Source organism: Mugil cephalus, chromosome 13 (assembly GCF_022458985.1).
Source record: "Mugil cephalus isolate CIBA_MC_2020 chromosome 13, CIBA_Mcephalus_1.1, whole genome shotgun sequence".
Taxonomy (NCBI): Eukaryota; Metazoa; Chordata; class Actinopteri; order Mugiliformes; family Mugilidae; genus Mugil; species Mugil cephalus.
The window spans coordinates 23,052,247-23,124,335 of record NC_061782.1 but is presented as its reverse complement, the minus strand read 5'-3'; the positions used below and the strand labels follow the sequence as shown (position 1 = coordinate 23,124,335).

Sequence of the window (72,089 nt, the reverse complement as noted above, 5' to 3'; positions counted from 1 at the left end):
GGGAAAGCACCGAGAAGTCAATCGTTAAAACTACAGCTGATGGACTTTAAACTGGAAAAATAAAAATTAATGAACAGCTGCGTTTCACTCACTGTTCACCAGGTAATTATATCTTATAAAGCTGCAGGAGAGTATAAGATATTGGTTTTGTAATGAAACAATAAAATAGCACTTCAGCATGTTAGACGCAACGGTTAAATGGATTTAAAAGCTTTAGTCAGTCTCACATATGTTTGTAAAACTCAACTCAAATACACATTTTATTGTTTTAATGCTAAACCAGCAGCACATGTTAGGTAGATGTAGATGGAACGGTGAAAGGTAATAAAAGATGAGAGTGATGCTTTGAAGTTTTGAACTCATTCGACATTAGAAATCCCACAAGGGTTCAGTGATTGATCTAAACTGCACTGGCATGTGTTCACCATAATCAATAATGATCCTCACCTCCCTGTGATCGCAGCGAGCATCATCACCTTCATTTATCGCACAAACGGTCAGGCCTCTGTGTAGAATCTGTTGACACCGGACAATAACATTAAATGTCCAGCTTGAAGTTGAATTTTTAGAGCAGAAATGGAAATTCAAGTGGCACTGGAGAGGCTTCTGTACCAAAATAAAGAAACATTTAAAGTTAGAATTGTAAACAGTTTTGTAGCCACAAATGATTCACATGAAATTATGATTCATGTAACCCTAGGTAACCCTGAGCCTCATTAACAATGAATGTGGACATAATCGTTTCCATCCGTCACTGAAGGATTCCACTATAGGAGGCACACCACAGACCATATAGAACTGTAGTATTATTCACTTATAGTATTTTTGTGTGTGCACATTTCATCCTCGTGGACTGATGATTGACAAACTTGAATAGTCGGCTTAGGCATCTGATGACTGGTGGACAAAAGACAGCATCAGCACCATCCAGATTCAGGTGTAACAGCCTTGCGTTTCTTTCCATTTGTTTCCCTCTAACATAGAACAAATCCCTGCCCTGCTATTTTAGGAAGCGTATTTGTCACTATGCTGTGGCAGTGATGCATCGCAGAGAGGCGGGTGCTCACACACTTGGTCTACAACCTTGCCTTTAGAACTTTATGCCACTCGCAACCTCTACCGTTTATGTACAGGCAACATCCTGCACACATGTAGGAATCCCTACTGAGGATGCACGCAAACCGAACCTCCAAACGGATGCAGAATACTTGAGCGCACAAGGTCACACAACTCACTGTGTGGATGTTGTCCAATGAACCGAGAACTGTGGTGACATTTTAGAGGTCAGACTTTATATCTGTGTTTGTAAAATCAATTAATTCAACCCCGAAACAAGGAACTGTGCCACAAACTGAGAGAGTAACTTTTTTTTTTTTTTTTTTGCCAGTTTCAGTTAAATTCTCCCTCAAGATTTGCAGTAAGTCCCGCATCTCAATGAACTTCTCCACCCTAAAGTTCAACTGTAACATTCCTCTCAGCAGCTGACTCGTAATAAAGGCCGAAATAAAATCAAGTTGATGATTGTTTCCGTTGAAGGTCATTGCATCAACGAGATTCTCTCTTTGTTGGGGCAGCGCTGATGGCGGTGAAAACGAGGCTCCCTGCAGTGCCATTCTGCACAAATTCTTCGGAGCCGTGGACATTTGCCTCATCTTACGGCCAAATGCTGCCATGGCAACAGCGATGGTTCAAATCCCACCTCTTCCTCTCTGCCCCTCCCCCAGTCCCACCCCTCTCTCTTTCTCTCCTCTCAATCCAATCTTCCCTCCCAGTGAAACCATTAAATTATCAATCCACAACCCCCTCAGGGTTCATATCTCCGCCTCATCTCGCCTTCTCTCCCTTCCTCTGTCAATATTTACAGAGTTTCTCATAGACTCGCTCAGGTAATAGTGTCTTATTCCCAAAGCTCTGCACGGTGCAAACATCCACACACACACACACAAACACGCACACACACACAAACACACACGCGCTGCTAGTGCGAAATGGCCATTCCATCTAAATGAGTGCTATTCAACTAACTGTCCCTGGTGACTACTGCAACTGCCTGCATGTGTGTCCACCCATGTACATGTGCTCACTCAAGTGAACGCATGCATGTTCTCCTTCATATCTTCATATATATGGGGTGAGCGTGTGTGCTTGTTACACTGATAGCTCACTGTCCCTTCAGGTAATCTCATGGTTGAGAAGAGAGAGAGAGAGAGATCGAAAAAGGGCGAATAAAAAGAGAAATATTCTCCGAGAGAGAAATGGAGGCAGAGAGAGAAAGAGAGAGAGAGACATCCCTGCTGCAATAACCGAGAAGATCAAAACTGACAATAAATATGTATATTCTTATAGATGTATGCATGTGCAGGTGGCAGACTGATATATTCCCAGTAATATTCTCTACCTCTCTGCCTGCCTTTACTTCCTCCTTTTACAACTCAGATTTACTGTTTTCCTTTACTGGCTGTTATTGAATAAACCACCAGTTCATTTCGCTGGAATTAAAAAATAAAATGAAGTGTGCTTTATAGTCATCCATCAACGGCCACATTTCTACTGAACATAAAACACACAAAGGGGCGGCAGAGTGGTATAGTGGTTAGACGACTTACGGCAGGAAGGTTCCATGTCTGGGTTTTCTTTCTACGCTCCAGCATGTCAAAGACAGTCTGTTTTAATGACTTTCTTTATTGGGAGCAAATTCACAGGTAACAACATAATTGTGCAACGTGACAGAGGAGATTTCCATTCTTTTATTTTACCTTTTTTTTTAAAATCTTTTTCTATTCTTTTTAATCCCTCCCACAATCCTACCCAATTCAAAATTCGTAAAGCGACGCGTGAACAGCGAAAAAAAAAAAGAAAAAAATATTCAATTTTATTTAAAAGAAGTCTCCATTTTTTTTCAAATGACTTTAAGGAACCAATCTAAGCTTTTCAAATCTAATGGACCTCTTTCACCCATCTGAAATCTAAAGACAGTCTTGTTAGGTTAACTGTTGATTCTAAATTTGTGTCCAAGTATTTGTGTAAGTGTGCGTGAATGGTTGTTTGTCTTTCTCTGTTAGCCCTGTGATAGAGCAGTGCCCGTTCAGGGTGTACCCTACCTCTATACCATACGATAGCTCATATAGGCTCTAGCTCCCCTGTGACCCTCTAGGGCTTCCCTCTAGCCTGTAGATGTTAACCCCATTCACACCTTCAGAGCTCCTGACTGATAATGGGCTGTTAGAGCATCGTTCTTAGAGAAGGAGGACGGGGACAAGCAGCACACAGGGCCATGAGTGGACACTAGTCGTGCCACTTTCTGTTCATTAAAAGAAATAAGTCAAGCAAGTTTGTGATGGGCTACACCGACAGATGCTCCTATTTAGGATTGAAGAAGGAACTCGGATGAGTGGGGAAACATCTTCTCTAAATACAAGTCCAATTGCCTTTCTTCAGTGTTTTTTTTTTTTTTTTTTTTATCTGTGGAGCTACATACTACTCATCTGTAGTTCTGGTCTTATCAACTTGCCTGTGTTCATGGCTCATAGTTATCTATTCTTACCTGAATGCATCATTCTCCATCCTCCTTATGATACCCCCTATATTAAATCATTGAAGCAGCTAACTCGCCTGTGATAGAGCTTCTATTGCCACTGACAGTTTTGTACCCCTGTGCTCTTTTTATCTCTATAAGTGTAACTATATGAACACTCTTTCTATCCACTAAACATCTCAACACGATTATTTTGAGAGCCAGCTCTGTCCATTCTTTTTTAACCAGCATCAGTCTCTCATGTAACATGCATCAGCTATATCATGTTTAAATTCTGTGTGTATATATCAAATCAGATGTATGTATGAATTCATCTCATTCCTTCTTCTCCTCCTCCTCCTCCACTCTTCTCTTTTCTCTCTATTTCTGTCTTTCGTGCCTCAAGCAGATGGGTCCTCTCGTATGAACTGGGCTCTGTTAAAAGGGAGTTTTCCCGCCACTCTTGTCACCTTAGTGCTTGCTCTGGGAAGCAGAAGTATAAAATGAATGAATGAACAAACATACAAATAGACCAAACAATTCAGCAAGGTCACAATTGTGCTACTGCACTGGGGAGATCTCAAGGTGAATCCCAAGGATTCTACTCATCAAAGCCTGTTTCAAGGTGTTGTGGAGCATTACTGCAAATGTGGACACAGAAGAACTGAATAATGAGAATAATAAACCGTACTTACGTACACAATATTTTTTTTCCCCTCTGCATTACATTGTAAATTAACACTTTGAGCAGTGGGTAGCCATGCAAAGCAACCAGGGAGTGGTTTGGGGGGTTTAAGTTCTTGCTCAATGCACCTCAGCGCTGGACATAAAGTGGATTGAAGCAGTACTTCCAGGTCCCAAAGCTGCTTCTCTTTATAACCAGCCATGGATAACAAAATACACATTGTACTGTTTCTTACATCACCTGTAGGTGAGTGTTTCCGCTCAGTCATCTCTGGCCTTCGCCATTTTGCAGCACCTGCCTGTCAGTCACTCCAAGCAGCCATACTATTATTTATACTTATTTTTTAACCAAAATCCAATCCAATCCAAGGATGAGTTGAATATCCCTCTTACTAGCATGAACTTTCATTATCGTGCATGTTTCAATTGAAAAAGGGAGAAAAAAAATACCTCTGCACGTAACTGGATAGTTGTACAACCAATCAGGGCCATTTAGTAGTAAAGTAATTCAGCTCATCTGGGTCGCTGTTACTGTTCTTTCCATCACTGCACAAAGCCCACCCAGAGGACTGGATTGACCCGGCAGATATTTGCTGGAGCACAATCAGTGCCCAATGGAGAGACTCCAGACTTTATATCCACATGGGGTTTGTGGGCAGGGAAGTTGGTCTTCCTTCAAGAAATATCTAGAGGGACCAAAACTGTTTTTTTTTCACTAAGCTGTTCATCTCTGGAGACTCAGTTTTGGAGCCAGTCTCAGGTTTCAGATCCTGCTAGCTGCAGTACTTCCCAGAAGTTACTGTACACATGTGATTATTCCCCACCATTTGATCAGAATGTGTCTGTCTTGTATCATGGTGTGATAGAGTGAGGTTGGCCCTGATGCTGAGCTTCAGGCTTAATAATTCCCTTTCCCATTTCCTGTTTGTCTGAGTCTCCTACACCAGGGATCTTCAACATTTTTCAGGCCAAGGACCTCAAACTGATGGAGAGATTAAGTAGTGTTCTATATGAGTATGTTCTATATGTGTTCTATATTAAACTATTTATAAATGTACATTATTATCATTTTGCAACAGTAGGGTAGCCATGCAACTGCTGTATTGGCTGCTGTATATGCTGTAAACATAAACATATATACATATATATATATAGTTTTGCAGCGTGCTTCTGGATTTCACCTTGGGACTGAATAGGCTCTCCACCAATTGTGGGAAACTTGAACTAAAATATGTTGGATTCATGTTAATGTGCATTTACAAGAATTATGGAAGAACATTTTTTATATATATATAAATGTCTACCCCTTGGGGGTTGCTGACCCCCTGTTGAAGACTTATGTCCTACACCATGTAGTTCCCTGTACACCAGATATTAACATCAGCCGTAGTGGCTGCACAAACCCACAGTTTCAGCTTTGATTCAGTTTTCATGACTAAAATGTCACATGATGATAGCAGTGGTTGCTCTCCGTCAAAACATGTAAAACAAAAAAAAATAAATAAATAAAAAAAAAAAAAAACATCACAAAGACTAAAAAGACAAAGACTGCTCTTCAGAAATATCTTTATATCTGCTAACCTCAATTGGCAGCAAAAAAAGAGACCTCTGCCCTCTCTGCAAATTACATTTTATATATGGTTCTTAAGTTATTTAAAATTTCCTCCTTCCATCTTCCCTCATACATATTTAGTAGTTTTTGTTTGACTATAATAATGTGAAATAGTCAGAGAGAGATTTTATTGCAGCAACCTCTCTGTCCTTTTCTTGGGCAACTGGATGAGGTGATTCAATTAAATTTTCAATTCAATTCAATTTTATTTATATAGCGTCAATAACAAAAAAGAAATTGTCTCAAGATGCTTGACAAAAAACATCCTGATTCCACTGCTTTATGATTTCCCATGAATGACATGACAAAACAAGACTCTAGATGCCATTCCTATCGTAAAGCCTAAAAGTGCATTATTAGCTGTTATTTAAGATCTAAAATCACATTGCGTAGTATAGGTGGAAAAAAACATGACATTTCCAGCATAATCACACCTTTAAAACACAGTTGACATATAAATTCCCATACAGGCTGAAAGTTTAAATATTATCTGTCAGGGTTATGCCACAGAGTGCTTCAGCGTGTCTGTAAGAGAAATGCAAATGAACTTGCAGACAAATATGGTAAACAGTCCTACATATGTGCGCACTGTGTATGCACACATTAACCCGCAGACTGTTGCAAACATATGTTAAAATGTGCGCACACAAAGACGTAGCCTAACGAATGGAGGTAGAAGTGATGGAGATAAGCTTGTGAGAATGATATCTCAAGATGTTAAATATTTAAATTCCCCAATAGTTTCACAGCTGGTGTCAGCAGATAGTGAAATCAAACACTCAATATGGCGTGGGCTCGCTCGCTCGCTCTCGCACTAAATATATAGATACATCCATATACACTTTATTCACAAGACCAAATTGCAGTTTGCATAAACAGATGCTAATGAATATTTATGACTATTAGAAAAACATGGTGACCTATTGAAAGAAAAGAGCATTCAGTCCGCTCAGACAAGCAGCTGTTGGAAAACTTGTGTGTTGGCAAATAAATATAGCATGAAGAAAACTTTATTAAGAAGATTTATGAGAATTTAAAGGCGTATCTAAACAGACTGTAAGACATTATTACTATATTCTTCTCTGTCCATCTTTTCTCCACACTTTATTGTCTCCTTTTCAATTTTTCAATTACGTTTTCTGTCAAGCTGTACTAATATGATTGAAAAATCACTGTTGTCTAAAAGAAATGATTATACAGACCAGTACCAAGCGAGGGAGGACAGTCTGATTGGCATCCAGTCACCCATATTAATCATCAGCCTGTCTTTGTCTTTATTAAAACATGGCAGATGACAATTACCGTTCAACGGCCTAAAACTGAGGCAGCTGTCAGAGACGACAGAGCGAAAGTATCCTTTAGACCACGGGGAACATGACAAAACTCTCCTGCCAGCTGCATGATGAGCTGTGTGATGTCCTCACTGAGAGAGGTCCGAGTTAATTACATAAGAAATTCTAAAACTCTTTGATGTGGTGTTGTGACACGGCTGAAGGGTTTTTTTTTTTTTTTTTGGTGGCAGCCTGGGCAGCAGGTAGCTGTGAGTCTGCTGCAGGAGTGTGACCGGTCAAATCAGCATTAATTAAATGAGCTGCTGCTCTGCTGCTGCTGCTGCCTGCCCTGCCAGCAACAAAACAGCTGATGAGCAGAACCTGATCATGGATCAATGCTCAGGCCTCTCTGTAGTGAGGCAGGAACAGGACCGCGACTACAGACTAAGCCGTGACTGACTTAATTCCAGTTACACGACTGATCAGTTTGACAGCCCTGCAATGACAAGAAAGAAAGTCAAGGGCAAGACTGCGTATACCTACTGCTCTCAAAGATTAAAGAGCAACTCCACCACTTCTTGTAGAGATTGCAATACTGACCTCTGACGGCTGCACAGTACAAAGTAAAAGGAACATTTCCCAGGAAACAGGAAACTTCTGAGGAGCTTAGTTCTTCTGCCTGCACTTGTGCCAGATGGAACTAGTGACTTAAATAAGTGAAATTATTTCTTTCTAAAATAAATCCCAAAAGATCGGAAACGTTCGGGGTCGGGCCCGTAGCAATGACCGGAGAAGTACTTTAGCATTTTACAGCCATTTAGCAACACATGTCAATTGGATTTGTTCATTTTCAGCACAACAATGTGGAGCCAGAAAGGAACAATAGATGTGCCATTGATGAAGACCAGTCCTTGTTAAGATTTCAAATTAAGTAAGGCAGCCAGGTGGAATTTGAGATGGTAACCCGCAATGAGGAGATCTGAAGTTTTTAAAGGTCGTCATTATGGAAGAAAAATGGAGAATTTTCCTGTCAGGGAACTAGTAAACAAGTTTCCCCAATGCCATCAGTACCATGTGAGAAATAAAAAGTACACTTCATTCAGCATGTTTTGAATGACCCATGCAAATACTTTGTAAGAATCGCCACAAACTTTCAGTGTGATTAATGACTCATATGAATTTATCAGTCAGTGAGCCAGAGTAATGTTATTTGGACAATTTTGACGACTTTTTACATCATTTTGCAAATGCGTCTCTGCTCAGTCATTACTCTGAAAGTTACGAAAACAGAGAGATAGTCAGGAACCAAATTAGTTTCCGTGTTGCAAAATAAGTTCTGTTATACAGACGGCAAAATACAAACAAGTTATATTCACAGTCATATTCCAGGCGCAGCATTTCTCTGTACCCATTTATTGAATAATGAACAAAGAAAATAAATGTGTTTAAAAGGTGAAAAAAAAATCTTTGGGCAAAGCTTTCAAATTCAAAGGCAACACTTCCTGGTTATTGGAGTGTAGCTGAGAACTGCAGATAAAAAACACACTCCCTTGACAATTTAGTGGGTACACTAGAATTTAACTTGATGAAAGTTGTATGTCATTTGTTTTCACTTTGGGAGCTGTAGTTTCTGCTGTGGTTTATAGCACTATTGAATTGTACTGCGTGTTTCTATTATTTTGACAACCCCATATTAGCCAGTGGGCTCAGTGAAATAACAGAAACCCTTTTATCTTTATTTTAATCCAGATTAACAGCACCACAAACTACATCCTCCAAAATGATCATCCAGTTGAATTAGCACCTTTCTGATGGGGTTTCAACACCAACTGAACATAAAGAGTCATGGAAGTCGAATGGATGCAGGACTGTTATATTAGAAAGCATTAGTTTTCATTAGTGTACCTAATGTTTTGTCAAATGAGTGTGTATAACTGAACTGGGAGCTGCTGTAAATTAGCCCAACCACTACTTACCAACGCAGCCTGTAATGGAAACCATTAAAAACCACAGCTAAAATGTGCTGTACAACATTACGAGATCTAATGGCTTATGAGGGTTTTTGTTAATGTTTCCGTTGCCATGGAAATAACAAAGGCTCATCTAATGGTTTCTGATATTTTCTTTTTCAGGGTAAGTACACTAAAAAGTTAATTACAGCGGTACAAAATAACTCCTGGAACAGAGTGAACACTGCAGATTGACATTTAACAGACTAAGAGATGAAGAGGTTGACTTTTTCATTTAATTTGCTACTGAGATGACGCTGGAAATACGTCTACTGCATAGTACATTCTACCGCTCGCCCACATGGGAACGAACTAAAAGCTTTATAAAGGTAGACGTCATGCAGTTTGTCCGTGTTATCAAGGTTATATTCCAAAGTACTTTACAGTTGTGTTTTTTTTTCTTATGCATGTGTTATTTGGACATAAAGAACAAGGTCTGTTTACATTATTTCCCAGAGTAAGAGTGTGGATGTTATTTGATTTACTGTATATTATAATTATTGAATTTCAGACCTCTATCAGTGAGGCCATGAGGCGTCTACTGTAGGAATACCACACAATACTATGTAGTCAAGGTTCCGACCCTGAAATAAGTCATCTCACGGTCAGTTTATACTGTTTGTTTCAGCCTTAGTGTTGGCAGTTGTGAGTCTAACTGTGTAAAATGTAAATGTTTCGATTAACTATGAGAAAAAAAGAAAAGAAAATGAAAATACCTGAAAAATTATTGAAACAATTAATCCTACACCTAAATATTTACCAGTTAATTTTCTTAATTTTTTTAGCAATGGTTTAAATAGTAGCTCACTTAATATGTAGCATGGAATTTTTTTTTTGTCTTTGAAATAAACTGTTAAACTGCAATGCAATAACAAGAGACCATGGTAAATTGATGAAATTCAGCTAGTTGTAGTGATTACAGACAAAAACAATAATAGAAAAAAAGCTTTGCCAAAGCAAAGATGACAGGTACATCAAAATAATAATAATTGTGAGGAAGTTAAAAGACTTACAAATTCATGGTCATTGACTTTGGGTCCTACCACCAAATTCAGGATGCTGATGATGCCTGGAAAACCCACTAGCACTGTCAGCTACATAGAGATGGACGACAAGTAAATCTGTTTACTAAGGTGACACATTACTGTATATAACTGCAAGTGAAAGTTACATGTGCTCTTCTGTAGCGTGTGATAATTATCCCAGAAATTCGGATTGCTTAAATTTGGTAATTTCGTAGCAGCTAGTCAACATGTATGATGGCAGCAGCTTGGGGCCTCAGAGGGCTAACAAACTTTAAACTACAGCAGTGGAAATATGCTAAGTTTTCTGTGAGAGTGAGAGTAGGAGAGCCCTCTACCTGACAGAACTCTGTGGAGAAAAGAAAGCATGAAGAAGATTAATAATAATAATAATAATAAATAGCTAATTGAGACATTTGAATAAAATAAACTAGCATCACATTGTTTCGTTTGTTTTTATTTGAAGGCTAACATTAGTTAGTTAGCTCGCGGAGCAGTGCATCCAGATCATAGACTGTATAAATATGGACAAAGTGTTGCCACTTCCTTGCATTGATGCTATATTGTGATGATACCAGCAGCGCCATCTTGTGGCTCTGTCTATGGTCCAGCTCTGTTGCCCCTCACCAAGCTAAAATGTTGGTGACATCGGAAAACCAACAGATTTGAAATTTGCAGTATTTCAGAAACGTAGTCAACATAACATCTGAATTTCAGTTAATATCTAATTGAATTGGGATTCAGGTTGTACTACAGTACAATGCTAATCTGTCTTTCGGTTGTATAACAGAGTTTCTGCTATGCCAAATTAGCCCAACTATTACTAGCCAACACTGCCTGTAATGGAACCCATTACAAACCACTGTTAAAAGATGTAGGGGGAAACAACCCCACTGCAAAACATTAAGAGATCTAATGGCTGTGGAGATTTCTTTTAATGCTCTCTAACCAATATGGCAAAAGCTCACTTAAGAGATAACATCTTTGGGCTACATTTATTTCTCTAAGAGGTCAGGATATTTTAAGGTCCCCAAACTGGTCAGTGATTTTAATCCCACAGTTTGTTTGAGTCTTTGCGCTAACGGCAGAAGTGATTGTAATTTAAATCCCTTTCAGTGTTGTATTTCAAAGCAGATCTCCAAGGTTTGTTAGACTGGAAGAGATGCTGCTTTTTTGGGGAACTGTGAGGAAGTCAAAGGAAGTTTTTGCTAATCTGACAGATGGGCCGCTAACATTTATTTGGAAACTAATAGGAAAAGATAAATCAGGATGATCAGGAAAGCCTTGTACAGGCTTATCTACTTTGACTCCATTTTCTGTTTACATTTGCTCAAAAAAGCCCCACTAGATTATTTCAAATTCATTATTAACATTTTCTGTTTGTAGACCAATATAACTGGATTACTTTAAAATAAAGAAAACAGGTACTTACAAAACAAAAATGAGAGATCATGGACGAATCACTGAATTAAATTAATGTTCAGTCTGTCCATTAATGATAAATTAACTGTTTCAGCTTTAATCCAGAACAAATTGCAGACGAACACTACCACTTTACGTCAGAGAGAGCCATGGAAACAAATTGAGATTTCTGGGCTGTTCATGAGGAACGTTGAGACCTTCCAAGTAGTCGCAGCTTCAACATGAACTGTTTGTGTCTTAAGAGTTACAGAAATGGAACACTGTCCCTAGTTTGTCAATTCTCTAACACTATCTCTATCTATTTGGGAAATAGATCTATCTATTTATATATATATTGTATAATATATTTATATATCTACTGAAAAACTAGATGCATTAAGAGAGCAAGACCTTGTAAAAGCTTATCTTCTTTGATTGAATTTTCTGTTTCGTCAAAAAAACGCCATTAGACTATTTCAAATTCATTATTAACATTTTCTGCCCGTTCACCAATATAACTGGATTATGATTCTGAGACAGATTGCTTTTTCTTCTCCTTCTACGATTCATAAACGTTTATGTATGATGTGCAACTGAGATAAGGATCGCCCTGGAAGCCTGAGTCAAATGATATCCATTTGCATTTCACTTTGTGTCTGGAGGTTTTGGACTTTCGCTTTTGGCTTTGTCTTGCTGGATGTCCATGTCAATCCCAGAGCACATCCTATAGTTGGTTAAAAAGCCATCCGGAACAATGAGGTAAATTACTGAGGAGCAGTGAGGGTTTTGTTCCCAGCCTCATGCTGTAATGTTAATCCCACTTCGAACGGGGCTTCAAAGATAGTTCTGGTTCGATCCTCCCATCAGCCGCTGGGTGAGGTGACCAACAGGCCAAACTGAAGTTGGTGCAGTCGTTTACATCACCCAGGTTCAGGGTGCAAGGAGGTGGCGCCGTGACACATGAATCTATTACAGCAATATCCAAACTGCTGTAGAGAAATGTCATATATACACACACACAGACACAGTTTGGAGACACACACACAGCTAATCCCTAACCCTCATACACACACTTACACACCCACACACACAACTCATTCTCTATTCCAGTAGCTCGCCGTCTGGAACTTATCGATGGCCGATCAATACTTTCTGATCGATTGACCCTATCACCATGGCAACCACCATTTAGCCCACTATCTTGGGCCATTCATTATAAAAGCCATTAAGCCCCGTGTGTGTATGTGTGTGAGTTATTGCCACCATTAGAGAGGAAAGAGGCTCCTGCTGTCTGTACAGAAGTACAGAATCGCAGCACTGAATTCAGAAGCAGCTTCTTCCTGCTTGACACACCGCAGATGTAACATTAAAGGACATAACACTAGTTTTTGTCGCCCCAGCGCTAATATGGTATCTGGCTAAACTGGATTGGTTTGACTGTTCATTTCAGAGAACATACTCTCCATTTTTTTTTTTAAGTGCTTAGTAGTTTGAGATGCAGGAATATAGACCCCTTCACGGTTTGTAAACAATGTGAAGTTTTTTGAAGGGCGGGGCTTAACTGGATGCCAAACATCTCAAACACTAAAGCCTGTAAACAGCAGTTATCACATTTCAATGGACTGTTTTGGCATGAATGGACGAGGAAAACAAATATCTTAGAAAATATACTAATACACTCACTCTCCGAGACCATCAGTGTTATTTAAAAAGTTGACTCTGATTGATGGGACTATATTCACTGACCCCTACACTCACAGAGGGGATGAAGTCTGGTCTGTCTTCATCAAGTGAAGCTTCTCCAGCAAAGATATTACAAGAAATAAGTGGAACCACTGTGGAGTGTAACGTAGTAAATGGAACTTCTACTTAGACACCCCTGAAATACGCAAGTAACACGTAACAAGAATCCCCTAAATAATGGTTACCTTAACGTAATTTGTCATATCACATTTGCAATGGGCAGATATTTACATGGACCAAATAGAGGAACTCAGCGTCTACACGAAAGAAAAACTGAAGGCATACAAATCGTTAGACACCTATAACAATGTCTTGAATGAACATATGCAAGACTTGCAATAGAAGAATTTGAACGATGACTATTGTCCATACAAACACAGAGTGTCTGTCTTTATTTGAAGCCTCTTCAACAAAGATATTACAAGAAGTAAGTGGAACTACTCTAGTAGTAAATGCAACTTCTGCTTGGACACGCCTGAAGCATACAACTAACGTTGCGTTACCTAGTAGTTAGCATTAGCATTAACATGTATAGAAGAATCCCCCAAACAATGATTAACTTAACATAATGTCAGTCACAATTTATTCTAACCCATAATGTTTTCCAGGCTGAAATTGATGATGCATCACATATTAATCTTATTTGATAAGAAGTGTGTGTGTTGTTTATTGTTTCACTCCAATCCGTTCTTTTAAAGGCCAAAGCCAAACCAAAGCTGTCTACACCTGGCAGTGGCTGATATGTGACAAAACTTGAAGTTAGCATTTGTGATTTTTCGTTTTTGGCCCCAAAAATGACATTTTTATTGGTTGACAGTGTTCGCTTCAAGCTTCCCAATGTTTTGCCTTCAGTTAACATCATCTACGTCATAGTGGCATAGGCCATGAAGGGGTCTATTGGCAATCACTGACTACCAATCAGATTTTAATAACTAGCGAAGCCCCTTATATTGCCATTACTGTCACTCATACAGTATCTGATCAAACCACATGCACACAGTCCTAACGAAAGCAGATCAGCTATTTCTGAAAATATCGTTTTTATTATTATTCCTTCAACTCCTTATTTGACCCCAAATACCTGACATTAACTGATACTGGCATCCACTTTGGACATTTAAAACTAACTTGCTTTCAGATAAGGTGAAACCATGGATGCATTAAGAGCTTCAAAGATGGTATCTCTTTCATTCCTGTGCGAGTTGCTCACTGAGGACATCACCAAAAAGTTTATCAGCCTTAATCAGAATAACTAGTTCCGTTAAGCTGATAGAGGACTTCCTGCTAACTCCCTACATGCGCTGGCACAAATATCATTTAGTGGTATTACTCTCAGAATGTTTGTTATACGATTGCAATAGTGTGTGGACAGAAAGGGTCATTGCTGTGAGGTGGGCGTGTCGGGTCTGGTCTAGGTGGGTGGTACATGTCTAAGCAACATCTGTACGAATAGCGGGTGCAAAAGTTACCCACAAGAACACTGAATTGTCACACAATGATCAATGTTATTTACTGTCAGTGGTCATAATGTTATGTGTGATCAGTGTATAGCAAATAAACAGATACCAAGTTACTATATCAAGATGCAGCTCATAGCCTGCTTCTGTGTCGACTGAATATACAGTAAAATAATGATATATAGTGTAACTGACAAATCTTTGTAGTTAACTGACTTTAACTACAAACATCATTTACTATGAATGTTATGTCAGACAAATTACTGAATTAGAGTCATTTTCTGCCCATCCATTAATTGACAAATCGACCATTTCAAGCTTTAATCGAGAACAACTTAAATCAAACAATCAAACATTCTGCAAACTCACCACTAGATACCACTAAATCCAACATGATGGACCTTTAAAGTCTTTTTTGATGAAATTGAAAAATAATTTGAATTTAAAAATTATTTTCAGGAAATTATTTGAAGTACAACAGATCTTCGAAAACACAAAGCCGACTGCACCAGCCCTGTGAGGCAGAAATCACGAGGCGTGCACACTGCTATCCTTCGATTACTATGTTGTTAATGCATGCAATTTATTCATTTTTCTGTCACTCATGTGTAGGTTGTCGTTTATTCTACAGTTTTTGTCAGTATTTTCAGGCCTGAAAAACAAGAAGTCCATTAACATAATCAATACAACACTCTGACATTTTCGCCATACTTTGTGTGTGTGGAGTTAATCAGCCCGCTAAACCCTTATCAGATTCAGCCTGCCACTAAAGATAAGTGGGAATCAAACCGTGGAGAAAACAGAATAACTCACCATTCAAGCTCACAATAGAATAAAACAAAGACATTGGTATTTCCTTGTTTGTGTGGTCATACGGTTGAGTACAGAAAGAATAAAATGCAGGAATGCATCCTGCTCCTTTCCCTTTACCATGTCCCCCTTTTCTGCGTGTTCCTATTTGTGCCAGTCCATCATGTTTTTGCTGCTCTGCTAGCAGACGGGCCTGCAGATGTCACCATCAGTTGTTTGGTCCGTCTGTCAAGCTTTTGTCCAGAGCAACATGTCCCCAAAACAAGCAGACTGCCATTAAACTTGCTCTCAATATTCACAGTCCCCAGAGGATGCTTCCTAATGAATTTGGTTCTGCCCCTAAAAGCAATCTGGACAAAATTTCCACTTGGACGCAAGAAAAATTAAAATCTTACGACCAGATTGGCAGGACGTTTATTCAGCACATTCACACACACTAGAAAATGACCTATTTCCCTTTTTAGACATACTGTGAGCTTTCCTGCTATGTCATCCTCAAGAAAAAAAATCTTTTTCCCCCAATTCTGGTGAGATGCTGGGAATAGAACAAACTTTATACTTTTTTTTACTTTAGTTTCGAATGACCCGATAGCGCATTTGTCACCAAGTGGGTGGATCTTCATTTGACAGCTTTTCTTGGTTAGATGCCATGCCCTCGTCTGTTTCTTCAGAGAAGAAGAGTAAGAGCTCACTTCACTGATTAATCATGAAAACCAACCCACAACAGACAGCATCTTTGAGTAGTGAGGAGTAAATAATCCAGTCGAACCAAATGTTACCAACACCTGCTCCGGTGAGAGGTTGTAGTATTATACTACATCTTAATAGCAAGGTTGGCACATCTTGCTGGAGTCTTTTTATTGCCTGGTTGGAGCTGCTCCTGAAGGTGTTTCAAAACCCAATGTTGAAATCAGGTTGCATTACACATTTTAGGAGAACCTTCACATATATTGTTTTCCCACCTTGCACACACAACAAAATCTACACACAATAGTGCAACAATTACTTGACATTATTTAGATTTATTATTTACTTGCCAGATCAAGGTGCAGTGAATGCACCACCCCCATGAGCGAAATGGACAACAAGAAACCCAGACTGTGGAGCAACAACTCGCTGTAAATCTGATTCAAACTCCTGTCTGGTAGGTGGCAGGAACATCAATGGGCAAATAAACAAGGAGAAAATGAAGACAAGCTTGTTGACAGAAACATTTTTGGGAGACCCTCAACATGGGGGGCTGAAATCAAAGCAACTGGAGAGATTATAACTCAATATAGTTCAACAGGAGCATTCTAGCTTTAGTTAGCTAGCTACTCTCTGTCCTTGTAGATGCACGTCTGTCACTGGTTATTGTCAAAGTACTAATACTAGTACTAGTACTAATAATTTCTTCTGCATCCTCAGCCAGGAATAACATAGATATATAGATAATCTAATTCTATCTATTGGACCTGGTACCCACACAAAGGCCAATTCTATTATGTGTATAACATCATTCATAATTAGGTTTCCCACTAAACCTGTCTTTACCATCATAGAGCACACATGCTATAGTGCATATTGGTTCACTGGTTGGCATCACACACAGATTATTTTTAAATGTCATAAGCACACCTGTTTCACAAGAGGGACAAGAGTTGGCCAACTTAAAATAAAATTAAAAAGAAAAGAATCTTTAGAAACCTTTGAGGTGCAACGCTGCTGCTCGCTTAACAGGAACGGAGCATTATGAGTCAACAGCGAGGGGTGCAATTTGGTCAGAGCGTGACATCTGCCAAAAATAGACACCAAACGCTTACGAAATATTCCTTTCACCCTAAAATGATCCCCTGGGAGCAGATTTTTTAAAATATCACTTTGAGGCAGGAGTGAGAGATTCAGAGAAAACCAGCTGGGATTGTCTTCTCTCGCACACACCTAAACACTTTACTTCTCATAATGTGTTGCGAATAGTTTCACGTCGATAAAGACTTCCTATGACAAGGCAGTGGTGTGTTTATGGGCCCCTTGGTATGTAGGAAAAAACGTGTGAGAGAGAGAGACAGAGAGAGAGAGATGGCATTTAATCTCACCAGCAGATAAGGCCAACTGGACAAGTTGGCACAGAGCGAGGGGAGAAAGTGTAGTGTGCGTGTGTGTGTGTGTGTGCGTGCGTGTGTGTGCATCACAGTGGGAGCTTGTCATGCCCAGTTGTCTATGTCCGGCAGATTTCTTACTCCCTATGGGACACTCTTACTGTGAACACACACACACACACACACACACACACACACACACACACACACACACACAGTGCCCTTCTTGCTGACACTGCTTTTTAATATTTCAGTACATGCAGGGCCAGCCATATGCTGCCCTGTCATACACCTACACACACACTTACACACACACACACACACACAGAGAAATATACATACTTGCACATAAGCACAACGCACATTTTATGCATTACTGTATCTGTGAGTCATTCCTTGTCACTGAAAACTCCCAAATTCAGTCCCGGACCAAAAACCCTCTCACTGTAATCCTCAACTCCAACAACTTAAATCTTCCTCGTTATAATGAGATCTGCTCTTTTGCTATATTTGTGAGGGCCACCAAGGCTCACAGGCACAAATGTTTCTGTGTTAATGCTCACAGCCCTAACACCTACAGCAGGGTTTCTATGGCTCTGCAGAATTTTTTTTTTCTCTTAGCAGAAATCTTTTTTTTTTTTACTGCATTTTTTTTTACAGTTTGTGTTATATACATTCACTCAGACCAATTACCAGCAAACCAGAGCTTGTAAACAACATTAAAAATGATTCGCAAGCAACACATCCTGTGCTCCTAAGATAAAAGTTCTGGTAACCTGTCAGCTCGTTTTGAGATCTTGGCAGTGGGGAGAGGGAAGTTGTCGGCAGTACTCGCCATAGTTTGCTGCTGAATATGAGCGTCGAGTATTAAGACCCTTGAAGCAGCTGTCTGTCTGTCAAATGCAAAAATCAGTGTGCTCACAGTTTCAAGGTTTTTTTTTTTGTTGTTGTTGTTTTTTGTATTTCTTTTGCAGGATTGCATTATATTTGCACTTTTGACATCACGTCTCTATTTCACCGTTCTCACCTACTCAATCCAACCAAACTGAGGGAGGTAATAGCTGCATTTATATGGAAACTATCTTTCAAATAATAACCAGAAGAAAAATGCATCCTGTTTAATACCTAAATCACAAGAGGCCGTTACATTCCAGTCTGGTTAGAAGGAAACCTTTAGCAATCTCCTTAATTCTGTAAAACCATTCATTCTGAGCATGTTTGCTCAAGGTGGAGTAAACACCTGGTAACGACTTTCCAGGAAGGGCAGAAACATGGAGGTAGAAACACGGAATGAAGGGCAGCAAAGTTGAAAACCTTGTAATTGTAACTGTTGTCAGTAAAGTTGGGTGAAATGTTTCTTCTGCTGCTATGTGTAATGGGGCATGTAAAAAAAAAACATGCTTTTTTTGAAAACACACACTGTAGAATTATTAAAGTTATAAAGAGGAGTGTCAGAGGTCTTCATAATCATTGGCTGTCAGTCATTCTGTATTAATACAGTCAGAAGCAGTGACTTCTTTTCACTCACACAACAACTGGCCAGATACCACAAAGTCACTGGATCGTTTTGTTCAGTGACAATTTTGTTAAAGTTTATGATGCTTGGGTTCTCCTGACTTTGGTGTATGCTGAACTTTGTTTAATGGGTTTTAACTTTGTTATACTTCCAATGATTGATTTCATGATTTGATTGTTTTCATTCTTTTGAAACAAGTGAGAAATGTTATTTCAAGTTTTTTTGTTTTCATTTTCTCTGCTCTTTTTTTTCTCTGAAAACAATCCAAGTGAAACTAATATATAAACCAAATCACAAACTTTATGTACAGTTTAACACCCAGCAAGGGTGCTCTGTTGGAAACAAAATGATTTCCATTGAGATCATGTAGAAATATTTCTAACACATGTAGAACATCATCCTACATTCATTAAGTGATTACTACAACATCCTCTTACAATGAAAAGCCTGTTAGTGAAGGCGACTAAACCATTGTTATATATTTTCTTTATATACTTTGGTATATATAAGCAAATCAATCAATAATGTTTGACTTCACATTTAAAATGTCTTAAATTCAATGTGTATTAACATTTAGCCAAACCACAAGAATTCAAACCTTATCTATACTACAGCGCTTTTGTTTTATGTAAGAAAACATTGAATTAAAAAGTCAGTCTCCACATAATAATTCCTGCAAATATTCCTTTCCTTCACAGCTGTTTCTAGTTTTAAATGAAAATGAACTGAAATGTCTTGATGACAAAGACAGAGTCTGCAACAACCAGATTGTGCACATCAAGTAACTTAGCTGCTTTAGAAGTTTCCGAACCCATAATCGAATATAGTTTATGTAGTATCTATTAATGGAGAATGTTTCCTTAAGATGTTCAGCGCTTTAATCTACGACTTCAATTTAAGTAAAATCCAAAACCTACAAAAAGCCAACAACATCATTTGGAGACTTTACTCAGTACTCATGCTGACTTCCTGGTTTTTGAAGGAGTACAGTGTTTCAGATTTCAAATGAACCACTCCAGACATGCTCATTGTAAACAGATCCATCCAGACACCCATGGACATACAAATAAGGGATAAAAAAAGAAATCAAAGAAAATAGGCCGTGGATATGGAACGGTGAAGGCAAGCACAGAGGCCAGGAGACAGAATACAAGAAGAGGAGAGAACCTGAATTCGTGTTTCTGATGCCAGGAGGAAACGCAGCTCATCTAATCTTAAAGTCGGCCTCCCCAGAAATGCTAACACTGAAAACTAAAAGTTTCTAAGCTCATAAGCCACTTCTGGGCTTTTTTTTTCTCAGCTAAATAAATTATTGATAGGAGGTCAAATCAGTATGAGATTATACTAAGAGATGGTGCTGAAGCTATGAGCTTGAAACAGAATACCAAAGCTGTGTAGGGTTATGCTGGTAGGGAGGTGCACTTTTCTCTCTGTAGTTCCTTCACATTGTGTACCACAAATTAAACAGTAAAAACATTTAAGAGCTCAGTGTTAACAAGATGAATCCAATCACAAAGGTGCCCTTTCATGATTTCTGCAGGCATGTTTGCAAAAAACTTAAAATTTGTCAAATTGAACCGGCATATCTTCATATGTGTCATAATTTGAATATCTCATACCCTTTGTCATATTCAGATTAAGTAATTGTGCACACATCAGAGAAGCAGCTTTTCGTTTTGCTTTCAGGAGGAATGTGGAACATGCCTTGGTAAGTAAACGGCTGACTGTACGTATGTAGTCGTATAGATCTTTAAAGCTCTCCCCTTAATCTCTTTTTTATATAGTGCTTTTCTATTCGTACTCAAAGCGCTTAACAGTCACAGACACGTCTACCCATTTTCACACAACAGTGCAATGCACTGGAAGCAACCAGGGGTTCAGTGTCTTGCTCAAAGACATGTGTGCCATGATCAAACTACTCCTCCTCCTGAGACACTAAACAGTCATCTTCTTACACTTATAGTTTTTACAGCGATATTTCTCTCCATTCGTTTGTCTTAACTGTAGATGTATCTTTCACTCTTGGTCAACGTATTCATGAGAATCTCTGTTGGGGCAATCAGAGGGTTAGACTGGTCTTTCAGTCCAGTCTGGCACATTGAATTTCATGTCCTTTAAGGAAGCACTCTGAGGCTCTAAATTAAGGCCGGCTGAACAAAGACTGCATCTCAGCTGGTCCTTAATATATAATTGTAGTAATTAAAAACAGTGTACTTGGAAGGTTTTTCATTTAATGTTCAACAGCCACAGTTTGATGCTTTTGAAATCAAACGCAGGGATTTGAATGATGATTGTGTGAATAGGATTTAGAGCAGTGAGTTCATGTTGTGCGGGACCAGGAATACTATAAATATATCGCCACTGAAAAAAAGGTCACACACACAACACAATATTGGACTGAGTTTGGCTTTGATTACAGCACACATTCGCTGTGACATTGTTTCAATGAGAAGCTTCTGCAATGCCACAAGATTTATTTCCATCTGGTGTTGCATTCATTTATCACGAATATCTTGTATTGATGATGGGAGAGTCTGACCACTGCACAAAGTCTTCTCCAGAACATCCCAAAGAGACAAACATTCTTTGTCTTCCATGATCATTCATCTTCCTTGGTAGTTTTTAAGTGTTATATTCCTAAATTGTCTTAATAAACTGTTGTAACTTTTTACTGTGATTTTCTCTCAGGTTCTTAGTGAGTTAATATTTAAATACCACAGAAATACCACAAAGCAAAAAAAGGTTTTAGAAGAATACAGACAAGTGTTGCCAAACTACTTCGTCAAATCAGCACAGTGGATCAGGATTATTTGACTGTTGCTTAAAAGTTTTACTTCTGACCTTTTCATCACAGCCCAAAGCCAGGCTTTCTTTAACAGTTCTCTTATGAGTTGCTTGAATTGTTACATTAAATGACGGAGACGTGGCTGGGGTTGTAGGTGGACCCACAAAGCACAAAAGTGTGACACCAAAGCGTGGGGTTTGCATCCAGACATCAATCTGTGTAGATTTACACAAAGAAAGGACTTTAGCAAGTTTAGGTTAGGGTTGTTTTGATAAAATGCTCTAAAACATATTAAGACACTGCTGACTTCTTCTGTTTGAACCAAAACATGATCTTTTCTGAACAGTAACCAAGCGCTGCCGATATAACCATTAAACCGTTGTAGTCATGAGGAGAGGGTATTTTATTGCAAGGTCAGAAAACGAGGGCAAAATGTCATCAAATGAGATCAGCATCCAGATTTATGCCACAGGTCTGAGTTGCTGCCGTTGTAAATTTAGTTGAATAAACATCTTTTCTATGAGAGGTTATTGATTTAAGAGTGTGAATTGCTCCGAGATGTCAATGAAAGCGTTAATTGCTTCCTGTATATGTCTGTGAGTCATGAAGTGGAAATTCTCTGGGTGCTTCATCAAGCATAGGAGTTGGCATAAATGGATGGATGTGTTCTCATCTCCCATAAATTCAACTAACTCTCATCATGGCACAATCCTGCATATTATTCCTCAATGTGTGTGTGTGTGTGTGTGTGCATTGGGGGGGTCTTGAAAATGATGAAACACAAATGCATAATTTCAAAATGTAACTCTCGTACATGGCTTAAAATAACAGCGACTGTGAATGTAACTTGGCGGCATTAGCAGCCCATTTATGGAGCACTCACACACAGCGCTCCCTGCTCTCTGCAGCTTTGACTGATGGCCGTAGAAATGATGGAGAAAGGAATAAGAACTCCCAGCTTGCCTGCGCTGCTCCTAGCGAGGCCAAATAAATCACGGCGTCACAGCAAATGACACAAGCTCGTCACACACTTGACTGCAGTTGGAGACTTTTGCCTCCTGTCATGTGCATTTAATATCTGATTTTATTTTTATGTCGCTCTCTAATAGCAGTGCGATATTGTAAGCGAGCTGCCACCAAGGGAGATGATAACAATAAAGCCTCCCTCTGGCTGTATTGCCTCCCGTCAGGCAGCGCTGTTTAAAATTCAAACATTCGGTCCTGACATACCAAAGGCTTTCACTGAAGTGTTAATAAAGTTCTAATCAATTTTTTATTTTTTTATTTTTATTTTTTTGTCATATTTCTGTTATTAGTGGAAGTCTAGTCATAAATGTATAGTAAAGTAGTTGTGAAAGAAGCTACACATTTGAGCAAAGCACATCCTGTATTTATTATAACTTGTGTCTTCCTGGAACCTAGCAGACCTTAAATTACAAAATATAACCCATGTGTGGAATACATCTATGCTGTTTCCAAGTAGTTGTATAGTGCAATTGATAGGATACTGGATTGACTAGCATCTTGATTAGCACCTTTAGAGATTTTCTGATGCCAATAAAGATTAAATAATGCCAGCATGATCCTTTAGATCCTTTTTTTTTCTTTGCTAGGCACGTTATTGAGATATTTATTCCAGTCAACCTGCATGAGCCAAACATCAATCACTGTTTTGTAGGACCAGATGCTTCTGTGAGCTGGTGAGTGCCATAAATACAACAGAATAAGAAGAATAATGTTCGCTTCTTAAGAATACCTCCTGAACTGATTCAGTAAATAAAGATGACTGAGATGTTTTAAATATTTTCAGTGTCGCTGCCCACACAGATTCTAATTTTGTTCATCTTTTAGAAAATCTGATAGTTTTGCGACCTCCATGTTTCTGTCCCATCCTGGAAACGTAGGAGCTGATTATGCTCCAGCAAAGATTTGCAGGGCCAGTCTAATTATTCTGGCAGGTTCTCAGGTAATGGACAGAAGAGTAACATCATAGTCGTACATGTCTTCTTTTCACTTTCAACAGAATGGCTCTGATTGGTTGGAGGACTATCCAATTGATGCAGAGGTATATTCTTCTATATTGATTGAAACATGCCCTATAAATTAAATCCAAGTGAATGAACTGTTAGTAGATTTATATTCTGATAAAACTGAGTCTTACTACACCAGGCTAGGGTCAGGTCAATCGATGGTGCCTAAAGCTTTTTACATACTATGCAGGAAGCACCTCAAGAACAAAAACACATTTCGTTTTGAAATGTGTTCTTGGAGCCCTTGTTTGGGAGTTCTCACAGCTTGTTTTCGACACATCAACTTTTTACTTGCATGGTGTCTGAAGATTTTCTGTGACTAGTCAGATATTGGAGTAGGTGTGGTTAATCTTAGCGGCCACCCTGTGAGCTCCCAGATACTAATGTTCACAGTGCGGCCGCTAATCTCTTCCGGGTAGAGCTCATACTGTGTGTGGGTGCAAGTTGAATGAACGCCTTGGTCCGACGGACACAGTTGTCAAAACAACCATTATCTGGAAAGAATAAGAAAAGTACGTTGTGTCGTACATCTCCCTATGTGGACTTTCCCGAAATTTGGCACTTGAGTTTCTCGTGAAGTGTAAATTACCTGGCCAGAACAAACTTTGTTCTTGTTCTCACAGGCCTAGGAGCAAGAACAGATTACTCACTTAACAAGCTTTAACAATCGTGACCAGCGCCCACCCAAGCCTGAGTGAGAGTGTGCAACATTTGAGCTATAATAAGAATTATTATAGCCAGTAAGTCCCTTTAATGTTTTCATTTTTCAAACATAATTGACAGCATTGTTAATTTATGCATTTCTGTTATATTCAGTGTTGTACACAGCACAAAATTCAAATCACTCTGGTTCTGGACAGTCTCTGCTCGCTTCCGGCGTGTTTTAGAATTGATTGTAAGATCTTAATGATTACTTTTAAAGATCTTCTTGGACGTGAATTTGGCTGTTTCACTTTTTGAATCATATGTTCCGGCAGAGGTCTACTGTCTATTCCAGGGGCCAAGCTAAAGACAAAAGTTACGGGCCTTTCTCAGTTATGGCCTCACAAGATCCAAAATCGTGAAATGATCTGCCTGAAGAAATCAGTTCAGTTGACTGTGTAATCTCCTATAAATCTCTTCGTGAAGCATAAGCCTTTCCAGCTTTTAATTCAGATTTTAATGAAGCTTTATGCAGTGTATTGTTATAAATGATTTAATTAACTCCTGCTTTTGAATTTGTACATTTTTATATTTCCCTTTGAATGTTGATTTGTCCTGAACATGCTATAGAAATAAAGATTATTGTCTACGTCACAGGCAAAATATTTGGTTGATTAGATTAACATGAATCTGACATATTACAGTAAAGGATAAATGGAGGCAGAACACGTTATCTTTCAGTCAGGCCGAATAGTACACGCTGACTCTGTCAGGCTCTCCGCAAATGGCCGACAGCCTATTCAGCTCCCAGGTAAAATCCAGTGGCAGGCTGCAACATTAACAGAAACAGCTCGCTCCCATCAGTCAACTATGGGTTTATTTTCTTTATCTTTTAATTTCATATACATACAGTTGTTGGTATGTTTATGTTTACGGCAGTTGAACCACCAGCCTACTGTTGCAGAATTGAAATAAAAATAATAATATTTGAACATGTGTATTAGGCAAAATGATATAACATATATTTATCATTAGCACTAGGCCAAGTTTAATATAGAACACATATAGTAGGTCCCTACTTAATCTGTCTAAGGGTCTTTGGCCTGAAAAACTTTGAAGACCGCTGGTCTACATTAGTATTTTTATGTCAGCTGTTACCTCCATTGTAGCAAAGTTCGGAAGTTGAATATGAATGCTCCTTTAATGGTTTACTGTGACACCTCAATGTTCAATCAAGATGTAGCATTTTGGGTCTGGATGGGCATCTGTCGCTTCAGAAATCTGTAGCTTAAAAAGTTATTTTACGATCATTTAGAATTTTAAGTTTCACGTCTTCATTGCTTACTTTTAAGATCCACCTTTATGACGCACTCTAGACTTTATTTCATTGTTCCAGACCAGCAGTGAAAACTTAACACAGTTGTATTAGACGTGTCTGTGTGCGCGTGAGTCGGCTGGAGCGTTTAGGCTCAGTCCTCCCTCCGCATGAGCTGAATTTACGGCCCATATATTATAATATTTATCACACTCATAACACTACAGCTAACCTCTGCTGACTTTGATAACTCTGCATGGTACTCATGACTGGGTGTGTGTTTCTGAGTGTGTGTACATAAGACTGAGTTTGACTTTCAGAGCATCTGCTGGGTGCGGACATGGCAGGGGGGGCACAGGTGGTATATTGTTTGTACTCACACACATGCACACACTCGCACACGCTGATAAAGCTCACAGATGCTGACCTTGTACGAGGCCAGACTCCTGGACTGTCAGCACTTGTCACGCACGCACAAACGCACACACATACACAAGCACAAAAGAGGTGCCCATTTACTCAGGGCTTGTCAGAGGCTGCCATCCTTCCCAGTGGGGGTATATGTATGCTGCTGGTGAGAGAGAGAGAGGGGGATCGAGGTAGGGGTATTGATGAATAATGCTGCAGGTAATGAGATGGGTGATGATGGGGACAGAAAGGCGAGCAGCCAGGAACTTGTTTATATGTACTTTGCTGTCTTATAACCTCTTGAATTATTTGTCAAATCGGTGGAAAGATAAGATTTTGCACCCACGTTGGAGTCAAAAACACGAAGCAAGAAAAACATTCAATATGTGCTTAGATTACATTGTGCACAAATGTAAGGTGTTGTCCAAGGGGAAGCAGGGAATTAAGATTGCACATTTACCGCAATTTGTCATCGACATGTACTGAGCGACTGTAACCAAGCAATTTCCCTTGTGGATCAATAATGTCTGTCTAATTCTGAGCCTAAAATTAGTCAGGAACGCTGCAGTTATGACATGAGCATAAAATCTACTTATTTTTTCACCAACAGCTGTTTATTATTATAATCAGTTTTGATGCCAAGTTATCAAAATATATTTTTCTCTAGTGACATATTTTTCTTGATTAGTTAAACAAACACAAAATGAACTTGTTTTTTTTTTAGGTCATTTTTAAAGCAAGAAAATGTCACACATAATCCCTGGTCCACATAGCTGGAGCTCTTAAATCACAACTTCAACTTATTACTTATACAAGTTATTTAAATCACATGTATGCTGAGTGGCATCCTCCAGGGCTACAATTCCTCAAATGACCACTAGAGGCTGGCTTCAATCCCCATAGACCTCCTTGTTAAAATGCCCAACGTTACACCAGAAATAAACGTGTTTACACCCTGATACAAAAAAGGTTTTGGTCTCTGTAGCTAATTGTTATATTTATGAAAACTGTACGGGGGACAAATTGAATCATCTGTTTAAATTATAACAGTGCCTGAAGCACATAATTATGGGCGTGGCAGCTTTGAGTAACAGGTGGCTGTCCTTATGAGGTGCTAGCTGTCTGCCTCAGCGTCACCTCTTTCGTCATTTTTTTTTTTTGAGGAGTAAGGTGGAGTTGGTCTCTGCCAAGATGGCAACGTCTGGAGATGCCACCCTGAGTTTCAATCTGCTCTGCAGAAAACCTGTCTTTCCATCTTTGCATGCAGTGACTGGTGAAATATGAGTAAATTATTCTGTTTTTCCAGGTATTCTAAGGTTAGAGAATCAGATTCTCCGTTGTGTAGTGTGATTTGTTGGGGAAAACCCAACAAATCAAAGTGTTTTCCACAAACTCCTGACATCTTATTGACAAACTATAGCTCAAATAATTGAGAAAATAAGCATATCTCCATAATTGAAAATGAAAAATTACATTCATACTGTGTCACATATGAGGAAAAATTTTGTATGTAACTGTAACAACTACATTTTCTTAGAAGTGTAAGTAAGGCAATTTGCAAAACATCCCGAAATATGATAACATTTAATTTGTTCCCTTCCAAAATACATTTAACTACTACAGTGACGTCAAGATTATTAGCTTTGCATGTGACATTACCACGTCCTGTTTGCAGAGCCTAAATGGTTGACATAAATGTCAAAAGTAAATGGTTGATATAAACGTCCTGAAGTCTTGTGTTAAGAAAAAAGTTCAAGCTTAGACTGTATTTAAAGCTGAATAAAAATCACATTAAACGTGAACCGCAGTTTTGAAAGATGTCTGTGTATATTTTTCAATACTTGCAATTTCGACCATTAACGAGTGTATATAATGTGAAGGGATGCTTGCTGCTGACCTTTCCTTTTATACTTTGCCTCATTTAACTCTGCCAATCTTCCTGAACACCGTGTCCTGTCTGAAAGCCCGTTTATACCAGAAGAGCAACCGACATTATTTTTATTGTCCTCGATATAAACCAGACATGTTAATTACACTCTTGGTTACAAGCGAGGTTCAAAATTACAGCATGTCAGGAGGAAAATGGCAGTAAAGTTTGTCTTTGGCAGATAAATCAGTTGAGGTTAGTGAAACACTAATGGAGTCTCTGAAAGCCTCAGTCATTCAGCCTTTAGTAAGTCAAACTTTATTCTTTAAAGTCCAGTCAAAGACAACTAAATAATCTGTAGTGACTTTTTAACATAATTTTGTCTTTCTCAATAATGATTTGTTGGTGGTATTAATCTGTCGATTTATGTCTTTCACGGTTTAGAAAAGGATTTTCTAAACCGGACTATGCTGTACGAACAAACATCAAAAAACTTACAATGACTTGTGTTGTCTGTGTCTGGATCAGTGAATTGCACTTGAACACAGCATAAAGACTACAGCCAGCAGGCAGCAGGAATACTCTGCAAAAGCCATACAAAAGTAAATGACTCCTCCTACTAGCAGGTGGCAGTAATTTGTGTTCATCATTCAAAAACTAGTATTGGCTGGCTAGAAAGCCTGTAAGCTATAGGAGCTGGGAAAAACTACAGCCAGGGCTGGCCCTTTTCTGGTTCATGCTGGTCATCTGGTCTTCAGTTTATTCTACATGATCATGTTGTTGTGAAAATGGTCCTGTACGTTCAGATGGGATGAAGTCGTAAAACGCTGTCTGACCTTTGAACTGACTTTTGTAGGGTCAACAGTGGTTTGTTTGGGTTCTCTGCTCTACCTCTACTAATTAGAAAGAAATATTGGATTATAAACTGCACTTATTTCTTTTTATAGCCACAGACTTTGTAAACATTGACTACCAGTTGCTGGCTTTTTCCAACAGAGCTTATGTTGGTGTGTTGTTTTAGGTCATGTCCATGTGAATTGTGAAACCGCAAATGTCTTGCACATTTTTCGGTGTCTGGAACTGCACCTTTTTGAATCCAGGTCCCAGGGTGAAAAAGACAAATACAGAGCCTGTGCTGTTTGATTTTTTCCATTCGCGTGGAAGCCTGATACGAACACAACGATGTCATCGTCCCACCCAACTGCATTTCTACTAGATGCGATTTAGCAATGGATTCATCTCTACAAAGAAATTGCTCCTCAATGTCCCATGAGAGTGTTTCATCGAGTGGTGATTGATGGCAACTGTCAATCATTATGATATCACATCCTGTTTTTATAGCCATAAATAACTAAATAAATGAAACTTCTCAAAAAAATAGACACTAGAACATACACCATTCAGCCACAACATTAAAACCACTGACAGCAGAAGTAAACACTCCTTGATGGCAGCAGCCATCCCCAGCAGGATGCAGCCTGACACACACACAGACACACACAAATGGTTTAGGAACAACTCAAAAAACATGAAGAACAGCACAAGGTGTTGACCTGGCCTCCAAATTCACTGGATTCCAAACTGATCGAGGATCTGTGGGATGATCCACAGAGGCCAGAGGCCCCTCCCCTCAACCCATAGGACCCAAAGACCCCCACTAACATCATTCTGTTACCAGACACCACAGGACACCCTCAGAAGACCCATGTCCATTCTCTAATGAGTCATAACTGTTATGGAGGCACAATGGAGACCTATACAATATTAGTAAGGTGGTCATAATGTTATGTCTGAATAACAGAAACTATCTTTGAGTTTTGCTTTTTGGATGTATACTTTAGCGTTTTAGTTCGGGCAAAGTCCACCCCTTCCATCTTAGAAGAGGTGGAGCTTAAGACTTATACTGCAGGTAGCCACCAGGGGGCGCTCCAGGTGCTTTGGCTTCACTTTTGAGGAGCTGTCATGAAGTTCACTTTTCTACAGTCTATGGGTTTGACTAGTTCCAACGCTGTTCGGACACACTGCAGAAACTACAGCCACAGATGCTCGACATTGGCCAATGGCCTTAACTATTTCACACGTTTCAAAAATATTCTTGAGACCTTGTCTATTGACAAAACTGCTGATGAGGACAGTATTAACCATGTTAGTTACAGATATAACAATTAGGTCTGGCTAGGAACTGATAGTGTTTCTCTTTAACATGCCTTAAGTTATAAACATAGCTCATTTGAAGGATTAATACAAGATATGATGAGAGAATTTGAAAAACATTGCACCAACATGAAAACAAACCAACCAACTCATCCAGAGACACCCACCTCTGGATGAGCAACAAAGGTGAAATCCCTCCTGCAGGACTAACAGATGCTCTTTAGAAGAAGGAGGGATTGAAATACAATATGGAGAAAGAAAATTTAGATACTAAGTAAAAAAATAAGTGCATATATATATATATATATTGGATATTGCACCAGCATTTCAGCAATGAACGCAAAGCATCTCCTTGTCAGTTTAGATTACTCTTGAAACCTCAACTTACTCATCAAATCAATATGCAGCATCTGTCTTGTCTTTCATCATAAAGCTTAGTTTTTCATAGAACCAGGATTATCTGCTGTTAAGGAAGACTCCATGTCAGTTGAGTTGATGCGTGTCCTGTATTTCAAAATACACTGACAAGTAATATTAAGAACAGCTTTCAACCAGCTGCTGCTTCTTCACCTGCATGAAAGGTGTGTTTTTAACCCGAGGTGCTGGGCTCATACTGCTCTGTGAAACAGTGGCGGTGAAAACTCACTACTGTGTACTTCGTGTAGCTCTGTGGTTTGTTTGCTGTCAGTTAAATGTCTGTTCTGCCATTTAAACTGAGCACTGCAATTTTTTTTTCCATTTGGCATGCAATGGGTTACAACAACTGAGAGCAGACAGCAGATTTGGCAGACTTGAATCACTGACTGGTCCAGATATCGATCGTGCAGATCAGCTCTGGATATAAAGGGCTCGGAGCCGCCAAGTACAAGCCCACTGTCGGACGCTGCTCTGCAGCTCTGATAGAGCAGCTGGAGGTGAAATACGCCAGTCAAGGGCAGTTTGATTGTAGCTGTTGAGGGAGGTTTCAGGAGTGTAATGCCAACAACTGGTTTTATGAAAAAACATAAGAGAACATAAAAAAACAACAACAACAACATAATGGATTTAATGTTCTACCTTTGGCAGGACATTTAACGTTTCTCTGCAGGAACACTGGAATAATCAGCTGCTGTATTAGTCGCTCTGGGGACCAATAGCCACTCACATTTATTTTAAAAACAACACTTCTAGGACATACTGTATAGAAATGCAGAAGACTTGTGTTATATTATTTCTCTGTGTGCCCAGGGTCATAGTTTTCAAGAGGAATGTTCCCCTGTCTGCACATATTGATATTGAAAGCTAAAGCAATTGTATTGCATGGCAACCTTGGAAAAAAAAACAACAACACTCAGAACAAAATGAAACAGATAGAAATTGATTTACGTAGTATTAAGACTGCTTGCCCCTTGCTGTGAAACTTTTGCTGCTGTCACAAACTCAGCTGGTGATTGAACAAAAATGAGCCCCGAGACAGTTCAAAGCAGGAGTCAGTGGTCAATTAAGTGCAGATGTCGAAGCTCAGTGGTTTGGTGACCTGCAACGTATCCCATGAGTCGCCGTGTGATTACTCACAATCAATGAAGGCACAACAAAACAATTTTAAACCCTTGTCACATTTATCTTTCATCCTGCTTATTAATCACTGAGCCTATGGACCCAGCTGCAAACACGTTGTTTTGAGGATCTTTATTTAAACCATTATCTAGTTTCTTTAATTGAAACTATAAATTAGTGCCAAACCAATTACTCCCATATTGATTAGTTTATTAAAGCATAATTAGTCAGCAGCAAGGATTCTAACTATTCAAGTCATTTATCAGAGAAAATGCATGATTTCCACTGCTGCACCTCTGGCACTGGCACAAATGACACAAACGGAGAGTATTTAGAACTTTTTTTTGGTTTTAACAGTGCCGTAAGTTAAGGCAGGGATACCACAGCGCAGAAGAATCTAAAAAGTTATCATCAGATTGATAGGATTAAATGCACCATGCTGATTTTATTTGTCAAATTTGCAGATAAAGAATGAAAAGTAGCTCATGCATGCAGAGTCATATGTAATTGCCTGGAGCTTGGTTGATGGTTTTATCATTTACATGGACACTGGCATCCCACTAATAATTAGAGTATAATTGGCTTGTGTAACCACTTCAATCCTTAGATAAGCCATACAATAGGGAAATACATAAGAGTTGGCAACTTTCCAAAGTAAAAACAGACGTATTTGTCAATTTCTTTTCATTATCTTTCCGTCCTAAAATATTAAACAAGACTGGACATTCAGTCACCTGTGATGATTAGATTGTTTCATCCAGTATTTCAGAGTGAACTGAGTTGTTTTTCCCTTATTTTCAAATACTATTTCCTTTCTGAATGCCACTGACGGACAATAAAGACCACTAAAAGACCAAAACCAAAGTAGCTGATTAGTATGTCCAAAAGACAGAGAGTAACACATTTATTACATTGGTCATTATTTTGATCAGATTAAACCTGTCTGTAATAATTAGTCTGGTGTAATGAATAACAATGGCTCACAGTCCACTGACTGGAAATCAAGTAAGATTATTTTACAGGAATTTGTATGCATGTGCCAGGCAGGAGCCTATTCCCATTGTCCTGGTGCACACTGCACTCTGCATACTGTAGCTAATTAGACAGAAGCAGCTCTATCACAGAGCAGCTGAATGAAAACCCTGCGCTGTAGGAGGTTTCCTCACTGTGGAGAGTGAGGGGCGGAAAACATTTTGCACACATGGGCACCAAATGAGTTCATCACGATGAGTCAGCGCAGGAGCGATACGGCGGCTACAGAAGTCACCTTAAATAGGCAGTGTCAGTATCCACCAGACTTAAGATCAGAGCTCCCTCGTGTCTCCACCGATTTTCCTGGACATGGAAAAAAAAACAATATAATAATAATAATATAAATTATATAAATCTTCTAACTGTCACAGTTTTGTCAGAATGTCTCTTAATTATTGATATCAATAGCATGTTCCAGTGATTAATTATATAGAGCATTTAAACTTTTTTAGTTTGAAGAGCCTCAAAAAGTTCATGTCGAGCTCTAAATATTGTCAAATGCGGAACAGCATGTGATTAATCACAGCACAGGAAAACCGAATAGATCTGTGGAAGAAGAAGTCAGACGTGTCAGGAATACAAGATGCTGCCCTCTGAGGGAAAATGTTGTCAGCGTCTTTAGAAATCTGCATCAAATGTGATCTCTTCCCTGATATTGCTCCTCTGATTACCCACGACAAGCCCGGCTGTCACACGGAGGCACTCGGCGGCTCTGATCACTCAACAGTCATTAGCAGCTGCAGCCACATGTGGGCACTCACAGGAGTGACTGCTGCTCTCTTTGTGACGGTTCAATAACAGATTTTTACATTTTGTACCTAAATCTGAAATATTTAACACTGCAATGTGCTAAACATTCATTGGAAAATTTCAAATTTGTGTCAATTCTGAGAAACACATCAGGCGGTTACATAAAGTCCTTAACTGTCAGAATATTTCTGGGTTCATGAGCTAATGTAACTCCAATCAATATATTTATTAGCCTTGAAGCCGGATCAGTTTTCATCCCCACAAAGTCTTTTGTGGTGGAAAGTTGGAGTGAAGTCCCTCGTGATCTGGCGATTCATGCAGTGAGGCACTGAGTAGTCGTCATCTGGAGTTGAATTTGTTTAAAGCAAAATGATGTTGATTAGATGTAGGACTATCCCTATAGAGCTCAACTTGAACAAGAATGACAAACATTTCACAGCCTGACCTACTGCACAGAAACGAGTCACACATCACACATTGAACAGGTGACTGAATAAACAAGACGTTCTCAAATCCAAACTCAGCAGGCTCCTTCACTGTTCACTTTACCAGCAATAACTGCAATGAGCTTTAGTGCGCAAACACAATATAGCCTCTATGACACCAACAAGTGGGCTACACAACACGCGATCATTTCATTTAAGACATTTGCAAACAAAGAAACAGGTGGGCAGGGAATGGCTTGTGACTCACATTATTATGACTATGATCTTTTCTTTCATGGAGACAACATATTAATATCGATGTCAAAAGATGTTCCATTCTACTCATTGCTGAAATTTGCCATAAATCACTAGGTAAACTTATCAGCGTTAGCACCATTGCAGGTAAACAACACTTCACAGCAGACATACAAGCACATGTGTATTACTGATGGCTGCATTCAATTTGGAGAGAGTCTTGCTTTTCTTTATACTGGGTAACTGTCATAGCTAACCGTAGATTGTAGAAAAGGCTTAACAGCTCCTCAAAAGTGATGCTAAAGCAAGTAGAGCTCCCCTTGGTGGTTGGTTGCAGTATAGGTCATAGGATCCATCTCCTCCGTGTTAATAGATGAAACTTGTGGCAAACTGAAACACTAAAGTGCAAGTGAAAACATTTTCTTTCCACCATATCCCCTAAATTTCAGCCTGACTTTGGTTAATGGGAGGAAGTGGAGAGTCGTGGTCCATTCTTCTACAGTCTATGTGACTGACTGGTACTCTTAATGTAATCCATCCATTGTTAAGACACCTGTGCTTTTCCCTTTTCTTTTCTGAAGTCTAAATGAAATGAAAGAGATCAACTTACCTAAGATTACAGTCCAGAGGGAGAGCTGTTCGTAACCTCATGTACATTAAACAAATATTTATACATACATTTATAAAAAATGGCATCTTTTTAAGTGAAACTTTTGACATACAAACTTGTGAACTCAGAATTTCCACTTACTTAACTTCGGTTGGCTACTGATAGTTAGCTAGTTAGCATGGTACAGCAACTAAATATTTTTTGTAACTCAAATATATTTGCACTTACGTAGTTTTCTCTTGCTTGATTCTTTTTTCAATCTAACGTGTATTTTTGTATTTGTGATATGTATGTGTAAAATACTGATTTTCCTAACATCTCTTACATTAACTTAGATAGCCGTTAGCTTCCGAAACTGTAGGGATCAGTGGATGTCAGGCCAACGGTTGCCTAGCAATGGTCTTCTCACAACTCACAGTTGATGTCATGCTTTTTTTGTACGCAACTTCCTATGCCATAAGCACAAGTTCACAAATAAATTATTATTTTTATTATCAGTCGGACCTGCCATTTGGTACTCTTTGCTTTACTCTACTAAATGCAATGCACAGAAATGATTAACTAATTACATGAAAGATTTTACAAGCAGACTATATTATCACCTTTTACTACATACTGTAATTTGTGTTACCTTGGCTGTCTGCAGTCGTAAAATGCTGCTTATAATTTAATGCATCCATGGTAGATCATTAATATATCAAAACACTGTCATGCTCCTTTCTGCTAACCACTTTTTTGATAATGTGTTCATACTTTCACTTGAATAATAGCTGAAATGCAATCGTATTTTTACACTGGGGTGCAACGTAAATAATTCATATGTTCTAATAATACTTCCATCACTGCAAGTGCGTGTCAACATGTGAAAGCTCTAACAGAAGTGATCATGAGGTGGATTGCAGTCCTCGATAGAAGCTAGAAGCTGTTTTTTAAGCTGAGAGAGAATGTGAAGTTAAATGATATGGACTGCTGTTCTTTGACTGTGGCTGCTCATTAATTAGTGGTACATCATGCTGCTGCCAGCTGAGGTGATCTTGACTATGAAGTCCCCAAATAGATTCAGGTTCTAAACCTTGTGTTTCAAATATAAAAGCATGTGCCTTTTAGACTTGATTGTCTGCAACTCTTTTCAGGTCTCAAGACTTTTAGAGACATACAAACAATGTAAGGGGTTTATGGTATTTTTTCCCTTTTATTTTAGTGCTCTCCAATGAAGAAAACCCTCACTTCCAGAAGAACTGCCTTCTCTTTTAAAAACTCCATACTCATCATTCAGAATGGGACATGAATGGGAGGCTAGGAAGTTACAGCTACTATTAGCTGGGGCACTAGGAAGAGCTACTATTAGCTGGGAGGCCAGGAAGTTAGTAAGAGCTACTAGTAGCTGGGACACTATGAAGAGCTACTGTTAGCTGGAAGGCCAGGAAGTTAGTAAGAGCTACCATTAGCTGGGACACTAGGAAGAGTTACTATTTACTGGGAGGCAAGGAAGTTAGTAAGAGCTACTATTTGCCGGGAGGCTAGGGAGTTAATACGAACTCCTATCTGCTAGGACGCTAGGAAGAGCTAATATTAGATGGGAAGCAATTAAGTCAGTAAGAGCTACTATTAGCTGGGGGCTAGAAAGAGCTACTATTAGCTCGGAGGCTAGGAATTTAGTAAGGGCTACTATTAGCTGGAGAGCTAGAAAGTTAGGTAGAGCTATTATTATCCGGGGGCTAGAAAGAGCTACTATTAGCTGGGAGGCTAGGAATTTAGTAAGAGCTACTATTAGCTGGGGGGGTAGAAAGCTAGGTAGAGCTATTATTTTCTGGGAAGCTAGGAAGAGATATTATCTGGGTTGCTAGGAAAAGCTACTATTAGCTGGGAGGCTAGCGAGTGTTACTATTATGTGGGAGGCTAGGAAGATCTACTAAAATCTGGGACATTTAACTGGGAGGCTTGGGAGAGCTAATATTTACTGGGAGGTTAGGAAGAGTTACTACTAGCTAGGTGGCTAAGAAGAACTGGCGTTAGCTGGGAAACTAGGAACTTTTCTTATGTTGCACATCACCATCATTTCTCTTCTCATGCACTAGTTCGTCCATCTGAAAAACTACTCAGAGGGATGCCTCTCAACGACACTCTCTGCTGCCAATTCAACATGCTGAATCGGCTGAAAAATGGCTTAAGTGGTCTGACTAGTGCCAACGGTTCAGGACTTAAGGACACACTGTCAAAACTTGGATGATAGTTGCTCTTTGACAGCGTGTCACTGCCAAATGGCAGACCGTCAGCTTAGTGTGATCAGTCTGTAAAGTTAGGCACACCTGAGCAGACCGTGACCATGAAATGCAAGACTGTGCCTAGCTTGCCTTTAGCCTTGTAGTATAAGAACAGGCCGCTAAACATAATAACAAAATAATCACAGGTTATCCATCAAAAAAGCTGAAACAATCAGCTGTTGAGATGCCAGCTATGGCCATCCTCCTGGCAAACTAGTTTGTAACTTGCTCAGATAAAATAAATTTGTGATTTTTGTCTTTCATCTTGAAAGCTTTGAGTCCAGTATTGTGTTTGTGTGTTATTGCTGCATGTTTTGACCTGTGATTCAGATCTGCATCTCATACTCGGCATCTTTTTCGTGCCTCATCGATCTCTGACATATACATACATCCATGATTGATTTTTTTTGGCATCCTAATGATCCTGAGGTTCATTTAATCCCTTATCATAGTTCATTTAAGCTCTAATCAAACTAATTTGAGGTGCAGGATATTTTAGGACATGTGAAGATGTCTAATCTACAGCCTTTCACAGTCCACAGACAGCAGTAGCAAAGCTCAGAGTTAGCTTTAATCTAACAATTTAAATGTGTCGCAGTCAGACGACTGTTTAGCATGGTTTATCAGTCTGCCTTCAATTTTCGCCTCATCGGGGAGCTCACACGGAAAAAGTCTTTCATCACCTGTGTCAGCGCAACATGTGTTGGAAGTCAGACTAAAAGAGAAGCTTGTCACCCAGTAACATGAAAGTGGTGTGAACACACACCTCTGGTTGCTCACACAGGTACAAATAAAAATACAAGAAAGAAACGGATACATGCAGTCCCACAACACACACAGTCAACAGAGAGGTGCACATTCTCATGCTCATAGATGAGGGGGGAGGTTGGGGAAGACACACACACAGTGCGCCATTCAGGGCTTGATCGTCTCTCGATGTCAAATCAACGCATTCCTTATTAACAGCCTTTTTCTTCTCTTCCCTCCTGTCTTCTCCATCCTCTTTTTTCCTCTTTATTCCTTCCTTTCTTTTTTCTCCTTCCCCTTCCATTCCCCTCTTCCCTCCCTCCCACTCCTCTGTCAGAGAGCAGATCTGCCTGAATAATTTCTTCCCCCTGGACCAGCTCTGCTCTTTAATTCATGAGCCAGAGCGCAAGTGTGTGTATGCGTTTCAGTGTGTGATTGTGTCAGTGTGTGCGTGTGTGTGTATTTGTGTGTCAGCAAGTGAGAGAACAAAAAAAAGAGAGCTGGTGACAGAAAGTGTGACACCGTCTGTGTGTGTACGTATTTTTTTTTCCTTTTGAAAATCCACAAAATATAATTGTGGTGTTTTGAAGTCCCTGCAACCTCATTTGTGTGTGTGCGTGTGTGTGTATGAACATGTACATCTACATGTGTGATCTTCTTCAACCGCAAAAAATCTATTTTTAACTTCAGGATGAAACAGGCTCAGAGTCATTTAGAACTGACTCCTCTGAATGAATCACTTGCTTCCATTCAACATTAAGATCCTTCCACTTCTGCTCTGATGAATCATTTACTTCTTTGCCACTTTCTAATCTTAATCTTTTCACTCCTTTCCAGTGTTTCCAAATTAATTATTTCGTTTGTTTCAGTTGCTCTAAATTGAGCCATTTAGCTGATTGCAAATCTAAACTCAAACGCTCGGATCATTAAAACAGAGCTCATTTCAAGTCTAATCAAAATAGTTTGAGTCGAGCTGAGCCGAGCGGCGTTCACGCGAGACGTGACTGGACTTCAGAAGAGGATGGCTCCCTTTTATGTATTCAAAGTTTCCACAGATTATGCGTGTAAATTATCTTCCATGTTGTTTTAATAAAAAACAAAAGAATATTAAAACGCAGACATGCCTACAAGGCTCCGACAAGATGTGAATGACAGCAGGGGAAATGTTCATTAGTATTGTTTCACTGGCAATAACAAGGACCTGAAACTGATTTACAGGTTTCATTCCGAGCTGCAATAAATTTGACTTTACTGTCTGAAATTCATCTGTTAATATTTCAGAAGCGCAGTTTATTAAGTTCTTAAATCGTCACAATTTGCTGAGCAAACGTGACACGACTCCTAACTCTACTAGCACTGAGTGAGCTCTGCTGCCAGCAATCATCTGCTGGTAGGCGTCAAAAAATATACAGTGGATCCTTTCCTTTTGCCAAGTGGAGGATAGCTAATTTGGGAGTGAAAGTCTTCATTTCTTATTTAAGAGTTGAAGTCTAATCTTCTCTGGCAGTTTGTAATCTGTGAACATTGTGTAATCATGATTTGAATCAATAAAACATTTTACAAACTGATAGGACTTTTAGATTTTGTCCATTGTAATTAATTCCAGTATTTTTTTTTTTTTTTCCATTATTTTAGCATCACTAATGAGGGAAGGCTACAATAAACATTGGGTCAACATATACACTATTAATGTTAAGACATTTAGTGATCTATCCACACATCATAGTAGCTGTAACTTCCTAGCCTCCCATTCATGTCCCATTCTGATCTTGTCCAAAATTAGGCACAAAAACTGCAGTTCCTCACCCTGGACAGGTCGCCAGTCTATCACAGGGCTAACACAGAGACAAACAACCATTCACGCTCACATGCACACCTAGGGTCAATTTAGAGTCATCAGTTAACCTAACGAGCAGGTATTTGGACATGCAAACTCCACCCAGAAAGACCTTCTCACTGGGAGGCATCAGCGCTAACCACCGAGCCGCGGTGCCACCCTTTTTTAGAAATCACCTGTTTAATGTATATCTCAACTTAGAATTAAGGGTGTGGTTATTTTTGAGTTTGATAGCTGTCTACCCTGGTGTCATACTACAACTTTTGAATTACCTGGTGGGTTGACACTATGAGTGTTAAAAGTTTCAACTCAGTCAGCATTGGCAGCAACATTCACGTCATACATATGTATGTTTGTGTACCGTGCATATCGGTGGCTTCCACTGAAACTCTCGTCGTTGTTCTCTCACTGCTCGAGCGAACGCACCATTAGACGGAGCTGGGCACTACCAAGATGGCGACGACCAGAGACACCTCAAAACTGCTCTTCAGGCAAAATATGAGTGACGTCACAGAGCATTCGTCCATATTAAATCCATGATCTCAACCCGAGCTCCACTGTAGAACCTTTGGTTACAAAGTATGTCTTTATATACACTACCAGTCAAACGTTTTAGAACACTCCAGAATTTCTTTCTTTTTTTATTGAGAGCTACACAGTGTAATGTCTCATTTTACTCTGAAATGAAAGCATTTTTTGGATGGAATCATTATCATGTTTTTATTCTGAGGTATCTATCTATCATCATATCATTCTGCATTAGGCTGTATATTATATAAGAGCAGCCACGGATGTCAATGAAAACCATCTTCACCTTTACAATTTGAATAAAACAGACATTTATGTCCCACAGGTTCAGAACCAAGCTGAAGTTTTCAGATTTTAATGGTAACATCTAAATTAATGTTTTGTGGCACTCTTCCAAAGCCTTAAAAAATATACAACATCTGAAATAACTCTCATTTTTAGCTTCCTGGAAAGTCCCTTTACTAGCAGCTCTGGAGCTTTTGATCATATCACATGATCTTAATCAGCAGATGGAGTTTGCTCATTTGTAATTTAACTACAGGCGCTGAAATTTCACTTTCTTTGTGCTTCCTCCTTAACGTTCTCAATCTCTCATTCATGTTTCCAGTTTGCAGTCGGCAAACCTCCATTCTTCCCAGAGTGACTCCACGTAGTTCAATTCAACATTTATTGTCCCCCAAGATGAAAATGGTTTGCAGATGGAGTTAACAATAAAATAATGAAATCGAAACACACAATAAAAAGGCGTAGCGGGAACGCAATAAAATGTAGGAATCGCAAAAAAGCAAACGGCAGTTTTATGCCACACAGACAAGAATGAGATGATAAAAACCCTGCAGGGAGTCAGCAGCTGAAATACTGAAATAAAAACCTGAGTTATCAGTGCTGCACCCGAAATGAATTGACTGACAGTAATAAGGTTTACAAACAACTTTATTCAATTGTGAGAAGAAGTCTTGGTATTTTTCTGCAAGGAAAATGGGACATCCAGTTAAAGATAAATCCTGCTGAAAACGGTTTAACCTTGTCAAAAATATCTCAAATCTGTGGATATTATGTGAATACTATGAGATATTTCCAGTGCAGATGAGATGATATCAAAAGTTTAAAGCACTAAGTGCAGAGACAAATTCTACAATCATCCGACACATCAACAGTAGGCTAAACATCCTGTTTAGGTGTCAGTCCCTGAGGATTATCGAGCAAAGCGCACCTTTCTAGACGCTTCATTCTGCGCTGACTTTCAACCGTCAGACGGGGAGAAAGGAATCCGCCACGAAAGGAGGAATACACAGCAATCTCTCCACTGACAGTGGCCTCAAGGGACCAGAGTACAATGCATCCAGCAGACGAGTTGTGTTATCAGTAAAGGGATACGATTCTCCCTTTTCCCGCATGAAAAAAAGTGTGTTCTCTTGCTGTCAGTATCACTGCTGCACCAGCTATTGCTCATTACCTGAACATAAAACACAAAGTTAAATACAACAAGTTCACACCAGTTCTCTTGGGGTTGCGGGAAATGCAAAAAGAAAATATCTGAAGTAAATGTCGACAAGACAGGCTGAGGTGATAATACACCAAAAAGAGGAGCACAAAATAAGGCTTGGATTGGAAGACGCATCTCAGATTGATGGGATCTCAGCAGTGTGCGGGGAAAAAAAGTCAGTTGGGTGATGGGTGGCCTGGGTCTTTATGCAGCAGTGCACTCTTTTTTTTTTCTATCTGCACTGAAGTTTTCTTTTTTCTTCTGGCGAAGGTAGTTACCCTGGGTGGGCCCGCTTGGAGGCAATCTTTTCTGCCCTTTTCTTTGCCCCCAGTGTCGTGCAGCTGCTTGATGGGGAGCAGCTGACAGCCGATGACCTGCTCAGCAGTCAGCGGTGCAGATAAGGTGCTGCAGTTTGTCCTTGGAAGCAGGAGGAGGCCGAGCCAGACTGAATACCGGGATGCTTTCGATTATTGCCTCAGAAAAATTGGACTGGGATGGGTTGTGCAGTGTCAAGTTTCCTCGGATGCCATGGGAAGAAGGCCGACTGTTGTGCTTTGCTAATTAGGCAGGAGATGTTTTCTTTCCATCTGCAGGCGCATCCGTGGATTCAAGTGCATTCATGTGTGTGCTTGGGTTTGTGTACGTGTGTGTGTGTGTGTGCATGACATGCATGCCCTCTGCAGAAAAGATCGATGTGAATATGAAGAGGGAGGTTACAGGGAAAAAAATGTTGTTGTTGCAGTGATTTATTAGACTGTTCTCAGACATACAAACATCTTCAACAAGCACAAGAAAGTTTGCTTGAGGCAATAGTAACCACCTCTGTTGTTGTAAAATCTAGCCTTTAGCCATGTAATGTCAATATAGGTTATATACACACTCATGCATTCACCAGCTAACTGAGCAGCACGATAGAAAGGTGCCATGCATAATAAACGTGTTATAAATAAATATTTGCACATCGGATGAAATAAATGAAATAAAGTCGCCTCAGAGCGTGCAAGCAGACAGCACAGAGAAGACGCTAACACATGGCTTGATAACACATTTGCAGCCAAGGACGCTGTTACTAGAGTAAATTCATTGTCTCACTCTGGGACTCATTACGACACACTACCAGCACCGCCATTATGTGGGCACCCAAACTGATCTAATGTTGTCCCTTACCATCAAAAAAAAGGCTCATTAAAAGGCACAAGAGCAGGAGCCCGAGAGGAGCAGGGGTGTGTGACCCATTTCGTGCCACGGTTAGCCGCACAACACGCACGCCTCCTGAACGGCAAAGTGGCCGATGGGCTGAGACAGGACGTGGACGATGGCCACACATGTCAAATGCACCAAATGAAATCACATTAGTAACTTAAGTGAAATCTAATTAAATCAAGTTGAATCAGCAGCTGAGGCGTTAAAACCCCTGCTGGTTGGCTCTCTGCCCTGCAGCCATGATGAGTTCCTCTGGTTACAAACGGGGGTTTTCTTCTTAGAGGGAGTTCAAACATAACCGACTGCAGGGCTGTTGCTGCTCTTTTCTGTTTCCCCTAATTTCCCTCATGGCGTACAAAATACAGAGACAAGGTCCGCACATAGATTTAAAATTTTATCTGAGTCATATCAAGGATGTTTTAATTGACCAGTGCTCAGATCAAACTTTGAAATAGAGAGCGGAATGGCAATAAAACACTCATGTGTTCACTGGCCAAATGCTGGCTCTCTAGCAAGTGTTTTTTATATATATATTTAGGATAATTATTTATAAAGCAGTCGCATTAGAAAAAAAAATCATGATGATTTTTTCACTAGGCCATGAATCAGCTGCAACCTCATTTACACTGGATTTTGCTCCACGCTTAAATTTGAAGCTATTTATGCAAAATGCTCCGTAATCACTCAGCCAATCATTTCCAGCTCTGGCATGTGGCCTTCCTGAACTCTCATGACTTGAGTCTCAGCCTTTTCCCTCACAGTCATTTTTTTGCTACAGGTTCAAAGGTGTAGCATGAATCTGATTAAATAAACTGTAATGCATTAAAGCATATGTCATCTTAATGAAACTTGAGATAATTACCCTCCTAATTATATCATTTTGCCTCTAAACAGTATATCAAAGAATTGTACAGGCTATTCTGTAAAACTTCCTGCAAACCACATATTGCAAATCTGCTTTGTTGAAATGCAATAAGGGTTTCCCAATATATAGCTTTATAATCTCATTCTAATATCAATTCTAAGCAATTCTCTGAGGGTACATGCTGGAATATAATTAAGTTTGACCACTAGACTAGTCAGCACCTTTGTCATGTGGTACAGCTCAATTGACAGACATTGCAACACTGACACCTAATGGTCAAATACTAAACCTGCAATTAAGTTATGGCGAAACCATATTACTCTGCTTTCGTAAGGAATATTGTATTATAATCATTATTATTGTTGTTGTTGATAAAATTATATTAAATATATAATATTTTTAATGATGTTATGTGCTAATTTTCTTGGTAAACTTCTCTTAAATGAATCATTTATGACACTTTTACCTCAATAAGTACATGTATAGTAATAATAATAATGATAATAATCATAAATTTAGTGTGGAAGGTACCTTTGAAGGTAAAGTTTATGTACATCAGACTACAGTGACCAGCATGCCCCTCTTCTACGTGATGACGCCGCAGACCGTCACTACCTCACATGTGGCCTAGAGCGCGCCGCCGTTGCTGTGCCGTGCTAGCAGCAACAACTGGGTTATGTGGAGCTGACTTTCTAGCCCAAACACCTCACTGAAAAAAATACATTATATACAGCTACACGCATTTTGTACACGCCTGTACCTGAGTCAACATGCCTCCGAAGAAACCCGCCCCGGCCGCGGGAAGTAAAAAAACTCAAGAGAAGAAAAAGGAAAAGATTATTGAGGTAAAAAATTACACGAGTTAGCTTGTCGGCATCTAGCGTGAGCCGTCCGGCTAACGTACCGCTAACCACAGCTAACACTAGTTAATGCGAAACTTATTCTTGCCTCTAGGCTGGTGACACTTCTAATTAATCGTCCTGTACTGATTAGTTAGTTAATTGACATTGTGATACGGGTCGTGTACGGTAACGTTACACTCTTTTTCAGTTGTCATAAAGCTAGCTGTGGTCATCTTGACAAGTGCATGTAGCAGGCAGCTAAACTGCTAGCAGGGCCGTGTCGTCTTAACCAGTGTCCACACTTGTCCCAGCAGTGCTTATAACCGTTTCTAAAGTGAGCAGTTAAAATTTGTCAGAATAAAACAGCATGAATACGTTGTGTTTTATGATTAAATTAGGTGTTCGCTACCTGGATGGGCCTCAATGCTCTTCACGGTGGGCCTGTTTCCGATCCGCCACATATGACTGATGAGGGTATAGATTAGAGCCCGTTCTGGTTTCCATTAAGTTATTTACCTATAGTTCAAATTGTTTTGGATTAGTTTATGATATAACTGGGCCAGGCAGATATAATTAGTCTGGTTAGGGTGAGGAGAAACATCACTCAACAACAGATGCACATTGTATTAAAACCTGCTGATGTGTACATTCGTCTTTTCTGTGTCAGAGCAGGAATATACTTGTCACCTGTTTGATTTTACATCAGGTAATGACACGGTGCTCGGGGGCAGAGAAACTTTGAACCATTCGTTGGGTGTAGTCGTCTGAAACTGCCAAGAAGTAACCATAACAAACATTGGATTTATCATACAGTCAACTGTGGTCGCTTCTTCGAAATGCACCAGTGAGCCACACATTACTACACACTCTTGTGTGAGTGGCATTTGTTTAAAAAAAAAAACAACAAACAAAAAAACACAGTGTCCAGCTGTCCAACTGGTTGGCTGGGTAGTGGATGTCAAAACTATGTCAGAAAAGACCAGGTTACACACCAGCACAGTGACTCAACGTCAGCCATATGTTTAATTTTAACAGGATTGTTTCTCAGAAAACGTACATGAAATGAGCCAAATCTAAATAATATATTGCCATGTTGTCTGTGTTGATTAAGCCAGAGAAAATCATTGCTTCATCCTTAACTTAAGACTCCACAAACACTTTGCAGTGACAGCAGACTTGTCTACAGTGTGCGGTAATATAAGAATGAATATGTGAGCAAAGATGCAACATCAACTTGTGTTATTGTTCTAAGCTGCCTATGATTTCAAAAAATGTGGAAAACAACTCAGCTTTTTAAAGTCAGTATTTTTCTGTGTCATTTCACAATTTGCTGGTAACGGTGATTCATCTATAATCCAAACAGCAGTGCTATATTGTGTGATTTTGATACCATCAAGATTTTGACACAAGTTGGTGAAATCAGATCACATGTTTACCTACAAGGGCAGAGACAGGACATGGTGACCCTTTTGTGTGTGAGGATCTGTGGCATTAGTGTGATGGTAGTCGAACCTCTGTTGGCGTTTCAGATGCTTCGTTGTGTTGAATCAGTGACTGAATAAGTCGGTCAGAGAAATCACTGTGATTGATCAGTTTAATGGCCAGTGACCAAGAAGAACAAAATATCTAAATAATGGGCGCACAGGAGGCTATTTTCATTCAACTTGTAGACCAAATGATAAGCATGATTCAGGAAAGGCCAGGTCCTTACAATTGGCTGTATGTCTTCCAAGACTCCTGGTTAATAGTAACTCTTCCTGTTTGCCAGACTTTAACACACGTGCACCTGATATCACGGCCTTCTCTGCTGATAGTTCTTTGATGAGCATCATGCTCAACGAACAGCCAGAGATTTCCCTGCATGTTATAACATCCTTGTGACAAATTAAATCTAACACAAAAATCCCACAAGTAAGCACTTCCAACTGACTGAGACAGTTGGAAGTGCTTACTTGTGGGATTTCTCTGGAGGTTAATGAAACTGAAGACTTTTTTTTTTTTTCTAGGACAAGACGTTTGGCTTGAAGAACAAGAAAGGAGCCAAACAGCAGAAGTTCATCAAAAACGTTACTCAGCAGGTCAAATATGGACAACAAAGTGCCAGACAGGTTAGTCTTGGGGCTCGCCTTTTAAATGTTTGGAGCTCATTTAACATGATCACTTCTTAAATTTATCTAACGTGTGTCTGTGTGTTTTGTTGAACTTTCCCAGACTGAGTTAGATAAGACTGGTAAGAAGATTGATAAGAAGAAGGAGCTGGAAGAACTCAATGAGCTTTTTAAACCTGTAGTCGCTGCCCAGAAAGTCAGCAAAGGTAACCAGCCCTCTGTCTATGAAAGAGACAGGAGAATAATTCATTCTAGAGTTACAGGAGTTTACAAGAAAAGATGATCAATCATTGGTGCTCTTCTCTTTTCTGCAGGTGTTGATCCAAAGTCGGTGCTGTGTGCGTTCTTCAAGCAGGGCCAGTGTACTAAAGGAGACAAGTGCAAGTTCAGCCATGACTTGTCGATGGAGAGGAAATGTGAGAAGAGAAGCGTCTACGTGGACGAAAGAGATGAAGACCTGGAGAAAGGTCAGTGTGTAGTAGCACAACTTCTACCGTAAACAGTGAAACTATTACACATTTTAACACTAATCCCTTCAACAAAGAAACTGTTCAGACTTTACATAATGATACTATTCGTCACAAAAGTTAGGATTCATTCAGTCTAGAAGTAATTAGATGAGTTTAATTTAATTTCAATGACTTGTGCTGATTGGGATTGGTAATGCAGTTGTATAGTTATCTGCTTAAAACGACTTAGATTTCCATTAACATTAAGTGGGTGTAGAGTGTAATGTTAATGGAAAACCTAAGTTGTTTTGTTTTTGAATATATTATGAGTGTGAAATGGTTTCATTATATCATATGATATATATGATATGTAGATATCATGTTAAATGTGTTATGATAATGTTTGAACAAAAGTATAATAGTGGAAGTTCTGTTTATTATTTAGTTATTACTCAGGATTGATAGATTAATTAAAAAAAGGCCTAGTTTAATATATCAACAGGAGCAAACTGTATTAATTTAACTCAAAAGTGGCATCCATGGTAGTTTAAATGATCTCTACAAAGGCTCTATGATGCATTTACAGAATTTAATTTGTCACTCTTTAAATTAAGTGAATTAAATGAAATGTGTTGTGTACAGACACTATGGACAACTGGGATGAGAAGAAGCTGGAGGAGGTGGTCAACAAAAAACACGGAGAGGCGGAGAAGAAGAAAGCCAAAACTCAAATTGTAAGTTCAGTCAGTAGTTTCATGGCTGCTTGTCTCTGGCCACATCAACCTGCTTTAAATTCATGACCACTGTTTACTTCATTATTTGTCTGCAGGTGTGTAAGTACTTCTTGGATGCCATAGAGAACAATAAGTACGGCTGGTTCTGGGTGTGTCCAGGAGGGGGCGACACTTGCATGTACCGGCATGCCCTGCCACCTGGCTTTGTACTGAAAAAAGACAAGAAGAAGGAGGAGAAGGAGGAAGAGGTCTCACTGGAGGAGCTGATAGAGAAGGAGGTGAGGATGAGAGGGTGAAGGAAAGTTCCCATTGACTTGCAGTTAGTAGATGGATCAGTAAATTAAATACAGTCCAGGTATTTCAGACCGATTAAATGCAGTTTAGACGGGTTGGAATAGGTGGAGTGGAAGAAATGATAGTGTTACTGATGTTCAAACCATCTTTACTTCATTTACTTCTTACTTATTGTCTTTGCACAATAGAAAGCAAAGTAGAAATAAATGACACGTGTCCATTGATGAAAACAGAAGAGAACTAAAAATAAACATCAGATAATGTCAAAGTAAAAAACAAAACTTGTAGCTCCACATCAGATGTGCCAAGCTCATTTCAGATAGCTTACATCCTAAGAAGTTGCCCTACACGGTGACCAGTAAGTAAACTTCATTTAAGACCTTTGAAAAAAAGGCAGCATAAAATAAAAGATGAAATGAACTAGTTCTCCACAGGTAATGTCGCTCAAAACACGAGAACTTCCCTCCAACATGGCTGCCACACAATATCTAATCTAACATAAATGCTCTTTGAGATGGATTTTTACCCTGGAAGCTCTTTTCTCGCTACACCCTGACACCTCCACGTGTCTCTGCAGCGTGCAGCTCTGGGTCCAAACGTGACTCGGATCACCCTGGAGACTTTCCTGGCTTGGAAGAAGAGGAAAAGGCAGGAGAAGGTTGGACCATGTTTTAAACTTTTTTTTTTTAAATTCAGTTTTTGTAATCAGTGTATCAACATTTGATATAAAGTTCCTCGAGGAAAGATTGTCTTCTGATGACTTGAGACATTACCACAAGAGTTTCAAAAAGTGTAACTTCCTGCTGTTGATTGACAGGTGGATAAAGCCAGGGAGGAGATGGAGAAGAAGAAGGCTGACTTTAAGGCTGGAAAATCGCTAGTGGTAGGTCCACCTGTTCTCTGTGTGTTCATAGACTTATCAAAAAAAAAAAAAATGAGGGTACATTTTCTGTCTTGTCATATATTTCTGTAGGTGAGCGGCCGAGAGGTGTTCGAGTTCCGCCCTGAGCTGGTTGATGATGACGACGCTGAGGCTGACGATACTCGATACGCCAACGAGGATGAAGAAGATGAGGAGGAAGAGGTACTCATGGAAGATTTTCTTGTCTCGGTTTTAGAGCAGATAAAACGTTTGCTTGGTTTCTCTGAATTCATGTTGAATTGTTTCATGGCCCTGGATGAGAAAGTTTACAATAAGCCCACACTCAACATCTCATCTAATGCAGTTTGCATTATTGGTACAAACTCTAATGTTGTCAGTTTTCCAAGTTGTTTTGGAATGGCTGCTTCTGCCAGGGAGTAACCCAAAGATCCCCACTGACTGCCTAACGTAATAAATTCCATTTCACAAGGTTGTGATTCGATTCAATTTCCGTTTAAAAAAAACAACAACAAAAAAAAACCTTAAAACTGAAACTAATGTTCCAGAAATTTGTGGTATTCCCAAAATATTTCACCTCTAGTTTCACATCTTTAATATGGCTTTATTTTTGCAAGGCTCTTCTGTTGTAGTCCAGTTGTGTGATTTGCCTCATGAAATGAGTCTCTGAAGATCCTAAATAATAGTGGAACACAGTGAACAGTGTTCCTTCTTCCTCTAAACAAAATCGACCCTCTACTCCTCACAGGCAACACAGACTTGTTTGTGCTTAAATGGTTTCATTACGGCTGTGTTTTTAGCTGCCTGTCTTTTCACTCAGCAAATGATTCTCCTGTTAATAACTTCCACCTGTTGAACACTTCTGTGCTGCCAGCTGTAAATCAGTGCCTACCCAATTTAATGCAACAAGGAAACATCGTTATCAGACTGTTATTTATCATAATTATCTTAATTAAAGTTCCTGTGTATTCTATCAGGAAGAGCTTTCTGCTTCTGCAAACATTAACTTTAATTTTGATTTTAGATTGGCACTACAGAGGTCCAGGACATAGACTTATCCCGCTTTGTTCCACAAGAGGTCGACAATACAGGCATTACCGTAGCATCCACAGACCGGTTCAGCTTGAGGAATAAGACGGGGGCATCGGAAACAAACGGTAAGAAAAAGAAAACGAAGAGATGATGATGAAGGGAAGCCAATAAGAACGATGCGAATCCAACTGGTGCAAACGTGTCTTCTCTGCCCACAGAGGAGCAGCTGAACGGAGCTTGTGGCGGCGCCGAGGCCAACGGACTTTCAGGAGTGGACGGAGGTGGAGAAGGGGGAGGAGGGACGGATGAAGAGGAGGTGCCTGTGGACGAAAACCTGTTCACGGGAGAAGATCTGGAGGAGCTCGACGAGGAATTTAACACACTGGCGCTGGAAGATTGAGAGGGTCGCCGGAGGTGGAAGTTAGGACGGGACTAAGTGGCGAAGTGATGGACTGATGGATGCATGGAGCTAAACAACAAAGAGACCAGACATTTGAATGATTTTACATTTCAGAGACTCCCGTAATAAAGCCTGATTATATCAAGACATCACTGCCTGTCTCTCTTCCCCATCCCCCCACACACACATCCATTTGTTCTGGGGTGATCAGGTTTCCACAGCAGAGCTAAGTGTGTCACAGTCGAATGTTTCCACTGGAAGAGAACTTGGTGGTTTTTGTGCACTTTTTGTTGCTTGACAAACTTCCTTGTTTATCCTGACATTTGCTTTAAACATTTAGGCTTCGATTTCTTCTGTTTAATCAGAATTTAATATTAAAATGATTTTAGGCCAGTTGTAAGGGATTTTCAAAATGAAAGCACTATGTGTACTATGAGACAGGACTTCAGCAAATCTAATTTTAGCGATGGAGTTTTCTAGTCAAAGTGGGAGATGAACGGGAGTGATTCTGTTTTAAGAAAAATCTGTTCAGAGCTTCAACCATGCCAAAAATCGACGCTATACATTGAAGACGCACTTTTGTCATCCCTGCAGACGTTGTTTTCCTTCAACAGATCCGTTGTCTCGTTCGGCCGAGGTGGTAGCTCTGCTGAAAAATCTCGTGTTGTGGAAATTTCCTGCAACTTTCCGAGGAAGGAAAGGTCCAGACCTCGCTTCTCAGTCATTGGCCCAATCTACTGACACCAGATTTGTGCCCGTTTGCCAGCCTGGTATTGTAAATAATATTCTCATGAGTTGCCTCCAAACAGAATAAAATGACTGTACACCCAGCGTCGTCTCTTTTTGGATATAGTCCCAGATAGTTTCACTTTACCACAATGTAAACATACTGAGCTTAAGATCTTATTGTGTCAATATGTTACGTATTATGAGACAGTTGTTCTAAATCCAGGTATGTGTTAATGGTAAGTCAGCATGCGATTTAATCGTAGAGCTATCATTAAGCTGTCAACCATATTTACATGTAATCATGATCAATCATCGCTCATATCTCAGAAGTTTGTTTTGCTGGCGTCAGGAACAGTAATATAAAGGAATGTATTCAAATATGACAGTCCTACATTAAATTTCCTGTCATGGCTGTTGAGTTGATGCTGAAACAGAATCAGAGAGATGGTCACTCAACTGGATGGTCATTTTGGAGGATGGAGTTCGTGCTGTATTGGATTCAAACCTGGGTGGAGGTTGCATGTTCTGCCTGTGCCTCCCTGTCAGTTTTCTCCAGATGCTTCAGCTTCAGGTGTACCCCATCTGGACTCCGTTTAACCCTGGAGTGTTTCTGTTATTCAGCCTAACCCATGGACTAAAATAGGGTCCAAAATAGTTCAAACACTCAGTGGTAATACACAAATCAATGATTGGACGAACCCCAACCTCCAGTTGAATCAACAGCTCTCTCACATTTGAAGCTAATGTTGAATACCATAACATTCATGAAGACAGGATTCAGTGCAGGACTGTTACATTAAAGTGTTTTTCATTAGTGTACCTAATGAACTGGCGAGTGAGCTTTTCACAAAAAATAATGCTACTAACCACTTGCACATCATCTCGCAGAAAACCAACACGAAGTTGAATGATGCTTTTGTTTTCATCAACAATTAACAGTCAATGAAAGCAGAGACGAGGCTGGTTGAGGTGTTGAACTTTTCATTTTATTGAGACCAAAGGAAAAAAAAAAAGGTTCACAATCTAATAAATACCTGAACTCAATAGGGGATTACAGGTCAAACCACAGGACAAAAAAATGCTAGAGCTACCTTTAAAAGCTTATGAGCAGACTTTAGCCTAATGCCTAGAAAAGAAAATGCCCAGCAGCTCTTCTACAGCCTAGCTCCATGGGTTTCTTCAATGTCTGTTCATACATCATATAGCAGTGCCAAGGCGCAATCTTTGAACTAAAAGCACGACACTGTGCACAAACTACACAATACAATGTTCACACACTGTACACGAGACTCCATGTTAATAGTTGTATGAACGAGTCGAAGCAAGGTCACTGACCAGAAGTAAGGTCAGACAGGTGTCAAAGGTCGTGTCAGAGGTCGGGAGGTGGTCTTGATGTCGGTCGGTCTGTCAGGTCAGGTGTCATTGTGTCATGACAACAGTCGCCTAGGGAACAAGAAGCTGCAGTGTTATTCAAGGGAAGAGAAACACCCGTCATCAGATTAAGAGGCATTTTCATTACAGCAGTAAACTACAGGTTTACAGCTACAAGCTACAGGTGATGTGAATGTGAACTCATATAAGGGAAGAAAAACTGTGGTACTAGAGGAATAGAACAGGGTTTCTGCAGGTTTGAAATGCAGGGGAAATTTAAGACTTCTTTTTAGACCCTTTTAAGACCATTATGGGTTAAACCTAAGACCTACAGAAATAAACTAAAAATAAGGAAAATCAGAGACCCAGGATTACTTTCAAAATAACTAAATTTATTGTCATTCAACTATTAAGTCACATCCCTGGAGTGGGCTCCACTAATGAGGAACAGAAACATAATAGGCCGGAGCCAGAGGGGGGTCATACTGCAAATGAAGCGGAAAATGGGCGGAAGGATTTAAGAATTGACTAAAGGTAATTTAAGACCTACAATGCTAAATATGCATTAAGGCTCCGCGGAAACCCTGTAGGAAGGCATAGCAGCACTCCACTGTTGGGGGAATATCTAAGCTAAATGTCTGAATTGTGGCAGACAACTCAAAGTGTGTATGTTAGCAGTTACACATTCTCACCGTCACACATCTTTAACACCTGGACTTATTCCAGCAGTCAATGAATACTCATATTTTCTGTGTTTGTCATAATGTTTAATTTTTCATGTGCTTCACTCGACTCTAACTGATGTCAGGGCTGTTGGTCGGTATGTTTACTGGGTAAGAACAAATGTCTTTTCGTTCCTGATATAGTCTGTGTTGCTTGCACATATACCGTTACATGGTATATAATACTTTTCTTATCCTCTCAGTCATACTAGTGCTCTCTGCAGCCAATGACAGGACACTTACCACTCACTGCCACCACGTGATCCTAGTAGGTACGAGGACGTTTGTGAGACTCCTCCCTGGGAGGATCAGCCAGCATCACCTTCATCTTTACTCCATTAACCACATGACCATGAAGCGCGGCCATGGCCTCGTCTGCACACTGGGACGGACATGAAGAAGAGAGAGGTTTAGTTTTATTTGTCTGAAAAGTAAACATACAATCAATTGTTTTTTTCCTCAGTCAGCTTAGACCCACCTGTTTGTCTGCATACTTCATGTATCCAACTTTCCTTCCTGGAACCAAATGGACCTCAATAAGAGAACCATAGCGACTATACACACAAAAAGGGAGAAATGTAATTTAATCATAAAGCAATAACATTTGCTAGTGCTGACTCTCTACAGAATCAGTTTAACAACAGAATTACTGTGTCATTTAAGACCACTTGAGTTTGGTGCTCTCATCTAGAGCAGCTGGCAGTGACTGAGATTAACGTCATAATCAAACAAACCTTTGAACTGATGGTTAATGGAATCATGTGGCTATTTTTTGACGGCGCCTGTTTCCAACCCAACAGCCCTTTTTGACAGTACTGTTAATAAAATTACAAGCCAGTGTTACCAGAAGACGTCCTCCAACACATCCGGGGGCAGTGGGGAGGGGCTGAACACAACAAACAAGCGCTCCTTAGCCTTGCTGTCGGGTGGTGCGAGCTTCTTCAGAGGCGGGAGGTTGACGTCCGTCTGGACCCGGGACATCTGTGAGACGGAAGAGAAGCCCTGATAAAAACAAAGACGTAAACATATCGGTCAAACTCCGTACATCCTTTTGAACGTAGGGTTCAAGGTTTGGTGTTTGAAATCCAGGTTTAAGACACAAATATAATCAGGCTCTGTGTAAGTAAACCTCTGGCAAATCAGGACAAACATTATACATGCAGTGTTTTTTTTTTAATACAGCATTAAAACGAATTAAAGTCAAGCACTGATTCCATGTACTCACTGGGGGTTTCATGACTTGGCTGGAGGAGGGTCCGTTCCACACTGTAGACATCATCTGCGTTGCAACAAACTGCATGGCCATCCGACCTACAGGACTACACCCAGAAATGTAAGTTGTTGTGTGACAAAATAATCTGCAGATGAGCTGTAAACAGACGGGAAGAGTCAGAGAGCCTCTCTGACAGAAATGATTTCTAGAAACAAATGACTTAATATAATCCACGTTATTAAAATAATATCTGTATATTTTATTGCCCTGATTCCTTTTAAACCAGTGGTTTTACTCCTTCCGATCACCTACTGTCCTGTACATCAATTAAAAGCTGCCAGGGTGCACAGAAAAACTATGGCCTGGTCACAGAGGCCCACGGGGGACATCAGTCACCCATGAATATTTAACACCAAATGAAACGTGGCCAAGAGGACGTGCCGACAAGGTCACGCTTAATTATCAGCGGCATTCTGGTCCCATTTTTATTTAAATTAATGGATATATTAACTTTAAAGGGCACTTATTCTCCAAGCTGCTATTAACTTCTAACCCTTGTGCGGGTACAAGGTAAGTGTATGCTGTGTGTATTTAGCATATGCATGCATGGGTGTGTGTACCTGCTACGGTCCTCTCCGTCGTCAACGAAATTTACCACCAGTCTGTTGCCAGGTGGATACTCGAAGCCATTCAGCTTCTCCTTGGCATAAACGGCTGATCCAAGATTGCTGTAGCGAATCATAGCATGACCTGCAGGCACAAGACAGGAAACAGTAAGGTAAGTGGAAAGTTTGCAGACTTACAAATAACTTCTGCTTTTTGTCTGTCAGATTAAAAAGACCATTTTAATATTAAACATTTGCAAGAGTCATTAACCTATTTTATGAATCCATTAGAAACTAAACAAGCGACTGTGGCTCTAACCTGCCACACTGAGGAGACAAGAACATCACTGTCCATCTACACTTGTTGTTAAATGGTCAGAAAATTCATCAAGAGAGGAATCCATCCTTTATTATGAATTCTTTTAATGTACTGTGTTTATTGTACCAACGTAGACATAATGTATACATTATATTTATACAATTCTCACAGAAAATTCTATTTGTATTAAAATGGCAAACGCAGAACCTCCAGTCTAAGATATCATTTGGATTTCATTATGGGGCGTTTCAACTGGCACAGAGAAATAAAATACCTCTGCACTGAACTACATGGTCCTCCAACCAATCAGAGTCACTTTATTGTAAACACATTCAGCTCCACAGTGCTCCGGTGACGTGTATGACTACACTGATGTTGCTCTCCTGTCTATCACCACAAAAAACCCATCCAAATGATTTGATTGGTCCGGCAGATGTTTGCAGGAGCATGAACAGTTACCAGTGTTAACCATCCAGACCAACCTTCTGCTGCTGCAAAAAAAATGTGGGTGTGGGGAGTAGGGCTTATTTCACTTAAAATTAAGCTTGAACACTAACACAACATTGTGACAAAATGTTCTGAACTCAAACGTCACGCACTCTTGTTTTTCTGGTTCCATCATACATTGCCTATAAAGCCTATGCCTATACTATTTGCTATTTGGCCGCTAACCTTTGCTCATTCCATAGGCGTCCCTCTGCAGCTCACAGTACTCCATGCCAGGAATGATATCAAACAGAGCAAAGATCTGCTCCTGAGTTAGTGCAGCACGTGTGGACATCATGAGACAGCGTGTGAACTCGCTGGAGCGGGGGTCCATGACCTGGTAGTTTGCAGGTTCACCTGTACAGGGAAGAGGGACACCGGCAACAAATGTTTGTGCATCTTCTACAGAATTCTTTCTCTTGTGAAGTACTGAGTACAAACCAGATGCATACCCATTGAGAAGGCGTACTGATTCATGGTGTCGCTGGCACCGCTGTTGTAGTCAGACCTGGTTCCTCCTGCGTTGTACTCTTCTGTGGCTGTAGTTTTGGAGCGAGGTTCTGCCAGGATGGCCCTGTAAGCTAATAACATTAACACAATCAATGTCACAGTTCTAAGAAAAATACGACAGGAGCTCGAAAACACACTCAATATTCTCAGCCTAGGTATTTGACACATTTTCGTAAAATCTTGAGTCTCTCAATACTTTTTCCTGCTGCTGCTTCTAACACGAATAATATAAAGTTATTTGACTCAGTCTTACTTTTGTCACAGTTTTCTATTGCAAGGGCAGCTTGGGATGGTTTGTAGTATCTCACGTATCCGAGTCCTTTACTTTCTCCTGTGAATTTATTCTTGATGATCACACAATACTCAATATCGCCATATTCCTGTGAGAAAGAGAGAGACCAAAGAAACCATTTAACATCTTTAATAAGAGGAGAAACAAGATGTATCATAAGCTAACAGCATGTTTCTGTGATGTTTATTCAATCCAAGTCCCACAGTTTTAGCTGGGGCATTAAAGTCTTAAACCCTCTGCCTCTTTCTCAGTCCTGCTTTGAAATGAGGAGTGTGCGGTTACTTTGAACGTGTCTTTGAGGTCCTCCTCTGAGAAGGTTTTGGGGATCATCACAAAGATCCTGGTCAGCTCCTCATCCTCCACGTCTCTGTGTCTCGTTGATGACCGCGACTGGGCAATAAACACCTATATGACCAAAGAAATAATACACTGGCTGGCTTACTAAGAAAATAAACATGCCTTTTTTATGCAAACAAAAGTAAAAGTCTTCAATGTCATAACAGAAGCCTTGACAGCATATTAGCGTTTATCATCACACTGAGATGACACCTGGGACATTACATTATAGTTTTCAACAGCTTAATTTGCATATTGACAGCGTTTCCTTTCAGGTTTAATAGTTGCAAACAATCTTGTTATTCAAGAACCTCCTCGCTCCTTTCCACTTCACATACAGTAAGTGTTTTGGAATTAAACTATGCCTCTTCATTTATCCTGACAAACCAGTCGGATTCCATTCTCTGCTGTTGTTACTCACCGTCCCTTGTCGTGTAGCATGCAGCAAGCCAACATGTGCATAAACTATTACCGTCTGAATGTTTAAAATGTTTCGTTGGCTAGCTTAACTGTTCGACAGACTGCAAATTAAAGTTACCTTGATAGGTTTAGTCCCCTCCGCCAGCACTTTCCCGTGCATCTCCTCCATGGCCAAGCAGGCCTGCGAAGACCTGGCGAACTTCACGTACGAGATACCTTTAGACTCCTTCGTTTGCCTGTCTTTGACGACCCAGACCCCCTGAATGTCCCCGAATACAGAAAAGCTATCCCGGAGCTCATCTTCGGTTATGGACCGGCTCGTAACCACGAAAAGTCGGCTGTTGGGAGGGTCGTCAAGGTTTTCGGGCACTTGTTTAGAGGGGCACTCCTCCATCTTGGATCTCAACTGAACGATGATACTGACAGGAGGCAAGCCGTTTGCGCTGCCTTCAAGTGCTCCTCGAAATTTCCTTAGACGACTTGGAACTTCGGCAATCGAGCATTTAACCCATGGGCCCATTAGGGCTACTCACGTCCAGGTTTACAAGTGCTGATTTTATTCATGTTAATTCATATGTATTTGAATTCTCACAACACCTTCCACGGGTAAGCCGAATAACTCCTTAAATTATCTGGAAAACAAAACCTATATGAAAATTTGGAATGTGTATAGCAGTCGTTGTCGTGTCTGGAAAATATATTTAGAGATCACTGTTTGAAGTTTGGAGCCAGTCCATGGTTGGGCAGCAGCTACTTAAGTGGGAATTGTTTCACTGATGAAGGGAAGGAAGATAATTGTATTAATTCCCATACCTTTGAAGGTATCAGAGGAGCAGCAACAGAGTAAAGGGCATTGCGTTTACTGCCACCTACTGTGTGGGAGATATAAGTGCATGGGGGTTACAGAAGGATGGTGCAGAGAAGTTTTAAAACAACCTCACTAATGAACATGACTAAAGGACATATGTTTTCTGTATTATATGGAAACTTGTAATATTGATGTTTCATAACATCAAATTTACTTGAGCGGTGAGTTCAGGTGAGATATAATTCTGCAGAAAACAATTGGCTGAGCTAATGATTAGCCCTAATACAATGGACTCTTTCTGTCATTGTTTCAATGACAAACATATAAGGAGTTGTACATGAGAAAATAAAGCCATCCCAGAGTCTTGATATTAACATTATACCAGTGTGGTGTTAAATTACTTTACCAAGCTCTGTTATGATTATGATTCTCTGTCTATCTAATGAACACATGCATTTATTTATTTATATGATATGTATTTCAATACATTGATAAAAATGTTTTTCTTTTTGGTTCTAGGACATTGGAGTCATACGAGGTCACCTTCACAAACAGCTCAACTGTCCCAGTTTTCACTTTCAGTTCACTTTTGTTCATATTTCACATTGAAATCATAAGATGAATAAAATAACTTGATGAATAAAATAACTATTTAATATTCCTTACTAAAATACTAGGCTTTAAGTAAGTAGAGATAGAGTGAGAGACTAGATCTGGGTTCTCTTTATGATTTTTGTAATTTAAAAGTTGCCTCTTTCCATTTTTAAAAGGTTACTAACAGGTAATGAATGCCTCTTTTTTATTTTGTATAAAATATGATTAAATAGTCATGGAATTCATATTGAAGATAACTCATGCATATACCATACATATTGGTATACATCAATTGGCTTGCACGAAATCACCAACGTGTAAATGTAAAATATATCAATATTGTATATTAAACATATACGATAATAAGAGTTTGTCCACAGTAACGAACAACAAGATTTTCAAATTAAGTCATAAACGGAACGTTCTGTAGGGATGAATGATAGACTTTATCATCATTATATTAAAGGAATATACATTTTGCGTGTATTTATGGTACATTTCTCCTTATAAGGCTTCTCCTGCAGATGCCTTTGCGCTACAATGGAAGCTAGGGTATGCAGCAGGATACAGGTGCCCGTACCAAAACTCATTTGTCGCTTCCTTCCTTGAACCCTCGTCTCCACTTGTCTCAAACGAACTACATATTGTTAATATTAAAGCTACAGTCTTTATGATGACTATTTTAGAAGTGTACAGATGAATTTCGTATCATCAAAATCGAATTATTCTAACAACATGCCATATGTTGCCTCGGGTAAGGGAATGTGTCCGTGTACGAATAAGACGCGGCCGGGGACGGCGACACGTCAGGACGGATAGGAAATCTGCGTGCACGTGAGCGGGCCGGCCGTGACGTCATAAGCCGGTGCCTGTAAAATGAAGTGACCTTTCTCTGCGTCCGCCACAATCTGCCTGTCAGCCGAGAGACTCAGCTTCACGACCAGGGACCTCGAGAGATTTTAACGAAAAGGTACGCTTTCATTCCCCTCGTTGAACCGTGGAGATGGAGATGGCGAGTGTGTGACGATGTTATTCAAAAATGATGCTGAGATTGAGTAGAACCGAAAGGAGATGATGATGGTGTGCGGTTGAGCGTTAGCAACCTTGATAGTGAATAGCGGTGCTGCTCTCATTGCGTAAACCAGAACGATTAATTGATGTTTATTCAGCATTGTTGCGTTTGATTGGATTATGATTTAAAATATTAACATTCTAGATGACTATCTAGTGAATGATATTGGCCATCTTCTGACACCGACATTGACGCATCCTTGACGGCCTAGGTGTGTGACACATCTCCGGCTAATCTTGGTCGCCTGCTCAGTGCAGGCTCGTCGAATCGTTAGCTTTGCAAACAGAAAAGTCGCATGTGATCATTACATTTACCGGGTTATATTTTTCAACGTTACTCTCAGTTTGAGATGGAGGGAGTCTTGTGTGTCCTTCAGGTTCAGTGAGAAGGATGTCGTGTAGCCCGCCATGTTACCCTGACATGACTGAGCTGAGGGTTTCTAATAAATATATTCCAACTTCCCATTACTGTAAAACGGTACAAGGTGCAATGTGTTTTCTGCTCTATGGTCCATAAAATGCAGTTAAGTGGAATTGCCGTTATATCTTACATAACTCCAGATATAGACACCTGCTGCTCTTCTTTCGGGTTGTGTTGGTTAACTGGTAGTTGGTGTACAGATACAATAATGAGACATACTTTTGTATATTATTTATGCCAGAAATTGCTCTTTTGGGAGGTTTTTAGACCTGACAAGGTCACACTAGGACGGTCAAACAGCCGGTGTTGCATGTCAGTGTGTCCCCACTCGCGTTGAATTACTCTACACACATTTAGTATTTGGTATTTCCTACCTTTTTTGAATGTCGGTCATTTGAGGACATGTATTTGGGACGGAGACAGGTCATGACAGAACACCGGCCGGTCCTCTGTCATAATTACCACAAGTTGTGCTAAGCACATTAGTGTTGGCTCGAACTCCGGTCGGGATACTATTAAAACAAACCTTGCTTACCGCCTTTACCTGGCAGCTTTTCGCCTCAAGTTATACCCGAGCTCAAGCTAACGTTACCAGCTCTCCACAGCTAGCGGCTGCTAGGCTAACCTCTTATCAGGGCGGTGTAGTTCAGTTTCCTGTCTGCCTGCTTTCCCCTTGAGTTCACCTGGGCTCGCTGCCAGTTCATAGGGGAAAGTCGCGACTCTTTTGGTAGTTGTGTAGAGAAGGCATGCGGATTACAAGAACCTTAAACGACCTTTACAAAATGGCGCTGGTCAGATCCACAGCCAGGGTCTAAGAATAGAGGATGGCAAGGCAGTGTTTCAGGACCTAAGCTTGCCCGTGTGCTGCTTTTAACAGCTTCTGTTTGTTTGTTTTTGCCTTCACTGTGTTTCTCCAGCTGATTATGGGAGACGTGGATAAAGGAAAGAAGGTATTCGTCCAGAAGTGTGCTCAGTGCCACACAGTAGAGGAGAATGGCAAGCACAAGGTGGGCCCCAACCTTTGGGGTCTGTTCGGACGCAAGACCGGACAGGCTCCTGGCTTCTCTTACACGGACGCCAACAAGAGCAAAGGTCAGTTTTCCTGGAGGTTTTATGAGACTCTGAATAATTTAAATGATGAAGCAAATCCTTTTTTTAAATAAATTGTCTGTGTAATGGTGGTGCCTAACTACAAACTAAGAAATGTCTTGGGTCAGGAAGGTAGAGTGTGGATTGTACTTTATATTGGCCCCCTAAGATAAGAGAATGCAGATATATTCGATTAAGTGAGAATAAAACTAAATTAGGACTCGAAGACAATTGGGTGAAGCTTTAAAAACTGATATCCTGTCTCTTAATCCATCCTGGTTCCCCTCAGTTGTTTTTCCTACGGAAATAATGACGTTCCGCCTCTTTCCCCAGGTATTGTGTGGGGTGAAGACACCTTGATGGAGTACCTGGAGAACCCCAAGAAGTACATTCCTGGAACCAAAATGATCTTCGCTGGCATCAAGAAGAAGGGAGAGCGCCAGGACCTCATCGCATACCTTAAATCTGCAACATCATGAACACATAATCACAATCAGAATATTTAATGTCCTTTTACTGTTTTATTTTTTTTTTCTGATATTTTAAATATTGACGGTTTAATGTTAAGTCATTTATGGAGAAGGCATGTAGGAATACTGGTTTTCAAGTATCACCTTATCTTCAGAAATTGAGATGCGAGCAGTTGTTCAAGTGTCCAAACATAAAACTAGTTTTATTTTTCCAGTGAATCTGTACTAGCAAATACTAATCACATTATTTAAAACAGACAGCTGTGATGGGTTGTCTGACCTGTCATTCATTCTGTTTTCCATCACAACACATTTGTGGTACTACATGTTAGAGCTCCATTTTTAAAATTATAATAATAATAATAAAAAAATAACCTGTTAAATGAAGTGATCCGGTGTGGGAAGGTTTTTGGTGGTTTACTGGTGCTGACTTATCTGCTCCCAGTGTTCATGCCTGGTAGAGTTTCTGACCTCAACAAGGTTTGACAGAAACACTCACTTGCCATGAATACTCTTCAGATATCTGACTGAACTTGGAGAGTACCTTACATGCTCTAATACTTCTGAAGCAGCCCCCTCTGAGCTCCAGCTTTTACCCTTAGCCCGTCATCAGACTCGGTACAAGTTTTTAAAAAAAACATGCCCTGGCGCTGTTGCCTGCCTCCTACCTGCCTAAGAACTGTTAGGTGTGAACGTCTATCGATGCCTTTTTAAAGCTGCCACCATGCTGAGATGCCGTGTGAAATCGGCAGACAACATTGTGATGCTACTGTATCGTGTAGGAGAATTGTTGTGGGCAACATCTGGAGTGACAAGATGTTATTGTTACCTGGTTTCACAGGCCTGAATGAATGTCATTTTAACTTATTTTACTGTAATCTGTTTAGATGGGGCTGCTTGCAGTCTGTGCACACGCGATATATCTGTATGCATTTAAACATTTCTGCAATGTGGTAGCTATGTTGTGTGGTTGTGGACAGGATGGTGAAAGGATCGATTAAAAGAAAACGTCCAGAAATGTGAGAAGGGCTGCTTGTTTCATTTCCATCTTTAAGCTTCCTAGAGCTCATGGGATTCCTCTCTGCAGTAGACTTAATCATGTTTATTGGGGATGAGTAGTTAACCACTTACTCAGTTGATTTATTTTTAATTAATCTTCAGTCAAGAGCAGACCTCTATATCTGTGTTGAAGTTAAACAGATTTCAGACCAACTGTTGAGCTTCTAATGGAAACGTCCTTCACTGTCCTCACTCTTGATCAAATCAGGGTTCGTTGAACTTCACACTGTTTAGGCCTGGTTCAGGCAGTTTTTAACAAAGTGATGAGACAGTGCGTCAGTCAGATTAGATCTCCTTTAAAAGTGATCGGTCAGTTCAGCCTTTGCCAATGTGATTAGATCAGTTCTCAACCAGTTAGAGTAGAGCCGCTCCCGTCTATGAACTGCCCTGTTTTATAAGACATTGCTCATCAGGTGTTCCTAAGAACCGGAGAGCACCCCAGGGTGTGCGTTGGGTCACGTTTCCTCTCTATATTAGCTCAGATAACGTCACGTGACTGAATGTGTGCACTGTCCCCGCCACGGTGCCTGGTTACAGCAGTCTAAGTAAATCCACGTGCCTGTGCTGTAAAGATTATGAGCATCCTGTTCATGGAAAACTATAATTAAATATAAACAGTTGCTGAGGTTTTATACTAATGTAAATACTTTTCTCATAAGAAAGAACTGACTTAATTGTAGTTTACTCTGTGGTATGGTACTTTGTGATGTACTGATGATTTCTTTAGTTGTCTGATGTAATAAATTATCTTTTTAATATTGTAATAAAAGATTTAAAGACGGGGAACACTGAAAAGGGAGATTTGAAAATTAGTGACAACTGGTGGTCAGGAGGGGTGTTACACAATAAAAACAGAATGCCTTTTGTAACGATGAAACTTCGAGAGACAGGATCCAGTTTAGTCTGGCTAATGCAGGAAGGTGAGGAGGGTCAGGTGGCTCTGGAAGCAGGTATGAATAAAAATATGTAAAAACACATACTACAGCGGGAAGGAAGCACCTGGAAGGCAAACTGAGGAAGATATGCAGATATAGGTGAAAGGTGACGGGTAAATGTATGTTGAGTAAAAATTTCAGTATAAAAGGTTTGAGACGTATCAGACTAGATACTTACAGTTACAACTGAATGCAAATAATGACAAAGACTGAATATCTCCCTGTAAATTATTCCAGTTGGAATGAGTCAGTGTAAAATTCCCCTATTGTAACGACAACTTTCAAACAGGTTGAACATCATCTGCTCACCTTCATAAATTACTCCTATATGTATGTACAGTTAATTGTGGATTATCTCTCTGCTGTTGAACAACAGATATTATTTTGCTCTGTATCTGTGATTGATTTGAACGCAGCGTAATCTTAAAGCACAAAGTATTTCCACGTTTGGTGTGCTGGCGTGCATCATTATTTTTACTTGTGCAGCAGTGAGGCTTTGGGTATTCACACAGTGGAGAAGGAAAACAAAAGTCAGGTTAAAACTGTGAGAATAATCACAGATCACGCATCAAGAAGGAGACGTTTGAATTTTTACATTAAAAACAGAAACTACTGGGACAGACAAAGACAGGAGCAGGAGACTGGAAGAACAGGGAGGATTTGTTGATCCCTGCCAGTTAACGTGGGTGTTTCTCAACAGAAGTTGTATTACGACACATTTTGCATTCAAGTATAGCTGATGTTATAGTGAAGTTTTGGATGTTGTAAAGCATGTCCATGTTGAGAAAGTACATTTTATGAATCACCTTGACTTTGACTCCAAGTTCAGATGCACGGCAAGATTCAAAAATAATAATGTCTTTCTATCAATGGATGTGTAATTTACAGTGACGCTGACAGAAGGCATTGTAATGGCAGCAGTAAATAAGGTCTGTCTGAGATATAAATACAGTTGACACATGACCTACATACTGGATTATAAGTGACAAACAGGTGTGTGTCATGAGATGGATAACACAGCTGGGCCAGACAGCACAGAGACCTCAGCTTACATCCAGGTCACGAGGCATCAGAAATGGAAAGGGCACTCCCGCTTTACAACTAGCCGTGTCGTATTGACGGGACACCCCATTTTAATCCTGCGGTGCTTTCAGGGAGTGGAAATTGAGGGCAACTTTATATATATACATATACATATACATATACATATACATATACATATATATACATATACATATATATGATCATGTATAGTCCACTTGAAAAATGGTAATTCCAGCTCCTACACACTGTCAGTGGTGATGAAGGCCCAGCAGTGGCTCCACTTCCTGAGAAGACACAAAGTAAAGCAGAGGCTGCTTGTGGCTTTCTACCGCTCCCCTATCAAAAATGTGCGTGTTGCAAACCAAATAAATAGCAGCAAAGGATGATAAGGTCAGCCCAAAAGATTACTGGCCGTCCTCTATCCTCTCTGGAAGACACAAGCTCCAATCAGTCCAATCAGTCTTCCTATGTTCTCCTTCCCTCAGGAGATTCGGGTTAATTAGAGGAATCCAATAAATAGGAGGAGGAAATATCTCCCTCTCTCTCTCTCTCTCTCAACTCCTTCTTCCAGCCAGTTTAGATGTACAGTTGCAGGGTTAGAGGGGATGCATCAGTTCCTTCAGACCTTTGTGGGCCTTGTGGAGTGCCTTGTCTTCTTTCATCAGGTTTAAGCTTGTTTGTTGGGCTGCTTCATTTTTGTTCATAAATCAAAATTTATTCCAGCTGCTCCTTGTTGAGTCGGGGGAAGTTGAAATCAGTTGAATGGTCTTGAGAAAAAGAAGCTTAAAAACCAGAGCAAAAAGACTAACGCTGATTTTATCCATGGATTGTGAGGGCTTTCAGCTGACACATGAGCCACTTACTCCCCACACCTTCTAATCTAATTCTGTTCAATCCAAGGATTATCTTATTTAATTTACTACCTCACAATTACTTGTCACAATCTTCTCTCTGTAACTTAAGTGTTCCCTTTCTGAACATTTTAAGCGTGTTAAGTGTTTTATTATTCTTGTTTATAGGACAAATAGTGATGACTTCCGTTGTAGCAATCACCATTACACTGTATAGGTCACTGTACAGTGGTGATAGCAGCTATCTCGTTATGGTTTCAACGGTGATCAGACCCAACAGCAGACACAGGCTCACAACAGTCCCAAGTTCAACAAGTTTATTAGTGACATGGTGAATAAAGTACAAGAGGAGAAGGACTGGCTACCAGGGATCCCATGAGGTGCTGTGCAGGTGATTGTGAAGGTGAGGCGCACAGAGTCCCTTGGTTCAGGAGGCAGGAGAGCAGGCTGACAACAATACCTGCACAGGAGAACAGGTAAATGGCGCAGGTAGGTGAGGAGGAGAGACACAGGAGAAGATACTCACAAAGGACACCAGCAGATAATCTCGCCTGGCAGAGGCCCAAGCAACAATCTGGTGATGAACAGCAGGGAGACTGGGGTATTTATGGAGAGAGTCTTGATGAGTGGATCAGAGACACCTGGGGCTTCCCGCCGGAGGAGTGTAGCCACGTCCAATGCACACACAGAACACAGGCCGAGGAGAGAAACATGGGATCAAGGGGGAAGACCGACAACACACATGACACACCTTATCTATTTTGAACTCACCTGATGGTTCCACAGCTATAGGAAAGAATAATATAATAATAATAATATAAGTAATATGCGCTGCTCCAAAAAATAAATTAAAGGAACACTTATTCAGAGCATATCACAGAGTCAGTTAAACTTCTAGCATATTGAGCTGGTCGGTTAAGTAGCAGACGGAGTCGTTCAGTTTCAGCTGCTTTGATCTTAATGAAATTAACCACAGATATTAGAGGGGCAACAATGAGCCCCAAGTCAGAGGTCATTTTGCCCCTCCTCAGCTTTTCTCACTATTTTCCCCAGTGTTGCATTTGGCCCGGGTCACAAAAATAGCTTGAGAAAATCACAAAGTTGTTGATTTCCAAGTTTATTCAGACGTTAACAGACACACACATCATTCGTTACTAAGTTTTCATCTCACAATGCTCACTGGTTTAGTGACACCCCCTGTGAGCTTTGTTCAGGGCTACAGCGTCAAAGTAGTTTGTAAGAGTAATTTAGGAAGAGCAGTTCAAACAGCCACAGGCCCATTCTCTAATAATAGATGTTAACATACACCAGTAGGTGGAAGTATAACACCATACTATGGAACATTACTACAGGACTGACTGGTCTGACTCTGGTAAGATAAATCCTTTCCCCAATGCAACACTAGTGACACCTCCATGGACACGCAGACTGCTCTGCAGCTACACTGCTCCACTCAAAACAAACTGTGATGCACTATTTCCACACCTTTTCTCAATAAGGACAGCAATAAGCAATGGCCACCCATGATCCTGTCACTGGTTCCCCATTTTTTCTTCCTAGGACCACTTTTTAAAGATATTGATCAGTGCAGACCAGGAAACCCCACAAGAGCTGCAGTTTGGTTGGGAGATGCTCAGACCCACTCATCTAGCCATCACAATTTATTACCAAAGTTTTTATCGAAGTTGCTCACGTCTTTTCACTTGTCCACTTTTCCTGCTTCTAACATTAACTCTGAGGACAAAATGTTTAGTTGCTGCCTAAAATATCCCACCTGCTGACAAGCAATCGAGAAAATTAAACACTTGATTATGATGATCGGTGTAAATACTGATGAACTGAACAAAATGTAATCAAACTGTGTGAAGGATGCGTTCAGACAAGATCATAAGAGTTGGGTATTTACAGTAGAAGTGAGTGAACAAAGGAAATCCTGTTCTGAAAGCTGATCATCCTGATTATTTACATTCCAACAAGCACTTCAGTGGAAACTGACAGTGGGAGCAGATTCCCAGAATGAGTGACGTGAGGACGCGTTATGAGTTACGTTCTGGGAGAATTCAGTTTTTACAAGAGGGTTGAGGGTTGTAATAAAGGACTGTATAACTTTATGCTCGGTTGATCCTGATCTCTATGAGTTTATTTAGGAAAACAAATTTGATTGACCGTTATCGAGCGGGCGGGATATTCAATCTTTGAGACGGGACATAGTGTTTCGAAGGAATTTGACTGGATGTTGTCCTGCTCAGTGTGTGTGTGTGTGTGTGTGTGTGTGTGTGTGTGTGTGTGTGTACGTACTTAGCTAGGCTAAGTGATGGACCACTGGGATCTGGATGAGAGTGAAGGAGGGACAGAGGTAGCGGCGGCTCTTAACTAATTTGCTAGTGTAATAATAGTTATCTATCTATCTAGATAGATAGCGATTATGGAGATGTTTTTTTTCTTCATGCAATGAAACACAAACACTGAATTTACTTTAAACATCAAAAGCTATGCTCATTTTTGGGCAATAACTTCACAATGTCAATGTTACTCTCATTGAAAAAAATAACAAAAAATGCCATAAAAGTTCAAAAATACATAATACTTAATTTTATTATTTAATTAATCAGTTGCTGCTATTAATAATCCAAAAAGAATAACAACACAACATGAAATCAATGTCTAAAAAGCTACAGCTACTGAATTGATTAACATGTCCAGTCTCTCTAACAGAGGACATGTCCTGGGTAACAGAATGTGCAACACCCTGTAACATGGCTGTCCAAATCCAATTATGGTCATATAGCCACTTTATGTGTGATACACAGGAAGGACATTTGAGAATCCAAAAATGTAATCAGTAATTATGTATGAAATTATAAAGGTTTTACATTTACTGTACTGTTAACAGTAACTGTTACTATTTTAACTCTTTAAAAATAGATTTACATCTTCAGGCGCTTTTAGAGTACTGCGGGACGTTGACATCATAACTTAACGCACGTAACCAACGCCGGTACTTGTGCACTTGTCAGTGTGGCTCGCTCTGTAAATACTCCACCTAAGTGGACAAATGTTCATTAAATACACAAATAGTGACGTCACACACCTCTACCCGTTACTCCAGAAACAAATGGAAAAGTGATGAATAAATTAATGAATAAATAAATCAATACCCACAGATATTTGCCAAAAACGTATAAATAAATCACTTAATACCTAAGTGTATTGTTAGTCTGACTCAAAGAACTTGACCTAAATGCCAGTTTGCACTTTTTTTTTTTGCAAGTCAATTTTAATTTCTACTTCCTGCTTCACTTTCAACAAAGGCGACTGAAACTTTTGGTGAAATGTTCAGATGAATTCAGACGAAATTTCTCCGAACACGATTCATAGAAACTTCTGTATCTCTGAACCTCCTCAGTTAACCTTTCCAATTCATTATTGATCCAAAACAATTCAGTAAAATTGCAGAGATGGAGAAGCAGCTGGAAACACTAACGCTGAAACAGGCTACTACCAAGCGGACCAATCACAGCTCTTGCGCTCTGCGTCACCGTAGCCCAAGTTACATTTCTGGGGAGGTGCTAATAAGCTAAGGCGCTAGGCTTTGTGAAGCTGTCTGTGTTGCTGCCATAGCCTCTATGTCAACTTAATGCAGAACTATAAAACGCCTTTTAGCTTATGGACCCAATTGTAATTCCTATTCAGACTAATACAAGTACATTTTCTAGTAGTTCAAAGTGCCTCCCAGGTGAACTTAAAGCTTCTATGAGGTCAGGAGACAGTTCTGGTTACAATTTACTTCATCGTAACATGGAAATACATTTATGTTTCCATGTTTTCTTCTTCAAGAAGCAAACAATAGAAAGCCTGCAGGTGGGTCGTCACATTTGTCCTTTAGATTCAGTTAGAGAAGTTTAATTTACAACCTTTGTGAAATTTTGCTGCCATGAAGAGACACATGTGATGATATAGATCAGAAAATCTAAATGAATGAAATCATCAGAAATAACCGCTGTCACAGATTATGAGCTTAAAAAATCTGCCTGGAAATTTTTGTCCAGACCCAGACCTGCCTGTTATTAGGGATGTGCGCATCGATCCAGAAATATCAATACTTTCAATCGAGACGTGTGTTTTTAAGAATCGATCTTCACATCAACATATCAATACCGAGTCCGCTTTCACAAGAAATATTATTACTTTTATGACACTGAATCCGTAATCAATTCTAAAAAAGTAAAAAAAAACTAGAGAGAGGGAAATGAGACAGACCTCTATGATTGAAGCCCTTCAGAGACACGGCAATAATCAGATATGTAGTGAAAATACAGTAGCTGTAGGTATTTTCTTATTTATTTGTAATTATTGCAGAGGTGGTCCTCCATACTGACATAGTGTCATGTGTCATACCCTGTCAGGGATGAAGTGGTTGAGTCCCAGGCCGTAGGTGAAGGAGTACTTCTTCCCACGACACAGAGTAGTTGATTCGAGGAAACTCAAAGGCTAAGACACAAAAACAACAACAGTGTATTGTGTAAATCTTTTGATTGCATATATTGGTTCATGGGCATTAAATGAAGTCTTTCGTTTACCCTGTTTTGGTAAAGAAAACCGGACGTCGGGCTCAAGTCAGATGGTGTCGTCGCTCTGAATAATGGCAGTAGTTGTCGTGTAGGAACAGAGATGACAGATTCTTCCCCTGCTCCACCTGAACACAAGCAAAGACAAAGACGAGTCTTCAACATCGAAGATGAGAGGTCTTACTATCGGACGTTTGTGTAAACATGGAGGACCAGACCAACTGAAGAGCTCACGAGAGAGGAATAATTGGTGAAGTTGGAGATTTTAGCGTAGCTTTAAATGGTAAATGAAACGTACATGTATTGATCCTTGTACTGCGAACTATATCTGAAATAACACCTTTGATATAGTCAAATATTAAAAACTTGCTAAAATCAAGCTTTAAGAAGTTTATTTTTCGTTCCAAAGGATGATGGGAGATTTTTCTTACGTAACCAGTGCCAGTTTGCGTCAGTCAGTGCGTTTACATGCAGAGCTTCATGGAGCTATGCTCAAACAGGACGTTAAATGGATGATAACAACAATAAAAACACGTGTAGTGTGCTCATCATCTCTCACCAAAGAAAAACATTAGGATACTTATAGTTGAATTAATAATTATTTATTAACAAACATTTCCTTCATGGACATCAGTGATAATATTGTTTGCTAGTTGTGTAGGAAACATTATACATTATGTTTCATTATTTTTCATCCCATTGATATAAAAAGGTTAGTTTATTTGTCTGGGGTAGTCTGGTTGTGTATTTGGGTACATGTGTGGGGTGACCACCTAAACTGACATAATTATGGCCATAGTCAACCTGAGTACAGTAATCACTGAACAACAAACAGAATTTGCCTATTTCATTATTTTATTATTTTTTTCATGACTTGATTTTTTTTTACTTATTTTATTTTATTTATTTATTTTGTGAATGCTACGAATTTCAAATTAATTTAATCAACATTGAAAGTTCTATGTACAACAGATGTAAGAAAAGTATTGATAAAGTTTTGAGGGAAAGACAGGAGGAAGAGATGGAAAAGAATTTAAAGTTTTGAGGGAAAGACAGGAGGAAGAGATGGAAAAGTATTTAAAGTTTTGAGGGAAAGACAGGAGGAAGAGATGGAAAAGTATTTAAAGTGTTGAGGAAAAGACAGGAGGAAGAGATGGAAGTAGCAGAGCTGAAAATGTAGAGGATAGGATCAGGTATCAATACATTAGAGGGAAAGTAGACAGGACGTCTCCGGGAGGTTTGTAGATGAAGTGAAAGAGGACTTAAAGGTAGTAGAGACAGGGGATAGAGGATAAGACAAGATAGAGGAAGATTACCAGTGGTGACTCCAGAAGGCAGGTTTCACTTGAAGACACACATCGACTTTTTGCAGGCTTTCCACACTCGTGAGAAGAATCTGCTAAATTTAGATTCCCTTGGAGGTGGACTGGTTGGTAAATACAGATGGATTTTCAGATACTTCAAAACCGCATCGTCAAAAGATGAATCCAGTGACAGTGCAGCTACCAGCAGTGATTCTGAAGACCCAAATTCTCCACAAAGGTCTTTCACCATGACTTTGGTGAGTTTTTTTATGTCGAT

General features: G+C 39.8%; 3 protein-coding genes across 4 annotated transcripts; 2 read left to right on the top strand and 1 right to left on the bottom strand.

The window, feature by feature from the left end:
• Window positions 1–44,476: 44,476 nt before the first annotated feature.
• Window positions 44,477–51,426, top strand: zc3h15 (zinc finger CCCH-type containing 15). The gene is made up of 11 exons (XM_047603666.1): window positions 44,477–44,701; window positions 46,705–46,806; window positions 46,910–47,012; window positions 47,121–47,273; window positions 47,898–47,989; window positions 48,085–48,267; window positions 48,861–48,941; window positions 49,101–49,166; window positions 49,257–49,367; window positions 50,188–50,320; window positions 50,414–51,426. Exons 1-11 carry the CDS (start codon window positions 44,627–44,629, stop codon window positions 50,593–50,595), a joined length of 1,281 nt encoding a protein of 426 aa, XP_047459622.1. The 5' UTR covers window positions 44,477–44,626; the 3' UTR covers window positions 50,596–51,426.
• Window positions 51,427–52,288: 862 nt separating this feature from the next.
• On the bottom strand, window positions 52,289–58,133 carry rbm45 (RNA binding motif protein 45). Of its 2 annotated transcripts, none has more exons than XM_047603954.1 (11): window positions 57,717–58,133; window positions 57,125–57,247; window positions 56,804–56,930; window positions 56,493–56,621; window positions 56,227–56,397; window positions 55,251–55,380; window positions 54,643–54,736; window positions 54,262–54,419; window positions 53,896–53,971; window positions 53,661–53,799; window positions 52,289–52,767 (listed from the first exon to the last, which is right to left on the bottom strand). In XM_047603954.1, the coding sequence occupies exons 1-10, from the start codon at window positions 58,116–58,118 to the stop codon at window positions 53,683–53,685; spliced, it is 1,527 nt and encodes a 508-aa protein (XP_047459910.1). In that variant the 5' UTR covers window positions 58,119–58,133; the 3' UTR covers window positions 52,289–52,767; window positions 53,661–53,682. The 2 variants fall into 2 exon arrangements, with proteins under 2 accessions (XP_047459910.1, XP_047459912.1); XM_047603956.1 differs by having other exon boundaries at window positions 54,262–54,398.
• A 1,674-nt stretch (window positions 58,134–59,807) lies between these two features.
• Window positions 59,808–63,074, top strand: LOC125018956 (cytochrome c). Its single transcript, XM_047603420.1, has 3 exons — window positions 59,808–59,970; window positions 61,410–61,584; window positions 61,915–63,074. Exons 2-3 carry the CDS (start codon window positions 61,416–61,418, stop codon window positions 62,058–62,060), a joined length of 315 nt encoding a protein of 104 aa, XP_047459376.1. The 5' UTR covers window positions 59,808–59,970; window positions 61,410–61,415; the 3' UTR covers window positions 62,061–63,074.
• Window positions 63,075–72,089: the final 9,015 nt, after the last annotated feature.

What these genes read in the sequence shown, in the direction of transcription:
- rbm45 (XM_047603954.1), bottom strand. Translation starts at nt 58,118, where the DNA reads ATGGGCCCATGGGTTAAATGCTCGATTGCCGAAGTTCCAAGTCGTCTA. An exon ending in ACCTCAAAGACACGTTCAAA is followed by an intron (nt 56,931 to 57,124) that starts GTAACCGCACAC and finishes TCTTTCTCACAG; the next exon opens with GAATATGGCGATATTGAGTA. An exon ending in TGAAGTATGCAGACAAACAG is followed by an intron (nt 53,800 to 53,895) that starts GTGGGTCTAAGC and finishes TGTCCGTCCCAG; the next exon opens with TGTGCAGACGAGGCCATGGC.
- zc3h15 (XM_047603666.1), top strand. Translation starts at nt 44,627, where the DNA reads ATGCCTCCGAAGAAACCCGCCCCGGCCGCGGGAAGTAAAAAAACTCAA. An exon ending in AGATGAAGACCTGGAGAAAG is followed by an intron (nt 47,274 to 47,897) that starts GTCAGTGTGTAG and finishes TGTTGTGTACAG; the next exon opens with ACACTATGGACAACTGGGAT. An exon ending in AAGAAGATGAGGAGGAAGAG is followed by an intron (nt 49,368 to 50,187) that starts GTACTCATGGAA and finishes TTTTGATTTTAG; the next exon opens with ATTGGCACTACAGAGGTCCA.
- LOC125018956 (XM_047603420.1), top strand. Translation starts at nt 61,416, where the DNA reads ATGGGAGACGTGGATAAAGGAAAGAAGGTATTCGTCCAGAAGTGTGCT. An exon ending in GGACGCCAACAAGAGCAAAG is followed by an intron (nt 61,585 to 61,914) that starts GTCAGTTTTCCT and finishes CTCTTTCCCCAG; the next exon opens with GTATTGTGTGGGGTGAAGAC.